The following is a 72089-nucleotide window of genomic DNA, read 5'->3' as shown; positions in this document are numbered from 1 at the left end:
ACATTTCTCTTCAACTGGAGAACGGAGTACACACCTGAGTATACCCGGGTTACATATACACACTGTTTGGTGTTTAAACAAAAACGGCAAAAAAAAAGGGAAGCCCACACAGAGGATTTCTGTATCAACAAGGAAATGCTGAAATACAAGGAGCAGAAGCTGGAGCAGGAGCGGCTGGCTGACCAGCACATCCTTGAGTACCAGAAGCAGAAAATGGTGCGGGTCCAGGGGCAGGGCCCTGCGGAGCCCGAGTGGGGGCTGGAACGACCCATCGCAGTCATCCCAGCCAAGGCTTTGTCTAATGGAGTCTTAAAAACTTCTAAGGATGAAGACTCCACCACCTCTCTTGGGTGACCAGTTCCAGGGCTTCACCACCCTCCTCCTGAGGAAGTTTTTCCTAATATCCAAGCTCAACTTTCCTTGCTGCAATTGGAGGACGTTGCTCCTTGTTCTGTCATCTGCCACTAGCCCCACTTCTCTGTGACTTCAGAAGAATTTGAAAATGAAATGCTTCTTTTAAGAAATCTCTCTGCATTTCAAGTGAGAGCACCAGAGAAGTCCTGCCAGGGCTCTACACTTGGTATTGGCATGTCCTCATCAGATGGGTCTCAGCTGCCTCAGGGAGTCATCCTAGCAGGAAGCTGCTAATCAACCAAGGCTTCAAAAAACACTCTGCTCCCTTGTAGAGAGGCCAGAAGTGTTATCCAGCAGATGGCTATCCCTAGACATATTACTGAGGTGCCTGGAGGGGAGGCCAACCAGTCTGAAATACGGGCCCTGACCAGCTTTGCGTCCAGCCTGCGAAGCTCCTGCACTCGCTCCCACTGCTGGCCGGCTGCAAACTGCTCCCCCACTCCCAGGTCAATTCCCTGAAATCAAGCAGAAGCAAGTACAAATCAGCATTTTTTGTTCCTCTTCATTTTTTTCATAATAAATTGAATTGTAATCAATTTGATTGCAAAATCACAATAAAGCTAAAACAGTATACACATTTTTTACTCAACAGCGCCGTTGGTAGTCAACTGGTGAATGTATTTTTTTCTGAAGACGTTACATCCATTGCCAGCAAACAATACAATAGGATAAAACACCAATTCACAATATGCTCCCAAGGTCCCTTGAATAATCCTTTGATATTCCCCTCAGTATTACTACTATCAAGCAACTATTCATACGTGTGTGTTCCCTTTCTCCAATCACATGCAGTATGTCACTTAGTGAGGGATGAAGGGCTGCATGGGGGGAGGGCGAGAGGGAGGCACGCAGCCAGGCCGCCTTTCTGGTTACTGGCCATGTCCCAGCAGCGGATGTCTGGGGACGGGGAATGTCCCCTGCCAGAAGATGGGTGAATAAAATGTTTTATTTTTGGTCTATATGTGTATCATGTTTACTGTGATAGGAAGAACTGGTATGCATGGCCAATTGGGGGGTGGATGGGATGGTTTTCAGAGAGCTGATAACCACACAACTTTCATGCAGTCATGGCATTACCGGAAAGAGTTGCAGGGTGCACTGTTATCGGACGGAGGGAGGTCGAATGCTTGGCCAGTGCTAGCGTGCAGCCAGCATTTCTTGCAAGAAAAAAAGACTAAACCACCCCACCCACCCCCAGCAGCAAGCATGGATCTCCCAGCAACCAAGAAGGACAATGGCTAAGGATCTCAGATTGCTTCAAGTAACTCCTTACATATGCAAGGTTGATTTTAATTGGGTCTTGCCAGCTTGAATGTATCGAACTAATCCAAATACTCTTCTAAAAGCTAAGAAATATTGATGTGCTGATAAGAGAGCCATCAGGCATTGGAATAAGCTACCCATATTAGTTGTGGATTCTCCATGCTTGGAAATTTTCAGGATCAGGTTAGACAGACATTTGACTGGGATGGTTCAGTCAGATATGATCCTGCCTTGAACAAGAGGCTGGACTAGATGACTTCATGAGGTCCCTTCCAGCCCTACTTTCCCACGATCCTAAGTTTGGAGAGTTGCATGGACTTGGCTGTGTTTCTTACTGCACAACAGCATGAATATGTTAACTAACTAGCCCTATGGGTAATACACGGGATATTTACTTCCGTTTCTTTCCCAGCTGGTTGCCTTCTTCTAAATTCTCCATAAGTAAAACATCTCCTCAGGGAGGTTTCTCCCTCATTTAATTAAAAATAACCCATAGGTATTAAAGAGCATATTATGCAAACTCTGCTTTATTGGAAGCTCTCCATTGAAGCATCAGAGGTATGGACATTGTGCAAAACATATTCCAGAAACAGAAATGCCACTTTCAAACGGCATCAAATCTAGAGATACCTAAAGTCATGCTTTACAAAATGGGCGTACGTGGTCATGCACAGAGAAAGTTCTGGTGTATGGAGAGTGTCAGTGTTTGTCAGTGGGTGGGGGTCTGCTTCCATTTTTCTGAAAACCAAGGCTTAGGGAAGTGAAATCACGTGGAAGTAAAAATAGTGCATGCAAGGAGCCAAAACTGAAGCATGGAGTTAGTTCCAAGGCCCAGACTTCAACTCAGTCTCAACTATCCAATTCAAAAACAGATTGGCACCAGATTACCAAAAAAACCTATCTAGTTAAAATTCACAAGTCCTATTCTCCATGTTAATGAGGTCACCCAGGCCAGAGTATCAAACAGCAATGCTGTCTTTTCTAAGCAAATAACACTGAAGATCAGGAATCCATCAGGAAGAAACTTTCTTCAAAGTAAATCCCCTTCCCTGCTCTGAGCAGTGGTTTCCCCCTACTAGCTAAAAAGCTCTTCCAAGATCTATTGCTCTGTCTGAAGTAAGGCACGTGACATGTGAAGGGACTCTTCAGACAAAACCTTGTTTTGCCATTTCTCACCAAACACACAAGGGCTGCTTAAGCCTACCCCTTGGAAGTGTCGTTTCCTGTTATAGTTTTAAAAACTCTCTCAGAAGAAGTCACTTGCACAGCACTGAACAGCAGGCAGTGAGACCAGTATGGGCTTTCCCCTTATAGGCATCTTGGCTCTCCAGACTCTACTGGGTAAGTATACATTTGTTCTGTGCATTGCAATGAATTCAATGATGCAGTTAACCATGCCGATCGAGACAGCGTGTCTAGCATATGCTTCTAACAGAATGCTATAATGGGAGGGGAGCTGGTTTGGGGGGAGCTTTTTGCCATTAGTTATTTATTTGCTGTGGCAATGAAACAAAAGCACGAGAATCAAGAACGAAGAGCATCTGTAGCCTAGTAAAACGTCCTTAATTCACCCAGATGAAGTAGCATGTATGGAAGCTTAGCAAATACAAATTCTATATTGTATAGTATAGTGTAAAAGGTTTAAGATTATCAAGGTCTCAGCTCCAATTGTACAATAGCAAAAACAGAGAATCTTAAGCACAAGGGAAAACCCACAGGGTTTCAAGCGGGATTTTGGAGCAAAAAGTAGACTGGGTCAAAAGGTGTGTTGCAGAGATGTCATCTCTTATGCCACTGGCAGTGAGACTGAGAAGACACAGGAAACTTGGCAGACCATAGCAAGGAAGGCAAGAGCAACTGCAATGAATTGATACGTGGATGAGGTTTTTGAAGCTAAAGTAGGATTAAAGTGTGAGGGGATTTATTAGCCAAGCTGGGAGTCTGGGGAGAGGGAACGACTCTGAAAAGTCCAGCAGAAAAGAACCTAAGACAGTGCTGCATCACTTTATCAGATGCCCACAAAAACACAGCCTGAGGCAGCCCCTCCCCTAATAAACACAAAAAACAGATCTTGTGGAGGGGTCACTACTTCACCTTCTTACCTGCAGCCGAGCTGTCTCGTGCTGCTACCCAGCAGCTGCTTTTTAATTACACTTCCCCCCGAGTAAGGGAAGCAGCTTCCCAGTGTCAGTAGGACACAATTCCCCCTCTGAATCAGCACCCTCTTGATCATAACCCTGCCTCCTTTTAGTCAGAGACGTAAAGCTTTCCTGTTAAGAAGAATTAAGTTTGTAAGATCCTCTTTAGAGAAGTACTGCTGTTAATCTAGGAGAAAACACCTCTCGGTAGTCATGCTCTTGCACTTTCAGTATGCATCCATCCTTCCCAGTCTGGTCTGTGGCACTTTTAAACAGTCAGCACTTTTCAGTCTGCTTTTTGAAACAGGAACTATACCGTTCATACATTAAATCTGCAAGAAAATGTACTGCTAAATATCTGCATATCTCTGTGGTTCTGACTGATGTCCTGATACCATTTTCAGTTCCTTTTTGCTTTATTTCTACTGGTTGTAATAAAGCCCAAAGTGGACCACACATCTATGTATTCATAACTTTACAATGCCTTGTAGTTGCTTACTTTCAACTACTCCTTTTTGATTAAGTTCATTAATTTCTTTTTGCCTCTGCTTAACAAATTAGAAAGCCGAAAGGGTAAATCCCATAAGGAATCAAGAAGAGCTGGGGATTTCCAGCTGGAAGTTACAAAAATTTTGTTATTCTCTTAACTCTTCAAAGCCAGTGAAGAAACTTCTAAACTATTTTGATATTTAACACACAAGCACATTATATTCACAGTTCTGATATTGATCTTATCAAAGGAATCAACTGTAAATTAACACTTTTTAAAGAGTTTTTAAAGATCTAGTTGGTCTAATAAAAGAAAAGGTATCACTTCTGCCATGAGTTTTGATTCCACTTTTTAAAGAGATGCTGACATGCGCTAAGATTGAAGATGCAGAAAAATGAGAGTCTGGTGACACGTTAACACTGAGGGCGTTTGTACACATCACTTTTTTTGCCCCATTATAAGCCTATTTGATTTAATGATTAAACCCCGTGACATCTACAGGCACCCTGATACTGTAATGCCCAGTGCCTTTATGTCCTCTTTTTCTCTTCAAAAGAAAAAGAGGACATAAAGGCGTCCAGTTTCGTATCACTATAGAGGACAGAGGACAACTGGACTGTCCTCTATGATGGCCACCCTTAAGGGCGCCTAGGCATGGCAGAGACTGTTTGAATGACTGGGTCTTTCCTTTTCTTCCCAAGTAAAACTGCAAAAATTTGTAAATTTGAACAGATATCATTAGAGGGCTGGGAAACAATTTACTGGGGAAACTGGAAGTGTTGGGATTTTTTAGTCTAGAGAATAGATAACTAAAGTGGGATTTGGTAACAGTCTCCCAATACCTGAAAGATAGTTATAGAAGGATGGAGACAGACAATTCTACAGCTACATCCACAGATGCATCACAAGCAGACCCAGGGAGGTGATCCTTCCCCTCTATGCAGCACTGGTCAGGCCGCAGGTGGAGTACTGCGTCCAGTTCTGGGTGCTGCACTTCAAGAGGGATGTGGCTAACCTGGAGAGGATCCTGAGGAGGGCCACTCGCACGATCAGGGGGCAGCAGGGCAGGCCCTACGAAGATAGACTAACATGCCCGAATCTATTCAGCCTCCACAAGAGAAGACAGAGAGGGGATCTGGTGGCCGTCTATAAATTCACCGGGGGGACCAGCAGAAAATAGGTGAGGCTGTTCCCCCGGGCACCACCTGGGATAACAAGGAATAACAGCCACAAATTGATTGAGAGCAGGTTCATGTTTGATATCACGAGGCATAACTTTACAGTTAGGGCTGCCAGGCTCTGGAATGGGCTCCCAAGGGAGGTAGTGCTTCCCCCTACCTTGGGGTTCAAGAGGAGGTTGGATAGATATCTGGCTGGGGTATTATGATCCCAGCACTTGTTCCTGCCCAGGGCAGGGGGTTGGACTAGATGATCTGTTCAGGTCCCTTCAGACCCTAGAAACTATGAATTCTCTATAGGACAAGGAAGCAATGGTCTCACACTGCAAGTGGCAATGCTCTCACAGCTAACTGTGGCCCAGATTGTGTATTATTCCCAAACTGGTGTATTATTCCCAAACTGGGAGCAGAAACTTGTTTACAAAGCTCCAGTAAATCATTGGGTTAATTAAGTTATAAACTGCTCACTACTGTTGCAAAGTTCATACAATCTGGCCCCATGGGAATCTCAATTTTCAGTCCAAAAAATGATTAAGCAATCCACTGACGTACTTGTTTGGTTTTTTGTTTTTAAAGGAAATGCAGCTGTAGAAGAACTGAATAACTATTCCACGGAAAACTTTTTGAATATCTCAGGTGAGAGAACATATTTAACTGCGTCAAAACACAATGCCTAAGCAGATCATAAAGATGTCAGTGCAACCTGGATTTTTAGTATCTCTGTGCATGCTTCACCAAAACTCCTCCACAAAATAGGTTTTCAGTTTTCTTTTGGCATATACAGATCCTAGCTTAAATGGTGTTCAAGAGATACAGACTTCAGAACATGACAGAAAAGGAAAAATACCATGCCCTGTTTCGTGCTGAACTCCACATCGAGAGTGTTTACATGGGGACTTAAACCACCTGCCCCAAGGGTTATTTTCTCCTTATTCCCATCCTACACTCACGCCAGCCCCACAAACGCTGCGATTACATGTAGAAGAATATCAGCAGTGCCATACAGGGTCAGACCCGTGGTCCATGTAGATCAGATGCCTGTCTCCTGACAGTGGAAGTGTCAAAGCATTTCACAAGAGCAGTTCTGTTGTGCAACAGCAGCGAGTGCTCGAAGACAACAAGCCAAAAAAACCAAAATGTAAATGCCAAATAGCCTGGCTATGAAATACTATCCAACAAACATATCAACCATGTACAGAAAGCAGTCTTCAGCAACTTATCAAAACCATCTCAATATACTTCACTCTAAAGCGAATAATTGCTGGCTGTTCCTTGGGTTTTTCAAGCTCTCCATTCAACTATGAGACGTAAGCATAGATGCAAAAAATAGAGATGCAGACACAGTTTTATCAAAGGTTTTTGTTTAATTCAATTTGCAAAATAACTGAAACCCACCATTCTGTATTCAAATAGTTCCTACAGAACTTACAAAGCATCTAAGACACAATATTAACACGCATTGCACAGTCTCATCTTGAAATTCTCCGACACCTGGTTCTAAGGTGGTTATTAGAAAACGCTGCAGGACCCGAGATGCATGCTCTGGGGATGTCCTGAAATTTTCCAAACCGTTAAAGACACTGCAAGGTACAAAGCAGACAAGGAGAAGAACAACTCCTGAACCTCCTGAAGTTCAGGGGTAAAACACTCCCACCCAAACCAATGTCCTTGGGAGTTCTGGTAATGTTAGAGTGATGTGGTGGTCTTGATGGCCCAAGGCAAGGATTTCTTAGAAGACCCAATGAAGAATATCTTGCATTCAGAAGCTTGTCTAACTCTCTCCAAGCTATGCAGTTGCTTCAATAAAAGATAGCACCCGGAGAAATCCTCACGGGTTCTGTTATTGCTTCCACTCCTGCAGTACAATGGATGCTTTGGGACCAGAGGCTGTTGTGGAGCTGATTAGAGTCCAAATTGTATGAGTGTTATTTAAGGCTGATCTGCTAAGAAGGCTCTGGGAACTTTGGATGGGAATGGAAAGCTGGTATTAGAAGCAGGTAGTGAGTTGTAAAGAGTGAGTCTTGGGTATACGGGACAACTGAGACAGAGACTGCTTGGAGAGCTCAATGCAGTTCATTTGGAGCTTCTGAACTGTATTAATTTCTCTCCTTCTCTACATATAGCCCCTTGTCTTACCTGGACATTTATACCTGTGCATGTGATTTTCAGAACGTGTGAGGATCTGGGTTCAAGCCCCCTCAAGTAAATCTGAGTATTTTTGTATAAAACTCAAATATACTTCTGAAACCCATTTTTGTTATTCTAGGTACTTTCAGATACGATTATTATTTTGACAACATCACATTAAGTTATTATGAGTACCATCTTGAAGAGGTAAGTTAAACAGTTTCTTCCCTGTTCCTCAAAATGCAGAGAAGCTTGTTACAATCAGAGCTAGCTGGGTGGGTGGGTTGGTAGGCAAGTAGGCAGATTTTTTTAATTAATCAAGTTCATTTTAAGAGCATGTCAAAGAAACCATCAAATAAACTGTTCATAGAGAGGGAAATTTTCTATGTGCAAGGGCCCAGTGCAAAGAGCTATTCACCACTCAATTCCTGACTGAGGCCTATTTAAGAACCATCCTACATTTTACTATAATTCCACTCTAAAAAAAATATTAATGAGTATTTTAAAATATTTGGGAAAAATATTGCATAGCATTGAAAATAAATTGGGACAAAAAGTATCTATTAAATACTCAATTTGCAATTGATAATGAGCATGCCATAGCAGGGGGGTGGGGGGGAGTATAGTTACTGAGAAAGCAGTGGATGCAGAGAAGTATTTATTGTAAGTGTTGAGTTTGGTTAATAACAGAGGACTGCTGAGCTCAGCCCAACACATAGCAAATTAATTTAGTTTTACTGTGTCACAGTAAAGATTAGTTCGGCCATACAACCACATTACAGGTTGATGATTAGTGTAACTTTATTTCCATTTAGTGTATAACCACTGAAAGGATTTGGGGAGGGAGATTAAAGAATGCATTACTGAAGTTTCTACTAATTTATTGACAAAGCAACCTTGTTCTCTCAAGGAGTAGAGCTCTCTCATGAGTGTCAATAGCATCTGAATGTCTCTTCCCGCACAAACCTAAGAACTGCCATTGACTGGATCAGACCATACAGGTCCATCTTGCCCGGTCTCCTCTGTCAGAGAGCAGATGCCGAAAGGGAGAGCGAACAGGTTATAACCAGGGTTTTCTCCACTGTTCCCCTCTCACTCGTAGCTTCCAGCATTTAAGGTCTAGGATCCAGTAGTGAAGGCATACCAATACTCCCAAGGGGTAATGGAATAACGCATAATAAAATGAAAGTTGCAGAGTTCATAGATCAAGTCATAGAAACAGTCTTAAATCTGATGTGGATGAAACTACTATTCAAGAAGGCTAATTTCTTTACGTTAACTTTACAGGATATAACGAATGGAACAGAAGCACTACCCCAATGCAATTTTTCCATTCTTGTCCTTCTCAGTTTTGTGCATTTCCTGCTACAACACTTTCCATTCCTTCATTAGAAGGTACTGCACTACAATTTGATACGTCGTATCCATCTTTGATGCTTTCTTCATCTAGTAAAAAAAGCTTCAGTTTCCCAGACAAACTACATAGGGTAACACTTAGTGGAAATCATTATTAACATTTGTTTGTTCAACATGTCCTAGGAGCCTCAATGGAGGAAGGGGTCCTGTCTCTGCTCCAAATAGTTTTTAAAAAAATCAGACATTAATCGAGGGTCACAAAAAAAGATGACTAGACAAGAGAAGAGGTACCAGGAATACAGATAGTAAGATGGTAGTGGAAACACCTTGGTGCTACCATTAATTCCAGGGGCCTGTTTTCATGGTGCCACAGTAGAAATCAGTTTTCAGAAGGGAAATGAGTGAGGTGTATGGGCAAGGGGGTGTATCTTGGCAAACAAAAGGTGGGAAGCAAGGAAGAAATAGGGAGTGGGGGGAAAGCTGACATGACTGGTAGGATGGAGAGATTTGGAGAAATGGACAAAGGACACCCTGGTCTTTTATCACCTCCATTCTCAAGTCATGATCACCCTTGCCAGGTGATGGAACTCCACCACAGGGTCACCTGCTGCCATTACCTCTCACTTGGATTTCAGGGGTAAAATGCTGGTTTCTCCAAGCTGGCAGCTCTCTTAGTCTGTGGCCACCCCCTTTCCATAGATGACCAAAGCTTAACAACCCTCCATTCAACCTGCACCCATGCCAAACGGAGGTGTTAAAACAATAAAGAAGCAGATGAGCCCCGCTTGCAAAAACAGAGTTTGCAACATGCCAGAGAGAGAAGAGAGTTCCCAACCTTCACAAGAATTACTCATCTATGCATAAATCCACACAAAGCCGCAGAACCGTGAATTAAAATGAGATGGAAAGGCACCATAACAGCTCGTTCTTTTTTTTTTTTTTTGCTTGGTTTCAGATTTGAAGAGCTTTGTTTCTCAGTGAGAGTGCTCCTCAATGAAAGAGGGGGAAAAAAAGAACATTTCTATTCAACTTAAGTACGTGCTCAATAACGAATCAATCAAATCTATTTTTAAGGCTGTTTCTGTGTTTATGTATAAATAACCAAAGCTTGAAAATAAATGGATGTAGCAGCTATTTCCCTCCTGAGTGGTGTAAGCTATCTAAAATGTTGAATGGCTCTTTGAAATGGGTATGTTTCTTCCTCTCTCATTTCCTGTCATTCACTGCATCCTACTGTAAAATATGAAACATTGTCAATGGAATGAATCATGACTACTGACTTCATGTCTTTTAGCGGTATCTGAGGTTGCAAAAAGCAAAGGATTACACTGATTATGACATATCTTCCTGCAGTGCAAAGGAAACTATACCATATCATGAATCTAATCTTGGATGGGTTACGGCTGCATCCAGCTGGGCGCTTGAAACAAAATGCAAAGGGCAATAAAGACACTTATCTGGATTCTTGTAGCCCAATTCACTTCCTCAAAACAAATCTCTGTACCACTGCATTTAAAATGAACATTGTCTACAAACCCTGCTCACGTTCCCAGCTCTGCAAGTGAGAGCTTCAGTTCCTTCTTCCAGTGGCAAGATCTAGCAAGATATCACTCCCAGAAGTAACCCTGAAAAGTTGGTACGTCAAAAAGAAGGGGAGGGGGGGACCAGAAATGGACGACAAAGATTAGGGTCCTCTATGATGAGGGCCTGACAAAATGAGAAGGCCCTATGAGGAGAGACCGAGGGACCTGAACCTGCTCAGTCTCGGCAAGAGCAGGCTGAGGAGGGACCTGGTGACTGCCTACAAACTCATCAGGGGAGATCAGCAAATAGGCAGAGCCCTTTTCTCCCCAGCACCTCCTGGGGTGACGAGGAACAATGGTCATAAGCTGATGGAGAACAGGTTTAAGTTTGAGATCAAAAGGCAACATTTTACATTTAGGGTGGCTAAAATCTGGAACCAACTCCCCAGGGAAGTGGTCCTCACCCCTACCTTGGGCCAATTCAAAAAGAGGTTGGATGATCACCTGTCTGGGGTCTTGTGAACCCAGCATTCATTCCTGCCTGTGGCAGGGGGTTAGGATCTCCTGACCCTAACTACTATGAAACTATGGGAACTGCCTTACAGAGAAGAATCAAAGGGGGAGTGATAGCGGTCTCCAAAACAGAAAGTGATGGAGAAGACCTTTGAAGCACCTGGATTCACACCTCTCACAAAAACAATAGTCATCTTTTTCCTCAATAATGTCTGATTTTTAAAGCTATAAGGCTTCAGACAGAATAGGTATGTGGATTGAGGAAGAAGGGAGGAAATGATATCCCCCACTGACATAATTGCACTGACATAGCTTAAGCAGAAACCAGTAAAAATAGCCTTCGCATGACATAGATGGTTTGCACATCTGTGAGAGACAAACAAGGGTGGAAATGGAAAGCCAGCCAAAAAAGGAGATGCGGAGACTTCAATTTCAGTAACAATTGTTTTCACGTGTATACAAGAAGCGGGATAAACCCCACGGGAAGGAAACTCCAATTGGAGAATTCCAGCCTTATATAGCCCTATCAGGTCTGGCGGGGAGAAGGGAATGGAGAAACCCAAGGGGGACCCTACCAGGTGGGGACTGCGAGCAGGAGAGGACAAAATAGCGAGAGGTGGGTGTGGACTGGAACGGAGGAAGAACGTGAGACGTGAGGGACATGAGCAGAAGAACAAGGACCTGCAGACAACCCAGCTATGCAACAGAAGCAGAGTACAAATATACCCCCCTCCTGTGTTATTTGACTTGCCCCAAAAATAACACTCTGGCCACTCAAGACCCTTCAGGGAAATGACTCAAGTCATCTGACTAATTTCTAAGATACAATAGAGTGCCCTTATCTACAGCAACACACCAGTGCCACGCAGCATCTGCATTAGTTGCCATTCAGTGCCACCTTCTGGGCTCTCACCAAGTTGCTGTGATGATTGTTTCAAAAAAACTATTATCTTTTTACAATAATGCTATGCGTTAATTAGTACAATCAACCAACAAATAAATCAGTAAATTAATTAAATCTCCAATTCACAGATTCACCACCCATAAACTGATCAGCTCCAACAGGTCAACACAGTTTGGACTGTATGTTGAATTTATTGGCTCAGTGTACACAGTTGCCGATGTTCATTGTATTTGATATTGTATATGGTATTTAATTGTATTGATACTGTTATCAATTGCTATTAACAAATTGTTATCGTTGAATTGGTATTGTGGTCATATATTGTATATTTGAGTGTTATTGATTGATATTGCGTATTGTTATTGGTAGATGTGTTATATATTTAACATTCGTAATGTGATTTAGTCCTCCATGTGCCTGAGTCAGGATGTGGACACACTGAGCCACTGTACAGAGAATACATTGGGACCCAGGGGAGGCTATGTCTTTTGGACCCACTGGTCCTTTGTATATCAGAACCCAGCCAGGGTTCAGGTGGTTATTCGTTGTTGTGTGTTCATGTTGGTTCGTGAATTCAGACCATTGGTCAATTGAACTGCGTGTTGTTCATAGTGGGGAAAGTATTGTTGTTATTGTTAATATTGTTGTCATTAATATAGTTGCGATCAACTGTATGTCATCTACCTGGACTTTAAGAAGGCCTTCGACACAGTTTCGCATCCTAGTCTCATAGGGAAGCTAGCAGGCTGTAGAGTGGATGATTACACAGTCAGGTGGGTGGCCAACTGGCTTAGGGACCGCACCCAGAGAGTGATGGTGGATGGGTTGTTTTCAGCCTGGAAGGAGGTGGGCAGTGGGGTCCCGCAAGGTTCGGTCCTTGGACCTGTGTTACTTAATATCTTCACCAGCAATTTGGACTAGAGTATGGACAGCACCCTGTCCAAGTTCGCAGATGACACCAAGTTATGGGGCAAAGTTAACACACTGGAGGGCAGGGAGCAGATACAGGCCAATCTGGACAGGTTGGATCAATGGGCAGAATGAAACATGATGCAATTTAACAAAGACAAATGCAAGGTGGAGGGAGGAAGACTCCCCAGCACACCTATAGGTTGGGGGATGACCTCCTCAGCAGCACTGCGGCTGAAAGGGATCTTGGAGTCACAGTTGACTCCCAGGATGAACATGAGCCGGCAGCGTAACAAAGCCATCAACAAAGCCAATCGCACCTTGTTGTGCATTAGCAGATGCATGACCAACGGATTGAGAGAGGTGCCTCTATGCAGCATTGGTCAGGCCGCAGTTGGAGTACTGTGGCCAGTTTTGGGCGCCGCACTTCAAGACAGATGCGGAGAATCTGGAGAGGGTTCAGAGTGGGGCCACTCGTATGATTAGTGGTCTCCGTGCAAGACCCTACAAGGGGAGGTTGAGGGATCTGGATCTCTTCAGCCTTCGCAATAGAAGGCTGAGGGGTGATCTTGTAGCCGCCTGTAAGTTTATCAAGGGAAGACAACAGAGAGTTGGAGATGCACTGTTTACCAGGACACCCCTAGGAGTAACTAGGAATAATGGGTACAGACTAGTAGAGAGTAGATCCAGGTTAGACATTAGGAAGAAATTTTTCACAGTAAGGGTGGCCAGAATCTGGAACGGGCTGCCAAGAGACGTGGTGCTATCACCTAACTTGGAGATCTTCAAGAGAAGGTTAGATAGGCACCTGGCTGGGGTCATCTGACCTCAGCGCTCTTTCCTGCCTGGGAGAGGGGGTTGGACATGATGATCCTTCGTGGTCCCTTCCGACTCTACAATCGATGAATCTATGAATCACCCCTCCTCTTTTCTGCTTGGTCATTAATAACTAATTATTGATCAGCAAATGGAGCCAGGCGGTAGGCCAACACTTGGTGAGGACAAGCCCCCACCCCTTACATTTACTGTTGGCGAGAAAACAAATCCTCTCGCCCTGTGCGTGCACATGGTCCAATCGGTCACGATGGGTGGGGAGCTCAGGAACTGTCCCAGCCTGTTGGCCAGCCCTACCAACCTGAGATCAGCTGCATCATCATGCAGGACCACGTCCAAGAAATTGTGTAAGGCAGCAAGTGCTTGGAGGTGGCCCTCCTGCAGACTGGGCCCCAGGTGCTTCAGGCTGGGCTCACTGCGACAGCCTCTGCTTGACAGGTGGACCATTGGTATTGTTGTGGGTTGGATCCAAGGAGGGGTCAGGATTTCGCTTGTTGGATCTGAGCAGGGATCCCTAGATTTGTATTTTGTTAGTACAGTTGTCTTGTGTTCTCATCATGGAGAGGAAGCTTATAAAGCTGCAGCTTCTTGAGTTAAGAGGTGCTAGGAGCAAGGAGGAGAGGAACGCCTGAGTCTTGTAGCAGAGGTCCTGGGGCAGCGTGGCCCGTATGGCAGAGACGAGCAGTATCTCAAGGCCATGTTAGAGTCTGACTCGGAAGCATACCAACAGTTGAAGGAGCAACTAAAGCGAGAAGGTTGATATCCCTATCGTAATCCCTTCAGGGCTTTAAAGAAAAAGCTCCTAAAATCTGCAAAGCCTGTGGCATATAGGGAAATTGAAGTGTTAGACAAGTCACCCACATTCTGGCGGGAACGAATGTGAGTAAAATTCAGCTTCATTTTAACCCTAAATCTAAGTAAATAGTCTAGTCTAGATCCCCAGGCTCACAGAGCTGGGGCTGTGCTGCAGCAGGCGCAGGAAGCAGAGTTCGAGGCAGAGCAGGAAAAGATCCCTTGGAAGGAGCTCGAGACAGCCCATCTGATGGCCCTACAGGAGACGGCTCAGGACCCCCAAGCGGAGTCCCTGCCCTCGCTCCCTCCCAGCCTGTCTGAAAGCCATCTAGATGCAAGAAGAGCTGGAGAAGAGGAAGCAGAAGCTGACCCAGTGAGCGGAAAGACCCAGCCCCAGCACGGCCAGGCAGGGGCTGCCTCAAACATGGGCGCTTCCCACATGCACCACCTCGCATGGAGGCGGAAGCAGGAGCAGCCCAATGTCAGCCTCACCTGCTGGGCCGCTGGACACCAGCCTGGGAGCAGACCCCAAGCCCAGCTGGTCTTGCAGGGGTCCTGCTGGCGAGAAGCCTGGAGCCAGCGGGAAGCACGTGGGAGAGTTGTGTCTCACCCAGGGAGAGGCTCCAGGTCAAGGAGCTGTCATAACCCAATGATTTTTAGTGCCCGGCCAAGTTCTCCGACTTGGGTGGAAGTCGCGTGGATTTTTATACAGCTAGCGAGCCAATTACTCTACCCGGCCGAGACATGACGTCATGGACAGGATCTAAGGGCACGGTGGTGGAGATGAATCTAATTGAGTGCTGCCCCTGGCGCACTGGGATCTGCCGCGTGGAAAGCGCAAACGAGCTCTGGGCGCATAGCACCTACCACCAGGCAGAAGGAGGGGATAAAAGAAACATTGACGGCTAATTCTCAGTAAAAAGGGAAGGAGCAGTCATAAAGAAGTGGAGAACAAAGTTGTCTCTCGGGGAGTTGGGGTGTGTAATGGGCAGCAAGCAGGTTTACTATCGACCTCCAGAAGAAACACCGACCCTATCCCTAGCGGGGGTGAAGGTGAGGAAGGCGGAAAAGCTGACCCCCACTCAGGAGTTTGCCCAGTGCACCCGATACCTGAGGGAAGGAGAGGAACCCACCCCAACGGACTGGTTTAATTGTCCGGCTTTAGTGCTTGGGTCGCGTGGTCACGAACTCCTCGTTCAACTCCGGGAAGGCTTGGAGACCGAGGGTTGCCACGTGGCAAGATGGGGGATAACGAAGTGGAAAAAGGGAAAAATAATAAATGCGTTATTCCGTTCAGTAGCGGGTCTACTATGGGAGAATGCAAACTTAGAGGCTCAGTTATATACAGCGGGCAAGGAGTCACTGGAGCAGATGGTAGAGGACTCCAAACCGACGCTTAAAAATAGTACCGGTCGTGTGGCTTCGCCGCCAGAAAACGGCGCCAAGAGAAACCCTAGCCACCCGGAGAACCCAGAAAAGAGGGGTGGGGCTTCAGAAAAACAGGCAGAGATCCACCCAGCAAGCCCGCCCCCGGAAGTGACGTCGTCCCCAACGGCCCCGCCTCCTTGCCGCGGGGAGGGGGCAATAGGAGGGAAGATGTAGCCAGTGTTCCCGCCTGATGAATTTAACCCTTTCCCGGCTGCAGCTCACCCAGTAGCATTAATGAAGCATGTTGCAGATAAGGAAGGTACCACACGTACCATCATTACATCTCACACGCGCACCCGACCAGAGATACAAGAACTTTGTAGGGATTCCAAAATGAAACCTGAGGAAACTCTGGCCATATGGCTGGGACGACTGATCGTGGAATTTGCATCCGACTGTCGGGACCCAGGACAGCTGGCCAGCAGCTCTCCCTGACTCCCACCCGGGCAGTTAAGGGTCCGTCAGGCGGGTACTTGTGACGCTTGGAGTGGAATTAATTAGGCGGATGCTTATCGGTTGCAAAGCAAGATTATTTACTCACGCCGTCAAGGTGGTGAAAGACGGAGGTTAGAAATACTTGGTTAGTTATAGTTTATAGGTCGTAGGTCGGTGTGCATAAGAGTTCGGTGGTCGGGCAGAGAAAAGGTCGGGCCGGCAGGTCGTTGATTTACGTCCGAGATTGGGTCAAGACGCGGGGAACTGACAAGTGATCAAATTGTCAGTTACTCTGACACATACGTTCAGAGGTCTCCAGGTTGCTTATGCGGAGGTCTCCCCTTTTTCACGGAAGTGAAGACGGGTTTTATTTGTATAATAGCCAATTGGTTTTCGCCAGGTCATAAATTTAATTAGAATCGCCAATTGTATAGTGGTTTTCATTAGGGTGGTTGTAGTAGGGATACTCCTCTGTCATTCCGACCAATTACAATGATTTATGTAAAGCAAAGAAGACAAAAATTTTCTCTGTTAGTGGCGCAGCAATAAATTTCTTTTTGACATGCGCAGCAAAAGGGCGGTTACTGGCAAAAACTTTTGTTAACCCTTAGTTAACTCAGTGCAAAACAAAACTGCTTTGAATGGTTTTACTTGCTTGTGACATGGGCACTACTTAATTGGGTTGTGACACCGACATACTAGACCTAGAAGAGGCAAGTGCCTTGACCCGACAAGCGGCGTGGAGTGGAGGACGCGCCACTGATCGGAACGTGGTCTCAGAAAACACACATTGGCCCATTCCTCTCCTGGCGCTTGTGGTGGGACAGGTAGCCCATAAATCCCACACCTGGCATGAGCGTCACCCACAAAAGACCAGCGCGGAACAACTTCTCTTGGCCATAATTTGAGTCTCATACCTTACATGGAACCCAAGAATACATCCACTGGGACTAACAGCTGCCCAGCGTAAGGAAAAATGGGCTCATCGCCACTTACCAAACCCCGGAGCAATTCCGATGCCTCTGGAGGCTATAGATGCCTGTGTAGAGGTATACGGAGGGACGAACGCTGTCACACTCCAACTCTTTCTTAATTCCATGGCAGGTCAGCCAGTAGGAAACCTCTTGGGTCATCTCCCACGATTACAGGCACTCATGAAACAAAGCGAGGGAACTCCTATTGATGCATAAGACCGACCTTTGGCACATCCGGTTGGAGCACCAAGACCGAGGCGTCAGGAATTTGACTCACGGCGAGAGCCATGGTAGTCACCCCAAAGATCAATGGAAAAAAGAGTTATGTTCGGATTCCTCCTCAGCCACTCTGGACTTACAGAGCAGCAGCTGCGTATCCTTGGGAATGAGGTTTACAGTTTTTCCATCATGGAAACAAACACCACGTTCAGTTGTTTAGAACTGAGGCAGCCCAAACAGTCGTGGCTATAAAGAAACTGTATGAGACCACGGCAGGAGGATCATCAGTCTAAGATCCTATATTAGTATATAAAGTCAAAGTTGAATCTCAGATCCTATATGGTGCTGAAGTATGGGGTTACGCTGCCAGTAACCATGTAGACATATCTCAGAATAAGTTTCTTGGAGCTCTTTTGGGTCTTCTTCCAACTCTTTTTTGAGATTAGAGACGGGATTAGATTCTATAATCTAAGAATGGGGGGGGAGGGGGGAATCTCAACAATAAGTGGTGATCTTCTTTGACTAGACTCAGGACTGAAGAGCCGCCTACAGCTGTTTTGGCTGGGTGTTGACTTTCCATTCCAAGAGCCCAACTGCACTAGGAGCTGTGGAAGCTATCCATTATGTTTTAAAATGTTCTTCATATGACAACATATGGAGAAAGTATCTATCACCATTCTTGCAGAAATTGATATACTTTTCAAACAGAGAGAAATTAATCTGACTTTTCCAGCAAACAGATCTATACTTAGTAAGCCGTCTTGCAATTTTTGCTTATAAGGTTACAGCGATCAGAGCTAAACATTCTTTACTGTTGATACGACTGATAAACTTTATCACTATATTTGATTTTACTGAGTCAATTGTAGGCCTATGTATAACATTTTTATAGATTCATGACCTGATTTATCACTGTATTTCTATTCGATTACGTTAACGTCCGGAGTATGAATAATGTTTATTTCAACGGTTAGCTATATTTTATTATTGCATTTGTATTTATTTTTTTGCTTAAATTTATTTTTTATTATGGTTGCATGTTTCTCATGTTTTTGGGAGCATGGCTTTCAACCAGAATCCTTAATAAATTTAATTGAAGTTGAATTGATCTGTGAGGAGGGCCCACAGCTCATGTCTGAGGGTTTGTGCTACTGCTGCCCTGCCGGTATCACCCACTGGATGAGGGGTTATGGGGTAGGGGCACACGTTGCTTCCCTGCTGGCTCTGCAGAAGAGCCGCTCCCTTTGCATAAAGCGGGTCCTGAGAGCTACTTCCCCATCTATCAGGTCCACTCCGATCCCACCCAGGCATTTCAGGGTTTAGTCACCCTCCAGGAGGTCAATGTAAGTGATAGGGGCTAGCCTAACACCACAGCCCTTCTGCGAGGTAGCCACAGACCACAGGGCCCCTGACAGCACCTCAACGTACTTGCTTAGGGCATGCAGACTAAACAAAATTTCCCATTTACATCGACACAACTGCGTTTGTTTGCATGACCCAGGATTTCCCGCTTCTTTAAAGTCCATTTAGCACCTTAAAATAACACTACTCAGAGATGTTTTAATTTGCGGTCCTTTCCTGTTACGCTGCTCCAACTATGGATTTTGTTTGTGCAAACAGGCAGACTCCAAAGACTTGTAATTAATCCCCTTCACCACAAGGGGGTGCTGCGTTCCGGCCTCTGGTGTCGCTGTGTGTTCTTTTTTACTCTTCTTAATAAGTATGATAAGCGCAAGATAAACGTAATGATAAGTTTTCTGCAAGTAGTTTGAAACTTTGGAGGGAGGGAGTGGTTACACGACTTCCTTCAAAACTGCAACCTGAACTTCATCATATTCCATTTCAGAGCCACGACCAAAAGTCCAAGGACAGCAAGATGCTGCCTGCCAGACCCGACACCCAGGCTATGCGGCATCCCAGGTGATATTTATGTCCCACCAATCTTGTGTGTATTTGTGTGCATGTGCACATGTGTATGGCGGGGGGGCAAGTAGTGTGGCAAAAGTCTGTTTTTTCAACTGTGCGCCAAGCCTCCCTCCTCTTCCCTTTTCCTCCCTCCTTGCAGAAAACTTTCATGGGCAGAACTCACCAGGGATGAGGCCACAGCCCACTGAAGAGGAAGTCAAAGTCAAGGTCGAAATACTGAACCTTTTTTTTTTTTTTACATTTTTTATTTATTTTGCTTTTATATTGTGAGTTTGTATATAGTTATGTTTGCTATTTCTGCGTTTTCAGTATAACAGCTGCCCAGATGTGGAGACAGCAGACTGGGCAGGTAAACAATGCTAGAGCTTTTGCAAAAAGGGCGAGAAGGGGCTTGCATGCAGGAGCTCTAAAAAGGTACAAGCCTAAAAATATGCATGTAGCTGATTGGATTGCCAACACAACAGAGGGATCTGGTTGGCTGCATCCGGGATATAAACACAGCAGATGGCAGGAAAGAGAGAGGAGGGAAAGGATTTGGGACAGTCTCTCCACCCAGGGAGGGGAATGAAAGCTTGCTCCGGGGAGCCAACACACCAGGAAAGATGACAGCCTGTAGTGCTCATTAAGGAACTGAGTCCCTTATCTTGAAGAGGAGCTGTGCAAACTCAGGTGCCCCGGGAAGGGGAGGGGAGAGTCTGCTTAAAGCCGGGTCAAAGTGGTTAGAGAGTGTAGACTGCAGGACGAGGGAACCTGCCAGTAAAGGGAGGCAGTCTTTATTAAGCAGCCCTAGTTTCACAAGGAAAGGGAACGTGGGGGGGGGGAGGCATTTAACCTCCTAGGGCTGGTAAGAAGTTTGTTTAGAGGGAAGGGATCATCCTGCTGCCCTCTATAAGAAGCCTGTAGGAGCTGCACAGTGCCGTCTGGTGACCACTCATAGCAACAGCAGTGCTGCCATTTACAGGTTTCCCTCACTTTATGTTCTACAGACAAGGGTCTTTGGGTGAATCTGAGATATTTTATTAGACCAACTTTAATATTTGGTAAACAATTATTAAGCAAGCTTTCGGGTTCAAACACCCTTCGTCAGGCTAAGGAAGTTTCAGCAGTTGGTGTGTGCTCTTCCTGGATGGAATGGAATGAAATGAGAAGTAAAGCAGCCAGGGGCTGGGCTGGTCTGCATACAAGACAGGTAGTCAGTGAAAATGTAGATTGAGGAGTCAATGGGTGAGAGACAGGCTGGGGGCGGGGAGAGAGAAGGGGGATGAAAGTGGAGAGATACTTGGGGAGTCCGCTGTCAGGCAGGTTATAATGCGTCGTAAATCCCATGTCTATATTTAGTCCATGATTTTTAGTATCCAGGAGGTTGATGAAGTGGAGTTCATAGGCTCGTCTCTGGGAAGTGTTGGCTCCTCCTTTATCTGCCGGTTTTATTACTATTTGGTGGTTACATCTTAGAGATTTCTATGGCCTTTTTCTCTGGTAGAGAGAGGTTGCTGTGGTGGCGTGTGTTGCTGATTATTTCATTGTTCGTTCTTTCCCTGAAACAGTCAATGTAGCGGTCAAGGTTAGGGTTTCATCCACTGTGAGGTATCCAATCTGATGGGGTTTTTGGCGTTGATCTTTTCCTGAATGTTGTCAGAGGATGAGTTGTTGTTGGGAGTGGGTTCAGTTTAGTCGTGGAAATATTCCTTGAGGCGGAGGCGTCAGAAGAATTCTTCTAGTTCTCCACATTGAAATATTTTATTAGGGTATTTTTCTGAACAGAAATTTAGGCCTTTAGAAAGGACAGATTTTTCAGTTTTGGTAAGTGTGTGTGTGGAGAGATTGATAAGATTTGTGGGTTGGTTGCTGCTTTCAGTTTTATCAAGTCTGAGGTTGGAACGGTTGGTGTTGTTCCTCTGATGGTTGTTTTGTGGCTGGGGAGCTTGTTCTTGGAGTAATTTGTTCCATTTCTTCTTTTTATGTAGGATGAATGCTGTAGAAAGTTTTTCGTAGTCTCTTTGTATCCATTGTATATTGTCAGGGAACATGCATAGATTTCTGTCTTTAAGTTGTTGTAGTATGTGGTGATTTCCTTCCTGAATTGGTCTCTTTTGAAGTAGAGCAGGTGAAGTAGATGATTTCTAATTTTCTCTGAAGTTCTTCTGCATAGCTGTGAAGCACATTTGGAGTTGTGTGTAGTAGTCAGAGGACTTTAGATGTTTAGTCCTCGGGGAACAAAGTTGTGTTTCTTGCAAAGGCTTAGAAAATATATGTCGCTGTTGAGTTTGGCGTCTTTCTTTTCCATGTTGTACCCATGCAGCCTTCAACGAACAGCCTGCCAAAACTGAGTAAGCGGCCCAGCCCTCTGCCTGAAATAACTGCCCACCCCTGCTCTAAGGCAACCGACGGTTCTTCCTGCAACTGGTCATCAGGAGGGAACACAGAGCAGCCTCTGAAGCAGTTGCTTTATGCTCTACATGCATTCTTGGAAAACAGCACATAACTCGAATTCGCATAAAGGGAACCCACTTTACAATGTAACGAATAGGGATAGGTTCCAAGGCCTCAACTGTACTGACCCTCAGGCCTCTCTCTACCACTTTTGCAAGACCATTTTAGTACTCCCAACAACAGACAGTACACAAACACAGGATAATGGTGAATGTTACCATAATGGGGATGGCAACTACAGAAACACATGTCGCAGACAACAAGCAAGAAGCACAGATCCATACAGGAGTATATTTTGATGCAAGTCACTCCCACCATGCACCGCACAATGCAGCTGACAGCAGGTTTCCACCACACCAGTCATATAAGAGCGAGTTTACCTTGCATATAACAAATTTTTGGTATAAAAAGGAGAATCACATAAGAGCAAATTTACACATACAGAAAGTGCATGAAGTGTGAACTGCATTAGAGTGAACTGAATTCCTAGTAGAACTGAGGTTTAGAGTCTATAATCTGTGAATGGACATATATTGATGGGGCTGTTATCTGCGGGATCACTTGTTGGATGGACTATTCACTAACACTGGGTGTATAGATAATATTTTGGTTATGGGTTTTAGTGGGTGCTGCTGAACCTATGTAACGCATATATGTACATAAGGGCATGTGTAGACAAAAATTAAAATTTCTCATTTACGCTGACGCAACTGCATTTGTGTTTTCATGACCTGGGATTTCCTGCCACTTTAAAGCCCATTTAGTGCCGTAGGCTAACACCGCTCAAGAGCTGTTTTAGCATGCATAGCTTTCATGCTACGCCGCTCCATGTGTCAGTTTTGTTCGTGCAAACAGGCAGACTCCAAAGACTTGTAATTAATCCCCTTTGCCACAAGGGGCCACTGTGTTCTGGCCTTTAGCCAGTAGGTGGTGCTGCCTGGGTTGGTTTTTTTTACCCTCTTCACTCCTCCTCCACAGTCAGGTGGTGTCAGGACCGGTGTGCTTCCTTGCTCGCTAGCTATCCTTTACCTTTAACAATTGTATTACTTCCAATCAAAAGTAAAATGATGGGGCAAAGACATTTCATTTTCTACCCCCTCTTAATTGTTCCCACACCTACTGTCTGCGTCTTACTGCTGTCATGACCCAATGATTGTGTGCGTGCTTCGGCACTGCAGAATTATTTCCCGCCACATGGAGCTTTCTTTGGAAGGTGCAATTCTCAGCTGCAGAGAGAAAACCCCGGTGCAAAGGAGTTCCCGCCACCCGTATGTAAATTTGTTTCCCGCTATTGGCTGTTTCTAAATTATTCCCACATGGCAGCTAGCGACTGGCTCGTTAGCCGTATAAAATTCTGTGCGACTTCCGCCCAAGTTGGAGAACTTTGAGCACACTGCAGTGACTTAAGAGAATTCCTGACTCGTGGCAGAGCGAATCGATAGCCTGATCAACTATTGATTTTTCTCCCCGTCACTGTACGCTATCCCTCGATGTACCCCTTTTCCTGCATGCCTGGTTCGTTTACGGATTTGCTAGCCTGGGTTTTTGCCAGCTGGAGCAACTCATGTAATTATTTAAGCGATCAGACCACCTGCATTGCAGCTACTAGTGGCGTAAGTAAAGCCTTTTTGCAACCAATACGTTTTGTCTGCCTCTCCATTCACCAGCCCGCCCAACGGCCGAGCAATTTGTTGATCACCTCAAGTCAGCTCTGGCCGTCTGAGACATGGCGACGAGGATGGGATCCGGGGAAGGCACGATGGAACTAGAATTAGTTAAGAACTGCCCTTGGCGCAGTGGAAAACATCATGGAACTGGAAGTGCATATCGCTTACCACCAGGCGGGCAGAACGGGTGAAAGGTTTATCAGCTGACATCTTTTGCTGAAGGGAGAAGAGGGAGCTTCCGAAGACGGAGCCCCAAGAGAGAAGGAAGTGTATCTTCACCCCGCGGTATTCGGGTGTATAATGAGTGATGAGCGGGTCCTGTTTAGGCCCCTCGAGACTGTGTCCCTCACCAGAGTCAACCCGGCAGGCGCAGAAAACCCGACCCTCACCCAGGAGTGTGCCCGTTGCTTGCGATGTGCTCAGGAGAGTGAAGAACCGGTGCCGATCGACCGGTTCGCCCCCTTTATGGTGGCGTCTAAATTGAGGGGTTGCGAGCGTCTATCCGAGCTCCGCAAAGATCTGGAGACGGAGGAGGTGAGAGATGAGAGGGTAGCCCCGAGGGACAAGGCGAAAATGTTGGTTGCAACTTTCCGTACTGTAACTGATTTAATGCAGCAAAATGCAAGTTTAAGAGCCCAGCTGCGTATGGCCGTTCAAGCGGTCAGAGGCGGCTGCGAAAGAAGATCTTGAGACGCCACTCCAAGATGGCGCCGAGCAAGAGGAAGACCGCGTGGAAGAACCGTAAGAGAAGGGTGGAGCTTCAGAGGAGCACACGAGAGTTTGGCCGGCGACCCAGCCCACCGACGCAGCGTCGCTTTCGGCAACCCTGCCTTCTTGCTGACGGAAGGAAGAATCGAGCGAAGGAGTGCATCCGCCCCTCCTGCCTGAAACAATAACAGCACTGACTCCCGCCGTAGCAGTTCATCCTGTAGCAACAACCAGCCGAGTCGCTACCGCCTATTACGCTCGCACCAAAACTGAACTACAGGAGTTGTGTAGAGAATCAAGAATCCAACCTGAAGAAACTCTAGCTGTATGGTTGGGATGTCTGGTCGTGGAACTTGGGTCTGACCTGCTGAACCAAGAAACAGCAAGCTTCTTGGTCAGACAAGCTTCGTGGAGTAGAGGACATGTTACTGACATCGACATGGCGACGTTTAACGTTCACTGGCCTATTCCACTTCCAGCGCTTGTTGCAGGACAAACCAGTCAAAAAGCCCACGCATGGCATGACGGACGGCCAGAACATACCGGCGCAGAGCAACTTATGCTAGCGATTATCGGAGTCTCATACTGTGCCTGGAACCCCAGAACATGTACACTGGGACTGACACCGCTCCAACAAAGACCATGGCCTCACCGTCATCCACAAAACCCTGGAGCCATTCCAGTAACAATCCACAGCATAGATAGTTGTCTTGAAGTTTATGGACGAAAGAACATCGTTGTCCTCCGCATTCTGCTTAACCCAATGATAAACCAACCTCTGAGTAATCTTCTTCGTCAGTTGTCACGACTGCGTATCCTGATGGAGCCCAGAATATCCAGCAATCGGGAACATCGATACCCAACCGAGGCTCAAAGCGCAAGACATCGTGAATCCGATCTCCCACCGTTGCCACAGAGAACACCAGAGGAGCGATTCATGTTTGGATTTCTCCTACAGCGTTCTGGACTCAATAAGCGGCAACTTCAGATTTTAGGGGACGCAGGCCTATGGCAAGTGGCCTATGAGTTAGGTTTTCATTATTTAGAAGAACTGGATGATTGTGTGCGCGCGCTTCGGCACTAGAATTATCCCCGTTGAATTACAGCTTCATTGCACGGTAGAGTTTTGCTGCATAGAGAACCCGCGTGCAAGGGAAAAGTTCCCGCCAATTTGCAGCTCTATTTGCGGGGTGCATTTCTCAAGTTGCAACAGAAATGCACGGTGCAAAGGAGTTCCCGCCACCCGTATGCAAATTTGTTCCCCGCTATTGACTAGTTCTAAATTATTCCCACGTGGCGGCTAGCGATTGGCCTGCTAGCCGTATAAGAGGCTTGAGCGGTTTCCACCCAGGCTGAGGAGGACTCCACATTGATCTCGTGGGGACTCTGGGTACACGGCAGGGCAATAGAAACCTTGTGTGAGATTCAGAGGAGTCTGGCAGCCTGATCCACCGCCCACCTCTTCCTGTCTTCGAACGATAACATTTTATAAGACGTATCTACGAGTTTCCATTTCGGTGGCGCGCTAGTCCAGGGCATCCGGAGCTCTGTTTACGTGGAGCCTAGCAAACTCCACGTGATTGTTCGTGTCATTTTCTCTGTAACCGCAACTCAAGCAAGTTTTCCAGCCTGCACCGCAACCATCTTTGGGTGTAAGTAAACAATCTTCAAATCTACCCTTACGCGTCTCTGCCGAATTCTAGCTCGTTGCCCGCCCTCTCCGATCCGGCGTGCCTGGGCTGCTGGCCACAGCCCGTGTGCAGCACGAAAAGGGCCCGGATCACACCCGGCCCGCACAGAATCCTCAATGCTTTCATCTTGTTGAGTGTACAAGAGACGGTTGTCCAGAGTGGAGTCCTGTTCAAACACCTGTATTATATGTTTTGGGAGTGATAGTGAGTTTAATTGACCGCCTTGTCATGCGGTTCCATGTGAATTTTGTAATATTAGTGAAATAACTGTTTTAAGAGAATTCTTTTCACAGATCCGGAATTCAGAGTGCGTGGCGGAGAGAAGCCCTAAGAAGGACAACATCATCGAAGAAGTAACCGCCCTACCGTTGTGGGCTCCCGGCCACAGCCTGCCACGCGCCCCCAAAAACCTCGGACAGCTCCCGGCTCACACAACTGCCACCACCAAATGTGTGCCCTCTGGTCCTCCAGCCTCGCCTCTCTCAGTACCTTCCACCTACTGTGATCCCTTCACACCCCGTCGACTGCCAGTGAAGTGAACGTGGCTCCCAGCGGCTATGACAGTACCAGTGGAACGGTATTTTTTCGGGGCTGTGCGCTGCCCCCCACCTGTACTGCAGGGCTGGAGGGTACTGGAAGTAAGTGGGCGGAGAGCCAGCGGGAGCACGGGGCCTGCTCAGTGTCCCGGGGCCAGCGCTGGCAGGGGCTCTATGGAGCCAGGCCAGCTCCCCCCTCTCCTTGCTGGTGCAGCCCAATCAAGCTCCACAGACCCCCGCCAACCTGTGCCCCGCTTTGGGCCCCACCGGTGCTGGCCCTGGGACATTGGTCCCAAGATATTGGGACACTGGTCCCAAGATGGTGACCAGGGGGTGGGGCACCTGTCAAGGGGCAGGGCTACCCATGCAGCCCTCAACAGCCTGCCAAAACTGAGTAAGCGGCCCTCTGCCCGAAATAATTACCCACCCCTGCTCTAAGGCGACTGACGGTTCTTCCTGCAACAGGTCATCAGGAGGGAACACAGAGCAGTCTCCAAACAGCTGAGACATGGTTTCAACCTGAGGAGGGGCTGCCGCCGCCTCCTCTTCCACCTCAACCTTGACCTCCAGCCCTACCCCAGTGCTGAAAGTCTGCAAACCTGGGATGTCGCCCACATCCCTGAAGACAATGACAGACAGCTCGTCATAGAAGGGATCAAGTGTGCGACCTGCCTCAGAACAAGAGTTGGCATCTTTTGCTCTGTAAGATGCTGATCTGAGAGGCTCGATCTTGCACCAAACCTGGGTCCAATCACGATTGTGCCCTCGTGCCTGCATGCCTTTTACAATCTTGACTTAAACAGACTTATTCCTACTTTTCAAATCCTTTTCTCCGACCAAAAGTCGATTAAGTCCTCCAGTTCTTCCCGGCTCCAGTTGGATCCACAGGCATTGGAGGTATCAGCCTCCTGGGCCATGGGCTCCATCATACCGCTGGCCTTGGCTTTCTGAGACATGGTGGGCGAAGCAGTTGCTGGTCAACAGCACAAGCACAAGCGATTTGTGAAAGGGACTGGCAAATTAGGGGAGGGAGCCCTTATACTCAGGCTGTGCTTGCAGGAGAGTCTGGGAAAACCCAAGGATTTTGAAGACATTACCTGGGAGTATCAAACACTCGAAGGTGATGAAGCCCCATAGTTAACAACAAAGACCTGGTGACAGGATAAATAAGGCCATTGTACTTTGGGATGACTGTTCAGTGGCTAGGAATGTTGCAAAAATCATCGATAACTGTCTGCTTGTGCAAAATAATTTTATTACAGAAGCATAGCCTTATGTTTTCCCAGAAACTGGCAAAAGGTTTGAATAGGCAGGAGAGGAATAAGCAGAACTTTTTTTTTGTTCGCAAGCTTGATTACATCAAAACACCAGTAGCGAGTGGCTGCAAAGCTTGTGCAAAAGGCACAATGCCCCGGGGCGCTGGAGTGAGGTGTTAAAAAAGCAGCTACACCAACCACACACGCACAGTCCCTGCCATCCTGCTTGGTGCAGATGAGTGAGAGGCCCCGATGGGAATGGAGAACGAGGATGAAGTACGCAACATGGAGCACGAGGAGGAGGACAACGCATTCCTGGAAATGCTTTTTTACTGTAGAATGCTGCAGAAAGTCTTCAGCAGGAATGCGACACTACACTTTTCAGTGGCAAATTGTGCGATTCCTGTTTTAACAGCACAAACTAGACGATACACAGGGGAGCAAAGCGAACAAGTAGAATCTGACCAGGCTCTGTTGATAAACCTCAGAGGACCAGCAGAACCCACACGAGCAGCTTGGACTGGTGGGGGCCAATGATCCTGACCGCTTAGAACGACCAGCAGTGGCTGGAAATGTTCCGAATGAAAAGGGAGATGTTCTACCATATCGTTACGATGCTGGTCCCGCACATCACGAGGCAGGACACAAACATACGTTCGGCCATCCTACCAGGCAAGAGGGTTGCGATGGCCATCATGAATCTAGCCAGCCCATCTAGCCTCCGCTACATTGCCAACCCATTTAGCGTGACTGTCTGCACAGTGGGGCAGGTGACTTGTGAGATATGCCAGCTGCTTAGGGACATCGCTTCTAACAAAGTTATCCACCTGGTGAATCCTCAGCAAGTGACGGATGGCTTTAATGAGAAGGGGTTCCCAAACTGCGCAGGGGCTTTAGAGAGCACTCACGTCCCAGATCTGTGCCCTGCAGGGAGTGGGAGGCTTTACGCCAACAGGAAAAGGTATGCCTCCGTGATCCTGCAAGCCTTGGTGGACCACCTCAGCAGTGCAGGATGGTGGTGGAACACGCGTCTGGACGACTGAAAGGACAATGGAGGGTGCTTACATGCCGGCTCAGAATGGACAAAGAAAATCTAACGCACTCTATCGTGGCAGCCTGCGTGCTGCACAATATCTACGAGAGCTGAGGAGAGGTTTTCAAGGACTTGTGGGAACAAAGAGCACAACAGGTGGTGGAAAGACAAGAGACGTGGGGCAGTAGTGTCATGACCCAAAGGTCTGATTTTTTTTGTGTGTGCTTCGGCACCAAGAATTATCCCCGCGGTACAGCTTCGTTGCACCGAGGAGTTCTGCTGCGCAGAGAACCCGCGTGCAGGGAAGTGTTCCCGCCACTTTGCAGCGATCTTTGCAGGGTGCATTTCCTTTGCAGCACAGAAATGCACGGTGCAAAGGTTTCCCGCTCCTCGTATGCAAATTCGTGCCCCGCAATTGGCTAGTTCTAAATTATTCACACGTGGCGGCTAGCGATTGGCCTGCTAGCCGTATAAGAGGCTTGAGCAGTTTCCGCCCAAGCCGAAGAGGACTCCGCATCCATCTCGTGGGGACTCTGGGTGTGCGCGGCAGGGTAATAAAAACCCTGTGTGTCGCTCAGAGGAGTTTGGCGGCCTGATCCACCGCCCACCTCTTCCCGACTTCGAACGGAGCCTATTATAAGACGTAACGACGAGTTTAACGCGCGCTTGTCCTGGACATCCGGAGTTTGTCTGCGTGGAGCCTAGCAAGCTTCACGTGATTGTTCATGTTCTGTCTGCATGGAGCCTTGCAACCTCCACGTGTGTTCGTGTTTTTTGTTGTAACCGCAACTCAAGCAAGTTCTCAGCCTACACCACGACCATCTCGGTGCAAGTAAAATAATCTTAAAATCAACCATTACGTGTCTGTGCCTAATTCTAGCTCGGCGCCCACCCTCTCCGATCCGACCTGCCCGGGCTGCTGGCCACAGCCCGCGTGCAGAGCAACAAAAGCGACCCGGGGTCAGACCCAGCGCGCACATGGCGACGAGGATGGGATCGGGATCACTGCGACCCATGATGGGATTGGGATCACCACGGCACATGCCGATGGGATCAGGAGAGGGCTCGCTAGAGTTAGAATTAGTTGAGAACTGCCCTTGGAGAAGCGGGAGACGCAGCGTAGCAAGCGTCGGAGAATTGGAGGCGCACCTCGCGTACCATCAGGCGGGCAGAACGGGCCGGAGATGTGTCCGTGGACACCTTTCGTTAAGGGGAGGAGAGGGAACTCTCTCTAGAAGTCGGAGCCCTGGAAGGGAAAGAGATATATCTTCACCCCGCAGCGTTCGGGTGTATCATGGGCAATGAGCGGGTCCTGTATAAGCCCCTCGAAGCTGTGACCCTTGCCAAAGTCGACCAGGCGAGCGCAGTAAGCCCGACCCCCACCCGGGAGTGTGTCCATTGCTCACGGTGTGCCCGAGAGATGGCAGAGACGATGCCAATCAGCTGGTTTTCCCCGTGTATGGTGGTGCCTAGACTGAGGGGTCGTGAGCGTCCGTCCGAGCTCTGCTAAGACCCGGAGACGGAGAACCGCGCTGTAAATGAGAGAATGGTCCTATGGTGCGACAAGGGGGGAAAACTGAATGCAGCCTTTCAAACTATGGCTGATTTAATGACTGAAACTTTAAGTTTAAAGACCCAGCTGCATATGGCCGTTCGGGCGGTCAGAGAAGCAGCTGAGAAAAGGGATCTTGAAAAGCCCCAACAAGATGGCGCCAAGCAGAGGGAAGACCGCGTGGAGGAGCCGGAAGTGAGGGATGGAGCTTCGGGAGAGCCAGCGAGGGTTCGGCCGGTGACTCCGCCCAGCGACGCGTCGGTTCCACCGACCACGCCCCTTTGCCGAAGGGAAAGGGAGTCAAGTGGAGGAGTGCATCCGCCCCTCCCGCCTGAGACAGCAACGACTCCCACTGTAACAATGACTGCAGCTCCGACAAAAACAGCAACAGCAACGACAACTCATGAAGAAATTGATCAGCCTGCAGTATCAAGCAGTCCAGTCGTCGGTCCGCAGAGTGCAGTTCAAGCTGCCACCTATTACGCTCATTCCAGAGCCGAACTGCAGAATTTGTGTAGAGAATCCAGGATCCGATCTGACGAAACTCTGGCTGTGTGGTTGGGATGTCTGGTTGTGGAACTTGGGTCCCACCTCCTGGACCAGGAAGCAGCAAGCTTCTTGGTGAGACAAGCTTCGTGGAGTAGGGAACATGTCACCGACATCGACATGGTGGCGTTTAGCATCCATTGGCCTATTCCGATTCCAGCGCTTGTGGCAGGAGTGATTGAACAGAAGGCCCACGCATGGCATGACGGCCGACCAGAGCACACCGGTGCAGAACAGCTTGTACTGGCTATTATCGGAGTTTCGTACTGCGCCTGGAACCCAAGAGAATGCACGTTGGGACTAACACCGCTCCAACGAAAGCGACCGTGGCCTCATCGTCACCTGCGAGACCCTGGAACCGTTCCAGTGACTCTCGACAGCATAGATAGTTGCCTTAAAGTTTACGGGCAAAGAAACATCGTGGTTCTGCGAATTGTGCTGAACCCACTGGTCGATCATCCTGGATGTGAGTAGTCTCCTTCATCAGTTGTCAAGACTGCACGTCCTAATGGAGCCAAGACTATCCAGTGATCGGGAGTGTCAACGCCCGACTGAGGCTCAGAACACGAAACACCGCGAATCCGAGCGTCCAGTATTACGCCAGAGAACACAGGAGGAGAGATATATGTTTGGATACCTCCTGCAGCGTTCTGGACTTAATAAGAGACAGCTTCGGATTTTAGGAGACGCGGGACAGTGGCAGCTAGCCTACGAGTTAGGTTTTCATTATCTAGAAGAAGGCGACGATGACTCATCGACGATTTCGAGTTGCTGAGTCGAAAAAAGAAAGAGAGCTGTCCAGTATAAAATCGTGTTTATATATTTGTATTTAATAGTACTGATAAGTTTAATTGACTGCATTATCGTGCGGTCCTGTGTGATTTTATAGATAGTATTGAATAACCATTTTAAGAGAGTTCTTTTACAGATCTGGGATTTGGAGTGCGTGGTGGAGAGAGGCCCTGAGAGGGACAACATCACTGAGAGGAATGAAGGCCTGACGCGCGATTCCACCATGACGCCCACCGAAGTCATGATCGTTCAGTTTTTTGTTATGAACATGATTTTATGTATATGTGTGTGTGCCGGCTATTATTTGATTCGATCCCTTGAGGACGAACTTTTATTGTTGACTGATTTTGTTTATGCTCGTTTAGTAGAGCTATGAATAACCCGGATGATAGGCTTGAAGTATAATTCTATTGTGCCTTCAGCAAGGGGGGGGATGTCATGACCCAAAGGTCTGATTTTTTTTGTGCGCGCTTCGGCACTAAGAATTATCCCCGTGGTACAGCTTCGTTGCACCGAGGACTTCTGCTGCGCAGAGAACCCGCGTGCAGGGAAGTGTTCCCGCCACTTTGCAGTGGTCTTTGCAGGGTGCGTTTCCTTTGCAGCACAGAAATGCACGGTGCAAAGGTTTCCCGCTTGTATGCAAATTCGTGCCCCGCAATTGGCTACTTCTAAATAATTCACACATGGCGGCTAGCGATTGGCCTGCTAGCCGTATAAGAGGCTTGAGCAGTTTCCGCCCAAGCCGAAGAGGACTCCGCATCCATCTCGTGGGGACTCTGGGTGTGCGCGGCAGGGTAATAGAAACCCTGTGTGTCGCTCAGAGGAGTTTGGCGGCCTGATCCACTGCCCACCTCTTCCCGTCTTCAAACGGAGCCTATTATAAGACGTAACGACGAGTTTAATGCGCGCTTGTCCTGGACATCCGGAGTTTGTCTGCGTGGAGCCTAGCAAGCTTCACGTGATTGTTCGTGTTCTGTCTGCGTGGAGCCTTGCAACCTCCATGTGTGTTTGTGTTTTTTGTTGTAACCGTAACTCAAGCAAGTTCTCAGCCTACACCACGACCATCTCGGTGTAAGTAAAATAATCTTAAAATCAACCGTTACGTGTCTGTGCCTAATTCTAGCTCGGCGCCCGCCCTCTCCGATCTGGCCTGCCCGGGCTGCTGGCCACAGCCCGCGTGCAGAGCGATGAAAGCGACCCGGGGTCAGACCCGACGCGCACAAGTAGAACAATGATCAAGGAGATATCCTCAAGGAGAGGCTGGCTGGGCGGGCCCTTGTGCAAGATTGTCTTGCACAATACATTGCTGAGACCAAAAAAAAGCTGCATTTAAATTCTGCAGCGGTCTACATTAAATCCCGCAGCTCCGTGTGCTATATTTGTTATTAATCTTTTCTCTTCTTTTCTGTAAATAGTTATAGCTAAAATAAAGAATGCTATTTGTTCCCTAGGCTGGAATGAATTCGTGGGAAGATCAGAGTGAGGAGCACACCTTTCTTTTTGGAGGGACACCTCAACCAGCTGAGCTGCCTGAGAGAGAGCCCAAAACTACCGACACCCTGAGGATTGAGGATCTCGAAAATGGATATAGCGCCTGGCTCTGGTGCTGGGGAAGCGTTACATTCGGGGGCTCATCCAGGATCCTCAGGGTGCACCCCGGTAGTGGGGTGCCACTGTCAGTAGTGGGGTGCCCCTCGCTCAAGCTTACTCAAGGAAAAAAAAAAGGGGAGTTATAACATGGCTGCCTCCAGTTATGGTGAACAGTGCCAGGAAATGTTGGTGAGCCTGGGTAATTACAGGAATTAAGAAAGGGGTGACCTCAGGGGAGGCGCGACTGTTGTGAAGCAAACACTGTTAATGTTCCAAGATGCATGGATTGCAGCCTGAAGGGTCTCAGGACATGCAGGTTGCCCTCTGCGACTTGACTGCTCAGATGGATACTACCAGGGTCCCGGGGTCCTCGATGTCTGAGCAGGAGACATGGGGCTTGACCACTGTGGGGGTTGAAGGGGCCACTGGTCAGACTTTAGGGAATGAGGCCACCTCTGGGTGGGTGGGAGCATTAAGCCAGATTGTTGCTCAAGTTGCACGGCTCCACTCCAAATCTGGGGTATGTAAGAAGTTCCAGGCGTTCTCAGGTGATGACCCTCCACCCACTGGTGAAGATCTTTTCGATGCGTAGTGCCACCATCTGTGTCTCCCTCCACAAACCTGTCCCGGTCAGCTTGGGACACTAGGGTCAAATGCCTAAGGGAGGGGGGATTTTCCTCCCTGCCTACGTGACAAAAGCCTGGTGCGGAGGGTGCGGTCCCTCTGGTCACCTGAGTCGGGGAGGGAAAAGCCCCTGCTCCTCTGCCCAGGTAACCAGCGATGCTTTTTAAATTGGTTGGCTAGCTGCCAACACTGCTGGCTTCTATTGGACTGGGCTGCTGAGGACAGAAAGGCGATATAAGGGCCTGGTCCAAGCAGGAGGAGGAGAGAAGCCATTTTACCAGCATGGCACAAGCATCAGGACACAGGGAGAGAGTCATCCATCTGAAACACCCTCTCTCTGGAAATCACTGAGCCAGATCTCTACCATCTTCTGGATGATACTCGTGTTTCTAGAGAGCTAGTCAGCTCACAGTGATGCATTTGAGCATCAAACGGCAACCTCAGCCAAACTGTTTAGCTCAATGGTAATCCCTTGTTAGTGCTCTACCTCTTACCCTATTCTAACCCTACCCTTTGTAACCAATACAGTTCTCCTTTGTGACTGATGTAGGAGACTTATTGAGGGGTGGGTTTAATTATGCCTAGGAGGCCCCTTAGGTCTGCGGACTAAGGGAGACCATCCTTTTTGGCCCCTGACTTGGGGAGGAGCCCAAAGTGCTTGGATTGGGTCAAGTACCCGTAGGACTATTAGGCCTGTTTCCCCAATGACACAGGACCCAGACAGTCCCCTCTCAGGGTGGTGGCAGCACGTTACCCCCGGACTCTGAGGTGGGGCTTGAAAGGGGGTCTCTGCCATTGCTTAGGCGCCCCTGGGGAGACGTGGAGTCCAGAAGGTGGACGGGCGTGGTGAGGTGGGAGGCTCAATGCAGGAGCTCCCCCTACTGGCCCACCACACATGGCAGCAGCCATGAGAGATACTCAGGAACAAAGAAGAGGTGTACAATCTGAAACTGGCTCTCTCTCTCAAAACTCATGATCAAGAAACCGCCTGCCTCCAGAGGGATTCTCCAACGGCCTCTGGATGATACTTGTGAGTAAGCTACCCGAGATCCACCTAGGTATATAGCTTGCAGTAACTCAGATGCGAGATCAAAGGCTACCCCAGCCACAGGAGTTTGCTCTATGGGATTTCTCTGATATTGCTCTACCCTGTACCCTATTTTAACCCTACCCTCTGTAACCAATAAAGATCTTTGTACCTAGTGTGGGAGACTTATTGGGAGTGGGTCTAGATTATGCCTTGGGGTCCCCTTGGTTCGGCTGACTAAGGGAGACCACTACTTCTGACCTCTGTGCTTCTGACTGAGGAAAGCATCCCAACTTCTTGAAGTGAATCAAGTAACCTTGTGGACTACTTACTAGGCCTGTGTTTCCCAGTGTGCAGAGCCCGAATTAAGTCCAGAGCTCTGGGTGGTGGCAGTGGAAACCCCAGGCTAGCAGGTGTGCTCCAGGAAGAGAGTTGGCCAGACGTGAGGCACCCCCAGGGAGGCGCTCGGAGCCTTAAAGGTGATCGGGTGCAGGGAGGTGGGTGGCTCAACGCAGGAGCACCCCTACTGGCCCACCACAGTATGCACATGCAGTGGAAACTTTAGAGTCATGGGAAGTGCCTGTTAAAGAGAAGCGCAGGCAGTGGAAGTGGCCAGGATGGCCACAGCTGAGCAGTGCTTGGAGGCGTTAGATCAAGTATTTGGAGGAGTGACCCAGGGGGGCACACTGCAGTTTGACTTGCATAACACTTGTCAAGCAAAAGGAGTCGGTTTCCGCGTTTATACCGCGATTGGGTTTCTATGGGACATGGCTGAAGTGCCAGCTGGAAATCTCAAAAGTAGCAACCCTGTCTTCTAGCAAGCTAGTAGGTAGCATGAAAAAAACGTGAAAAATATATTTTTGAAAATGAAGAGATACTTGCAGCTATATACCTAGATCCTAGGTATCAATTGCTGCTGACTGACATGGACATAACTTAAACCAAGTGTCATCTCATGTCAACATGGCAGAGGATGGGAACCATCATCCATAGCAATGGCAGGAATGTAGACTCATCCGTTAACTCTAATCTGCATACGACACACAGAAGAAAGGATGACAAGTTGGAATCATCCCTTCAGTCAAGAGAGAACTTGAAGCAGCAAGTCACTGTCTTCTGGCACAGGTGAAACAGGATTGGTCCCTGTCTGACTCGTTTGTGGATGAGCCACAATTGAATAAAGACGTAAATATATTGAATTACGGGTAGACTCAGAAAATATCTAGATGTGAGCTGTACCAATTTTTCAGGTTGCCTTGTCAGTGCCATCAACTCGAGTAAGCATGGAACAAGCATTTTCAACTTGAAAGTCCATATTGTCACCACAAAGATCCAATATGAAGGAGGCAATCTTGAAGGATGTTGTTAATGAGACTGCATAGAAATGACAGACAGCTGTAATACTGAGTACAAAACAATGCAAGTCAAGCGTGTCGGGAATATGATAGGCCTAAGATCCATCTGTTTAAGGTTGATAATTCTGTTTCCCTAGTTTTATTAAATGAGTTGAAAACTATATAATCTTGAGAAGTTAACTAACTAATCACAGGGACAGTTCTATGATTATTTACTAGGTCCTTTTCTTTTCCTTCCTCTTTAAAACTGCTTCTTTAAATTTGCTTCTTCACCTATTACACGTCTCTGATTGTACAATTAAAATTAAACAATACAAATAAAATAAGCATTTATTTGTTAAGTACTTAGAATTTATTTTTTGTTTCACGCGTGCTTCGTAGTACTTATTGCTGACACTTCGTTGGCAACAGTCATTTAGCTTGCTCCACCCCACTATGCAAATGACCATCATTATAAATTATGTACCTTATTTAAATTTTCTCATGTGAACCAGAACTGAACCAGTTGGTTGTGTGTGCCGAACCGGTTACTGAACCTTTATTGGCCTGAACCAGAACTAAACTGGAACAACTTCAGTTGCAGCTGAACCTGAACCAGAACTAAACTAAAAAATTTAATGTTCGACCCTGCTTTCATTTACTGTTGGAGAGCGCGTTGGGGTGGGCCTGCCCTGGTCGGCTGCAGGACGCAGCCCTGCTCTAAGCCAGCGACCTGAATCCTGCTGCGTGAGACATCAGGGATTGGGGTCAGGCTGAGGTTTGGGGCAGGGACAATTCGTGAGCCCCAAACACATTGTACGGTGTTGTGGTGCGATTACTGCAGGTTCTGCAAGAAAGGAAGAGGTCTCCGCTGCGCTTCTACTGGGCCCCACGCAGGGGATCCTGCCTTGAGGGCACCAAGGGCAGCTTAGGCAGGCACCACCTTGAAGCCTCAAAATCTCCAGAAAGGGAACAGGTCCTGGGGGCCAGACACCCTGAGAAGTCAAGCTGGATCTCCCCTACCTACTACATTCACTTTTCTTATCTAATATGTAAACTACTTTTATCTAACACCACGGCCCTTCTGTGGGGCAGCTGCAAACCACAGCGCCCCTGACAGCACCTCCAAGCACTTGCTGCCTTACATAATGTCATGGCTACGGTCCTGGGTGATGATGTGACTAGTCTCAGGTCCGTAGGGATGGCCAACGGGCTGGAGGGCGGTTTCTCAGCCCCCCACTCACACACACTGGACAATTGGACCACATGTACGCCCGAGTGAAGGCTCAAGCGACCACACTCCTGTGTAGGTGGGAAGGTTGCACATGAAGCTTGTACCTGAGGAGAGGTGCAAGAGTGCTCTGGAGCCGCGTGCCCAAGGGCCAGGGTGAAAAGTGATGCTGAGACAGTGAGTTTGTGCGATTGGCTCGCCAGGCAGCAAAGGCATGGGGGTGGCAGGAAGGAAAGCCAAGCTGCTCCCTAGCACCTGCTGTGAGAATTCTTCTCTGTGTCCTATAGCTGTTAGTACGGTTGGTGTATTGCTTCATTGATTTTTTTTTTTTTTTTTATTGTTCCTGTTGTTCAGTATATTGATGATTCCATGGGCAACTGCTGGCTCCTGATACCAGGGGGGCACCAACAGCCAAATGCCGACTGGAACCCGGGGGGGGGGGGGGGGGGGGGGGAGTTCCCAGCAGCCAATCGCCACTTCCAGCAGCAGCGCCAGCAGCAAACCCAGAAGTGCCACCGACACTTCTCTTGGCACCCCCACAATCTCAGGGGGCACCAGCTAGCACCCCCCACTCCCCAGCCAGCAAGGGCCAATCTCAGGGGGGGCATGTGCCCCCAACTACACATTGCCTATGGTTGATTCCCCTCTATTTTGTGTCAACATTTATTACTAATTATTTTAGTGGTGAGTGGGACCAAACTGCAGGCCTATGCTCAGTGAGGGTTCGCCCCCACCCCTTTTTATTTACTGTTGAGCTAGTTAATCCCCAAATTCGTGTGTTTGGCATTAATGCTAATACAACAGCCAAATTGAAAAAATTGAAGGTCTGTTTTTACACTAATTTGCCCCAAACCCCAAGCCTAAGGCAGGCTGAGTGGGGAAAGCCAGCAGGGGAACTATCAAGGCTTCTGTTCCCAGGCCTACCGCTGACTCGCATGGACACGGGGTGGGCACCAGATATATTTGTGCCTTTGTTTGCCCATCTGTAAAAGCTGTCTAATAGCACATCCTTGTTTTTTTAATGTTTTAGGGTCATTGCATGGCAAGATGTCACGGCTTTCCAAGTCACCTTCCCATAGAAAGAAAAAACTTTCTTCTCTTTTCTAGACTAAATAATCCCCGTTCCTCCAGCCTTTCCTCTTATGTTAGTGCTTTCCAGACTTTTAACCATTCTGGTTTGGTCTCTTCTGGGTTCTGCCCAGTTTGCCCACATCTTTCTGCAGGTGCTGGGCTCCAAACTGTGGTAGGTGAGGACCGCCCTGAACAAGAACTCACTTCATGCTGCACGTCTATGAACATAACCTAGGATGGCATTGCTTTCATACAAAATCATGCCGTTTACCCACATCAGCTTGCAATCCACTTGAACCGTAGCTCCTTCTCCACATGGCTTTAGCCTAGACAGTCATTAGTCTGTATTTGTGTATCTGATTCTTCTTTCCTCACTTGCCCTCGCTGAATTGCATCCTAATTCTTTAAGACCATTTCTCAGCTTTATCCAAATCATTTTGAATCTTAGTCCCGTCCTGCTGGAGGTTATCTGCAAATGCACAAAGCATGCACTTCATTCAACTGGTATTTGAACAGTACTGGACCAGAACGCATCCTGGAGGGCTCCACTCAATGCCTCCTTCTACTCTTTATATGCAATTATCCAATCAATTATGCGCCAACTTTGTATTAGTTGCACCTAGATGATATTGCCTTAGTTTGCTCGAGATAGTGGCACAGGAGCCTGTATCAAAAGCCATACTAAAAACAAGCGGTACATGGCATCCACTGCCTTCCCCCACCCCACGCACACCAGGCTCATTTACCTTGTCAGAGAAGACAATCAGATTGGTTACACCTGACTTGCCCTTAATAAAATCATGCTGTCACTTATCAGCTAGTTCTCTTTTAAGCGGTTACAAGTCTTTTTTTAATATATACATGCCCTCCAGCGTCTTCCCCAGCACTAAAATTAGACTGCTCTGCAATTTGCTGCATCTTCCTTTTCCCCTTTTCTAAACTACTGCATTTGTCCTCTTCCAGCTCTGAGACCTCACCTCACCTCTCAAACATAATAGGTCAATGAGCCTGCAATTAATTCAGCTAATACTTTGAGTGCTCTAGGATGAATCTCATCAGGTCCTGCTGGTTTGAAAATGCTAAGCTTACTGAAATAATCCCCAAATTGTTCTTTTCCTCCTCTGGGCTCACAGCAGTTCTCCCCTTTCTTGATGCTAATTGTGCTTGTCAACCTTTTCTGGGGAAATTTGATGAGAAAAAAGTATTTCAACCCTTTCTTCATCTGTCTAAGGATAGACTCCAGCAAACTCCTTTGCTCCTTGCCGTAGCTTCCCCAAAGAAACAGCATTGCTAAATTAGCATCAGTGCATTTCTTTGAAGAACGAACCATTTGCTTTAAGTCTGAGCTCTAGTGACGTTGATGATTCCCACCGTAACACTTGGGAAAAGGCCCATTATATTTCCAGTCAAAATCGTTTGCAGCTCTTCTACGTCTACGAAATCTCTCTCTGCCACAAGACCAAAAGATCTCACAGACAAAGCAAGAAGCTTAACACCCTGCCAGATGCTTTTGCAAACACAAGCAAGGGCTAGGCTTCTTTATTATACCCCAACCCTGTTTTCAGTGTTTCAGGGCACTGCCATCTGATAACGCAAAGCTACATATAACCTAGGAGAAAGGGCAGGACGGTGCCTTTCTCTAAACCAGTGGTTTCAATCTTCACTCGCAGCACCCCTCATTAGACCCGAGGCCCCCCCATAGAAGATGCCAGCTCTTTGTTTTCACTCATTTTTTGACTGAAGTAAAACCATGAAAAGTAATTCTTCTGTTGCAAAGAGCTCAGAAAGATCAATCAGCACGGACAAGGCAGAGCCGTTCTTAATGTTAGATCCCCATTTGAAATCTCTAGTTTTTTCTTGTGAATCTGGTTTGCTGTGGCCCCCCGATTGAGAATCGAGCTCTAGACCCTTTTCTCAGACCGTGGCAAAACCTGCCGCCACCTCTGAACTATCACCAAGAGGTTTTTTTCTTTGTTTTTTTCTTGACACCCACATTGTTAACTGCTGTCTAGGTCTTCATGGCCCAGTACCTACTGCAGCCTAATCTCTGGTCTTCTTGACAGGTCAAATCTCTGCTGCTCAGTGAACCCCGACCACACTATTCTCTTTCCTTAGAAGCTTCACCGCTACACCCGTCACGAGCTTGCAGTCCTTGTCTTCACGGCATTTATTGTTTCGGTTCTCTCATCGTACCAGTCCCTCGCACTAATCAAGGATGCCAGCCTGCATTGCCCGTTCCCCCTGAACCCGAGAGATGGTGAGGCCACAAATTTGGCAGCCTTTCTGAGCACTTTTGCTGCCCTTGCACGCCCCAACAACTGGGTATTTCCACAGCAGTGAACTAAACCCACGGTTCTCAATTTTTCTAGACGTCAGGCGCCCCTTAGAAACTACTGATTTCACCCGAGTGGTTTTTTTTGTCAAATGACAAATCATTTTTGCCTTGTCGCAAAGCGCTGAGAAAGCCCCCAACACCGCAACGATTTGAACTCTGTTGATTCCTGTATGAAAGCCCCTATGTTTCTCTTCTGGTGAATCACGCGTGCACGCCTAACAAGGCTAAACACTACCCGGCACGCCGCAGCACCCTCAAAAGCGACACCCCAGGATGCCGCGTGCCCTAATCAAAGCAAAAGGGCTTCGTTTGGGAATTGGGACCGGAAGCCAGCAGGTCCCAACACCACCCCTCCTCTTTCAAGCCCTTTGCACAAGTATCTGCCAGTTCCTTGCAGCAGTTTAACTAAATACACGTGTTATCTTTAGCCCGTCATGCTGCTAATCTCTGCCTTCGCACCTAACATCTACACAGGTCCCTTTTTTTGTTTTTAGTGCCCGTAACACTTCATTAATCTGCTTCTAGACACCCAGGCCTAACCCCCACAGACCAAACCACCAGAACCGCGTGGCGCATAATGGCGCCCAACCGCCGCCAACGGTCGCATTTAAAAGCTCGGAGCCTCGACGGGCGTCCGGCGGAGCCAATCGGCCGCCGCCGCGCGCCGCGCCGCTCCTCCAATGGAAAGCGGCGCATCGAGAGGAAGCGCTCGCCCCTTCCTTGGCCCCGCCCCGCCGGCCGCGGGGGGCGTGTCCTGGGCGAGGGGGCGCCGTGCGCCATGTCATGGAGGCTCAGTGCGCGCCCGGCTACTGAGCAGCGCGGAGCTCCGGCCGGCGGCGGCGGCGGGGGACGGCGGCGCGGGGGGCGGCGGCCCAGCTCTCCCTGCCCGCGCGGGCTCGGCCATGGAGATGATGAAGCGCGTGGTGCTGGAGCTGAGGAACCGCGCGCCCGAGAAGGTGAGCACGGGGCCGCCATGTCGCGGCGGTGCCCGGCGCTGCGCGTGCCCCGACCCGGCATGGAGGAGCCCCGGGCCCCAAAACACCCCTCCTCGGCGTGCTCCTTACTACGCATTTGTGCCTTATGGTGCATTCTCCTAATTATTCACCTCCCGGCCGTGTGTTATTATTATCATCATTATTATTATTATTATTATTGCAACGATAAGATTTTTTTTGGACTGGCCAAAGGCTTTTTCTGCCCGCTGCGCTGCTTTTCGAAAAGTGAAGGAGGGCTGGGAGCCCCTCCGCTGGGCACGGGCTCGCTGCGATCGCTGCTGCGGGCATCTGCTCTCCTTATTCGGCTGATTTTGGGGAAATTAGGAACTTGCTTTTCTTTTCCGCCTCCCCCTTTTTCCTTCGGTGAACTCCGAATCTGGGTCAGCCACCGCGATGCGCCCGCCATAAGTTTCTCGGTTGTGTTTGGGGGTGAGTTTTGGGGGGGAGGTGTTAAAGGATCCTTTTTAAAAATAAATGAATAAATCGACAGCTGCTTTTCTTTGGGGTGGGGAGAAGCCCGAAGTCGCGTGCCCCCCGCTCGCCCATCCCTCCCGCGCTGGCATTGCTGGCAGGATGGGTCTTCATTTATTTTTAACTTCTCGCTGGTGGAGGTTGTAAACAGGTCGTAGTGGCACCGAATCCATCTTAAAAAAAAAAAAAAAAAAAGATCACACCATCTGGGTAGATCCGACTTTGCTTTCCTCCAGCCGGCGATCGGAGAGGATCAGAAACCCTCTTTTCGTCAAAATTGGCCTGTGTCTCGGCTGACGTTTGGGGCTGTTTATTCAGGATTGGATCTATTATTACTTATCGTTATTATGATGATGGTGATGATGATTCTCTTCTTTCTCCTTCCCACCTCCACCCTCCCCGAGTTTTTTCAGCTCTGCCCAGAGAGCACATGATGGGGTAATGGCACCCTCCTCTCCTTCCCTTGCAGCCACACGGCTTATAACCGGCCTTCCTAATGGCTAAAGGCAGATAAGGCGATTGCTGCTGGGTCCTGCTCAGTCATCGGAGACAAGATAGGCTCCTGGCCGGTCCCTCCACCCACCGAGAGCAGTCAGGTTCGCGGTTGGGAGGTCATGAACAACGCAGGAGGGCTCTTCTCCCTGCCCGCCATGCAGCTACAGTCAGGTAGCTCCTTCCCTCCGCGAACTCGGCGCTGGGAGTGGTGCTCCAGTGTTGCAGAAAATGCCATCCCCTGCCGCTCCGGCGTGACTTCAAAACAAAAGTCCCGTGCAAGCCAGTGATGGCAAAACTTTATGGGGGGGGTTCTTTTTTTTTCTTTTTTTTTTTTTTTTTTCAATCCTCTTCCTTTGACGTCAAGTCCAGAAACGCAGCGCGAGGGGGCCAACGGCATCTTGAAAGTATTTCTCTTAACTTTTTAATCCCGAGCCATTTTGGTTCTGGCCAGCCTCAAGGCACTCGTGCTTACAAAAACAAATCGAGATGCGCAGAATTGAGATGTGATGTCTGAAGAGGCTTCGTCTATTGTTAAACGTACTTTTTTTCCACCCCCACCCTCCCCGAGGTGGCTGTAGGCAGGTGGTTATCTGATGCATGTTTTTTTCCCCTGCTGCGCAGGGAAAGATTGTGGCTGCGCTTTGCTTTTTAGGAGAGGGTCGTGGTTTTAGTTAATCTCCTGTAGTAATTTCATTGACTGCAGTGCCAGCTGCATGGAGAGCAGGCTGATCAACTTGCAGCCTCCGCTTCCCTGCTGTTAAACTCGGCCAACAAATGATTTGTCGCTCCAGCAGATGTTTTTGCATTTAGGTCAGTAAGGACGCTATCGACTGGCGTGTCTTGCTCTCCCCAAGAATAAAGTCCAGATAGGTTGATATTGCAAAGTGCTTTTACTCCACCCCAGCCTGGGTGACTGATTGCACAAAGATTCCCTGCATAAAAACTACTACTCAGATAAACAGTATATTTTTTAACAAGTTGACTGTGTTGGATTATTTTTTTAAAGCCTTTAAACTGTGGCTGGAGTTACCCCCCCCCCCCCAAATGGTTTTAGTCTTTCCCTTTTCTTCAGGGCAAAACCTGAACAACTTTGGGACTTGGAAACCACAAAACAATTCAAAGCTAGTCTCTCTGGTCAACTTTTTCTGCAGCAACATGAAATAAGATTGTAAACTTGAAACAAATGAGCAGCTCATGCCCACCAAAATAACTCAGAAGTCGCCAGTGAACAAGTGACTTTTTTAGTCATCTCTACAGATGACTCTTTCAGAGCTGAACTTCCCAGACTGGTGTTGCATTTAATCCTTTTCATTTGCAGCCGGATTGGTAAAATAGCAACTGTGGTCAGCCCACTTGTGGGGACATGGAGGACAGACAAGCAGAAAATGGATTTTTCCCTGCAAGATGTTCAGCGACACAGAGTAAATGCATCTAGAATGAAGAAGCAAATGCTTCAGTCTGGTGCATTATTAACCTATGATACTCCCTGCCTCAGTATTTTGAGGGTCAAAGCTATAGGGTTTACAAGAGGATTTGGTGCTTTTTTTCTGGCAAGTGAGGCTATACCCCCTTATTTTAAATAGTGAATGGGAATATAAACCCTCATCTGGGCATGAAGCAACCATTAAGTGATGGCTATGGAAGGAAACTATATGGGTAGGTCATTCTGTAATTGCCTAGTTGGCTTTTGGCTCCTTGCTTCTTCTGATGCATCTGTTCCTGGCTTTCATCAGAACCAGGACCATGGGTTTTTGTCCGGCCCTGTAAAGGACTGCGATTGTGAACTCTGTCTTGGTGGTTGTGCTTTCTGAAGCCAGCATGTTAACAAATAAATTAAGTTTTTTATCTTCTGGTTCTCTGTGATGGTGCTTCATACTCTGTTTACTTCCTCTCAAGGTTGATATGGTCGATGAGTTCAGACAACTCAAGTTCAGGTCTTCCCAGATGAGAAGCAAAGCCTGTCGTCAGGCTGCTGGTTTGACCCGAATTGCTTGCTTGGTTGAGGGTCCCTATTAAAGTAATAAGTGACATTCTGTTTTGTTTCAAGGTGACAGAGTTAGTGCTTGACAACTGCCGATCCAGCAATGGCGAAATTGAAGGTCTGAATGACTCCTTTAAAGAGCTGGAGTTTCTCAGCATGGCCAACGTAGAGCTGACATCCCTGGCCAAGCTCCCCACCTTGAGTAAGCTCCGAAAGGTATGCATCTTCAGACAAAAACCCATCCGTTCTCTCCTGCCAAAGTTGTATACCTTGAAACACACCAACAGTTAAACTACTTGCAAACGTGACTGTGACTATGGAAATACGCATCTCATTGAAATGTTTTACTAAACATTGCTAACTTAAGAATTAAGTCTTTAAGACCCTGAATGTAATTAATGCTGGTTTCAAACATTAATGAGCCAAAGTACTGAAAAAGTATCACTTGAAAACTGTGTTAACGATGGCCATCCCATTCTGTTGTAAAGAGAGGGGGTCGGGAGCAATCACATTAGGTGAAGTGCTGGGAACACTGAAGTCATTGTTCGTTACCTGTAAGGAACCAGTTTCAACCTAGTCTGTTGACCTAAAGCCTGTACAAAGATCCAATGCTATGTTTCACATCCCCGTGTAAAAAATAAAGCCTGGAAATATTTTAAGTTTGCACCATACTAAGTATGCTAACTGAGCAGTTGGAATCGGTGAGATCACTTGCCGACTTACAGTAGAACATGCTTAAGTGTCTGTAGGCACCCAAGTATGAAACTAGTTAATGAATTATCACTATCAAGTGCAGGTGTGAAGAGCTTCTGAAATAAATGTTAGGCTCTGAAGAGACGTACATGTGATCAACATGGGTTGCTATATTTTTAACCAGACTTCATTTTATGCAAGTAATCTGAGGTTTTACGGGCTCTACAGGAAGTCAATAGTCTTGTGATGCATTTGTTCTTTCAATAAAATACAGGCTCTTGATTTTGATAGCAATCAAACCAACCATCTAATTATCCAACTTTTGTGCGCTGTAGCTGGAATTGAGCGACAACGTCATTTCGGGAGGCCTAGAGGTCCTGGCAGAAAGATGTCCAAATCTCACATATCTAAATCTAAGTGGCAACAAAATCAAAGATCTCAGCACTGTGGAAGCCCTTGTAAGTACAAAGTCAGATTCTTAGAAGATTGCAATGCCTTAAAGAAGTCAGAATCTTTCTAGCATTATAAAAGAAAAATAATAATAATTTTATAATTGAATGCAAATGTAAAGTTTGTAAGTGCCTGACGATAGAAGGTCATTGCAAGTAGAAGGGATAAGTACAACAAACACAGTTTAAATAGGAAATCAATAAAACACAAAAAGATAATAAACAAGATGGCATAACTGTGACATTCAACAGAACTGAACAGTATCCAAAAAGTAAAACTCTCACTATTTCCCCAGCCTTGGGTAGCTTTTTGTTGCCAGTTCTGGCAACATTTGAATCTTCTTTTTTTTGAATTTCTGAATCCCACTTAGGCCAGTATTGATTACTCCTATTGCAATAAATGCATCATCCTACGGTTCATTAGAGACAGACTTGTAAAGACACGGTAATAATCAATTTCGTGTCAGCCGTGGGATTTACAGGAGGAAATGTATTCAAACTTGTGGTCTGTCAGCAATAGTTTTGTATTGCCCGTATTTGTTTCCAGTGGTTAAAATGCATTAAAAGACACCGTGATTTCTTTAATAACAACCGATTTATGCTGAAAAAAAAGTTAAACTGCTTGGTTAGTGAATGAAAGGTATCCACAAGACCATTTTTAACAAGTGGTTTGTGGCCTAGTAAAAACAGTTCACAAATTTTTAATTAAGTTTTTGGAAGCAAGGTGCTAATCTTTATGATTAATTTTGCTGTTCTTATTACTAAACACAGGCTAAACAAGTGTTTTAGAAACTTGGTAATGATAGTCTGCCTTGCATCTCACTGGTTCGAGTTGTCACAGAGATAAAATTGTTTCTATTTAAGTTAATTATACTTGTTGCATACTTGTTTAAGTGCCAAAACTACCCTCTGAAAGTGGTGTCTCTTATACATGGCCCCCAAAACTGCAGTTTCATAGTATCACTGAAGTATTGAACACCTCAAACAGCTAATGATTATAATGGGCTACAAAACCCAGATCTCCTACTCCCTAAGCAGGATTACCTCTATCAGCACATCCATAGCTGCCCCATTCAAGCCATGGAAAGCCACCAGGCATGGTAGGATTGGTGCTGGGACAGTTGGCTGTACTGACCACAGAGAATGGGAGAGCCCTGGGTGATTTATAGGATCATATTTCTGAAGAGAGATGTACTTTTGAGGCTTCCAGATGCAAAGACATGCATCTTAATGGGAAGTAACCTGGGTCAAAGCTATTTCAAAAGCAAGTGTAGAGGGAGAGGTGGTATCTCTGGTCTTATGGGGAAGGAACTTTGACTGTCAACACCAAGACTTCTTAAATGAATTTTGGACAACGGGGAACAGCAAAGGAGAAGAGAAGGTAGTAGGTATACACAGTAAAATCAGTGACATTTAGGAGGCAACAGTCCAGTACTTGGAGGTACCAAATAGTTATTTCACCTCAGTAAGTAATTTTTCATTCATTTTCAGCAAAATCTCAAAAACTTGAAGAGCCTGGACTTGTTCAACTGTGACGTCACAAACCTGGAGGATTACAGGGAAAGCGTTTTTGAGCTGCTTCAACAGATCACCTACCTAGATGGGTTTGATCAGGAAGATAACGAGGCCCCTGACTCAGAAGACGAGGATGACGAAGGTAACTTCTCTAAACATGCAATCACTAGTTATGCCATTCGGTCGGTATCTAAATATAAAATTGGAACTAGAGTGACTGTGCAACTGCTGGAGCACAAATCGGCTACATTTTTGAAGTGTAGGCCAGTAGCAAATACTGCTTCTGTTGAGCAATGAAGGTGGGGGGAATGCACTTGCAAACAGTGTAGTCATGGGTGCTGTGCACAGTTAAAGGAGAGTTGCACTTAGGAAAATATGAGTACAAATCTTTTTACTGAGACATAACTATATAAAAGCAGTCATTTTATTGCTGATACCAAAAGCTTTTGCTTTTTTTTTTTTTTTTTGTACCCATCATTTTCATATTTGATTCTGTAGCTCATTCGGTTTTTAGAAGCTTATTTAAGATGAGTTTACAAACAAGCCTTTGAGGTTTAAGTGAAGCTGTAAGGAATTAATTACCTGCCTTTCAGAAGGGGATGAGGAGGATGAAGAAGATGAAGATGAAGCTGGTCCGCCAGGAGAATACGAAGAAGATGAAGATGAAGATGATGCGGGTTCAGATTTGGGGGAGGGTGAAGAGGAGGAAGAAGTTGGTCTTTCATACCTGATGAAGGAGGAGATCCAGGTAGGACTTTCCCTTTTCTACTGTAAGACTTAGGATTTTCTTGACACTGTCTGACTATAAATGTGTAATAATTTAAACTTCTGTAAGCAGAACCATGTAAATCCACTATCAGATGTGAGCCATAGGCTACTTTAGAAAGAGACCTTTTACTATCAAAAAAGTGCATTGCAGTAGGAGAACCACTTCTCTTCGGTATTCTGCATTGTCTTGCTCAATGAAATGCTTCAAGGTTCATTACTGCACTGCCTTGAAGAATTAGTGTTGTTCTCTACCAGGTCACCAGGTCAGATTTTGAGGAGAAAAACCACCTTCCAAAGCTAAAAACGAAATCTCATTTGTGGATCTGAGTAAGAACTTGGCAGTAATTCTTTTAGAAAATGAATGAACGCTTGATTGGTGGGGGTGGCAATATTGTTAGAAACCTCAGTATACTTAGTGGCTTCTGTGTACGGCGGCTGCCAGGAGGTGAAGAACTGCAGCATGGGCTAAAGAAATTGGGAACTAAAGTACTCCTAATGTTACCACAACACAGCTTGGTAACAGAGGAAGGACTCCTTTCATTTGTTGTTGATGGGGAGTAGGCAGTAGCCAACATTAAGCACACATGGTTCAGAAAGTCCCGTCTTAACAATTTCAGTATATTTTGGAAAGGGAAAATGAGGACTGGAATCAGCATAATTATACACCAGCTAAACCTGAACTTGAATAAATTCAGGAAAAGCACATCCTAAATTTACATGTCGGTTAAAGATGAAATTCCAGAATGAATTGCTAAATGCCTTTAAACTTTTACCAGATGTTGTAAAGCATTTCATTTGGCAGATAATATATTTGCAAAGATATTACCTATACGCAAAAAAAGCTTTAGTTTGTCCTCAGTTCCTGCTATTGCGCTTATACTACCGGAGATCTCGGTGTATGTGTGTAACATTTCTAGGATTTCCTGTAGCCAAGTGGCCTAAATTTGTCCAGTTACCCCATTTATAAAGCAACTTTTGTTTTGTTTAGAAACAAAACAGCTCTGAACGTATAAACTCTTTTTTCTCCCTTCTTGTTTGACTTCCGTTACCAACAAAAAGGGTTCTTATCAGCTATTGCTGTTGTGGACCACTGAATTTTGTAATACTCTTCTTGAGACATTTTCACAACTAGTTGGCATAATCATTATTGGTAGGTCAGAAGTAACAGAAAAAGACTCCAAATAAAAGACTCAGCCTTGGTTTTGTACATCTTTGCTAACCTGATAAGTGTAATATAGTAAACTGGGACTCTGGTCTGTACAAATGTCTAGTAATAAAAACAGAAATTAAACATGATCTTTAAACCTCAAAGTGCTGTTTTAGTCTTCTGCAAAGCACATGTAATTACAACCTAAGCATACTGTAGTTTTTTAAAAATCTCTTAATCTGTATCTTGAAGGATGAAGATGATGACGACGATTACGTCGAAGAAGGTGGCGATGAGGAGGAAGAAGGTAGGTTCTGCAAAGCGTGAAAGCTGTTTGTTTCGTTTTTTTAAAAAACATGTCCATTCTTTTGGCGTCTGTAAATTAGCAAGTCTCAGCTCGCTGCCATTGTCAGCTTATGGCACATCTGTTCAGCTCATCTGTTTAACACCACGTAACCCTTCGATGAAATGGGCAAAAAAAATCTTTTACATTTAAAGGTATACTTGGTAGTCCTGCTGGTCTGAGACATAAAGACATACAAAAAACTAGAACTCTTGGTTTCAAAATGATACCTTTTATTAGATCAACTGGGAAATGGCATTTTCCAGTTGATCTAATAAAAGGTATCATTTTGGAACCAAGAGTTCTAGTTTTTTGTGTGTCTTTTACATTTAAATGAATTTTCACATTTAATAATGCATTGGGGGGTGTCTGAATTCATTCTGATTTAGTAGTTATGGGGAGGGGGAATAATCTGTTTAACTTCATCTTTGAAACTGCTATTTACAAAGGGAATTCACCCTGCAGAGAGAAGATATTAGTACTAAGCGCATAGGGCACTGAGGAGTAGAGACTTACGGGAACTGAATATTAGGAGTTGTTTGCCTGCAGAAGTGGGTTACTTCCATATGCTCTTGTATATGGTTAATATGAAAAGCCCAAATAAGATATTGGGATCCATTACAATAAATCAAATGAGTACAGCAATGCAAAAGGTAAAAAGATAGCAGCAGAAAATGTTTAATGAGGACAGCTGCATCTTTCCTGCTCCTTTGTTTGTCTTTAGAGCTCAGTCTCTCCAGGGTGTGGATCAGTCTTATATTTGTATAGCTTTTGGATGCTAGATGAATAATGGTCAGCTGTAAGTTCATACCAGTCTCTGTGCTAAGGATTATGCAGAAAATATCTGTACTGTGATGCATAGAGTGGGGCGTTTTATTTATAGGCAGCTTTTCCTTATGAGGGAGAAGTGGCCAGATTTAGCCACAAGGCTGCGATGGATCTCCTGGGTCACAGAATCCCCTGCTATTGCAGTCAGCCTCATATAATCCCTTTAATAAATGTTAACAAAGCTGGGTCTTAAAAGTAGTTAGGGTTTTGCATGCCCGCCCCCTCCAACCACTTCTGATGGCTAAAAACCTTCTAATTTCCAGCCTGAATTTATTCGTAGTCACAGTGCTAAAAAGTTGCTTTTTGTGTAGCCTCTCTGCCTGTTCCCATAAAAAATACCATCCGATAGCCAAACACTCGAACTGAGGGTTTGACTAGAAGCTGTTTGCACTATGCACATTGTTTAATAGACTGTCTTTTTGAGACTTTTAAGCTGCTCTTTAAAATCTAAACTGGCAAAACTAACTTTTCACTCTTTCAAAAGCAGCGCTGTACTTGCTACCTCCCATTAAGCAATCAATGAAGACGTTTAATTGTCTAGAACAGGGGTCAGCAACCTATGGCCTACAGGCCAGATCCAAAAGGTTGCTAGCCCCTGGGCTAGAAAGTATTGCTCCATTTGGATCTAAATTGCATTTCATACTTTCACCAGCAGAGCGCATAGTTGGCCAGCTGAATTAAATATATTTCTTTGGTTAAGTGCAGAACTCGGATACTTAAATGAGTTCAATTGTAACTGTAGGATACCTCATTCTGGAATGGGAGAAAGCGACGTCTCGATACCACCACATTTTCTATATAAAACTCTTAAGACGGGGCAAACGTAGACTCGGAAAAGAAAATTTAAATGGGTCCCTTCCTATTTCAAATCTGTTTAATCTCATATGCTGACTGTTAAGTATAGGTATAGGTATAATGGGATTCAAGTGTGCTTTGTATTGAAGAACAGCTTGTTTCCAATATGAGGTATAACATGCTCAGTGTGACTTGTATCTCCAAAAAACCCTGCTTGCCACTATTGATGACCTCAAAAATGTGTACAGCTAACATAGAGAGAGAGAGAGATGACAACTGAAATAGTCTTGTTATTCCTTAGTCTCTTATTCCGTCTAACCTTTGAGAAGTTAATCAGATATATATATATAACTTCTTTCCCCAGCTGAGGGTGTCCGAGGGGAGAAGAGGAAACGAGAACCTGAAGATGAAGGCGAAGAAGAGGATGATTAATTTGTTACAGAAACAAATAGGACCAGACTCTTAAGTTACAGAATACGCAATAGTGATCATGTACCATAGATGTCCCTACAGAAAATAACATGTTAACTTTTTATAGGAAAGGTGTGGTTTTACTATTCTTGCCCTTTTTATCATTCCGAATATTATGTAATAACCTTGTTAGTGAAATATGTAGAAAACAATTTTCAACCCTATAATCACTGAATTCATTGTCAAGTTTTTCCCTAGAATTTTTTTTTGAATTTTTGTTTTATACAAGCTTGCTGTGTTGGTCATTATTAACCCACAATTAAGACGAGAAGTGTTTTACATGGGTTTAGTATGGTGGATTTTATTCAGTATTTTAAAACTATACGTAAGCTGAAATCAAAGATACTTTATGATAAAAATCAAGTCTCTATGAAATGAGAAGTAGTTCTATCCAACTGAGCTTGACCATGAGTTCAGCCTGAGATCAGTACATTGACTACACCTTATTTTAACTTGTTAAATTGTGACTTTTTTTTTAAGAGGGTCTTGTACTACTTTTTTTTTCTGTTTTATGACTTACAAGGAAACCTAAACAAGTTTTAAGAACTATTTTCCCCTAGCTTCTTCAGAAGTTTGCATGTTTGCTTGAGGACTTGCTGGATGTCTGAGGATGTATTTTATTAATTCTCACTTCTGATGAAGTGGTAAAATCCTTAAGTCTATTTCTTCCCTCCTCCCTCACCCCCAAAATGGGGACTCGTATTTTAATAGCTATTCAGAAGAGCCAATAACCCAAAGTTTTAAACTGTCTGACTAAAAATATCTTTTCCTCTAAACTGTTTTCACTTGGCTCTGTGATCTCATGAATTTTCCAACTGTACAGGTTTCCCTCGCTTTATGCTCTACATGTGTTCCTGGAAAATGGCACATAAATCAAATTCACATAAAGGGAACCCACTTTACAATGTAACGAATAGGGATTCATTCCAAGACCTCAACTGGACTGACCCCCAGACACATTTCTACCACTTTTACAAGACAATTTTGGTACCCAACAGCAGACGGTACACACAAGCACAGGGCAGTATCATAATGGGGATGGCAACTACAGAAATACGTGTTGCAGACAACGAGCGAGGAGCACAGATCCGCACAGGAGACTATATTTTGGTGCTTGTCACTCCCACAATACACTGCACAAAACAGCTGGCTACCGGCGTCCACCATGCAGCTCACATAAGAGTGAAATTACCTCGCATATAACAAATTTTTGGTATAAAAAGGGTCATCGCATAAGAGCGAATTCGCACATACAGAACCCACATAAAGCTGGGGGGAAACCTGTAGTTGGAAAATATCTTTGGGCTATATAGGGCCTGCATTTTTAGTGTAAAAAGCAATGGGTAACTCCATCTAGCACCCCTTTTTCAATTAAAAATCTTCAAAGCCCTCAACACCATAAAAAGTTAAGTGATAGCATAAGCCCAATGTTTTCAAGTTACTTCTTAACCATTCATATTTAAATTGTACTTTATCATTTTACCTATGTGTTCAGCAGTAAGTTGCTTTGAAGATGAACTAAGAACCTGCAGAAACTTTTTCTGCTAAACACAGCTGGCTGCAAGGGCAGGAGATGTGCAGACTACTGCTCCTGGGTAGACCACTTGACCAACGCCTCTTACTGAATTCTGGTGGGTGGATGCACACGCACCTCCTTTAAGTCAGAATCTGGATTTCGAAGCGTACTCTTATTGCAACTCCTTTGTTTCAAATAGATACTGAACCAAATATCATACACAGCTTTATTAAAGAGACATTTTTGTATGTTGTCTAAAAATAAAATAACTGTCATTAAACTGGGAAAGGATAGTAGGGGGATTTTCTGGATTTTGATAGTAATGTCACGTATGAATATTTTAACGAGGCATTTCATGCTCCAACTGACTGTAATTTGTGAGTTATGACTCAAAATTTAAAACGCTGCAGGGTTGAGAAGGTCTGAAAAGCCCAATTTCTTATGTAGGTTTCTTTTTTTTTTCCTAACTAGAGCCTTAAAAAAAAACAAACAAAAAAAAAAAACTATAGTTTTCCATGCATCTGTAAAGCACTGCCAACTTTTAACGATAGCTGAGTTAAAAGTGTTAGGTGCGGTTGGTAAAGATTTAGAAATAAATAGATTGAATGGCTTTTAAATTATAAAGCAGGGTGTCTCTAAAGACCCTGGAAACTACATTTGCAATTGCAGCCTAGTTCCCACGTTTACATTTTGAATCCTGAATGGACTAGTGAACCCCCGTCTCGTCTTGGAGGCTCTGTGTTCAAGGTGGTTTTTCTACACTCATCTCAGTTTGCTTTGATCATTTTATTGTTTGCTTTTTTTGTCTCGGTAAGTAAGAGAGCCTATTATTTACAGACCTGTATTTCAAAGGTGCTTCTCAATATAAGGTTTACGCTATAACATCTTGTATTGAGGGCTCTTAGAATTGTTCTTAAATAGAAAGGGATTTTTAAGTGAAATTATTGTGTTTCAGTGAAAGTGACTGAAGTTAACGGGAGTTTTTGTGTAGTAAAGGAGTCTGCCTTTAAATCATGGTAACATTTCATTACATTTAACTAAAATATTGACAGAATGGGATCAAATCAAGCTTTGGAGAGGTTAGCAGAGCATTTAGGGGGGCTTCTCTCCCCTGAACAATTTAGCGTAGTGATCAGTCACTGCTCACCAGAGTCTGAGCCTCATATCCAACTACATTTAAGAAAGCGTGTTGTTTTTGCAAAATGTTAATATCTCACTGAAGTTTTGTGCGTCAGCCAGTTTGACATGCAATCAATATAATACAGCTTTTTGGGGTTTTGTTTTTGTTTGTGTTTTTTTCTCTTTTTTTTCTTTTTTAAAAAAGAAAGGTGTAATACAAAGAGCCTCTGAAACTTTTGAAACTTTTTTCTTTTTTTTGGCTTGGTGGGTGGTCTTTTCATGCAAACTATGTAAGGGCGGGTTTTATATTTTGTAGAAGTTTTTGTCCTATTTTAAATGCTCTTTGTATGGCAGTATGTATATAGTGCGTTCAGTCCCTTATCAAACTTTCTCCTTAAACTTTGAAGTAATTGATTTTGTGCAACTGTGTTTTGAATAAAGCCATGACAGTGTTAAATAAATAAAGCAAAAACCTGCAGCACTCTTCTGATAATTTTTAGTTGTAATAAAAAAAATGTTTTCCCCATGTGTGCTGTAAATTTTAAATTAAAATTTTTCAAACTGAATTATTTCAAATAAATTGAGAATCTCTTGTTGTATTGAATTGCTTTTCTAGCGTGCGGCATCCGTTGCTTTGTAGTTTCATTTGTTTGTAGTTAAAGAACTGGCATTTGTTTAGGTCTCGGCTTTATCTTCAGTTAATTAAGTTCAAGATAATGTGTAACAGATCCAAAAGCAACTGTCTGGCAAAACGTATGTCGACATCTATTTTGTGCACCTAAAAATTAAGAGCTGTGACTTCACCGTGAGCTTTCAACGCTAGCAAGATAAAAGTCCTAGCTTAAAAAATCTCCCCTACATTTTTCAATATTGATAAGAAATGCAAGGAAGAGGCTTTTAAAAAACTAGCTTATTTCGCTGTCTTTTTATACCTCAAACTACTTTTTTGTGTAAAGTTCTGTTTATTATTGAAAAGAAGAAGCGTACACCTTTCTGAAGTTCCTCAACAGATGAAGAAAGTTCTACTTTTCAGCGCAAGTCATATAGTTTTGTACAGCAAATAAGTCTCAGTGCTCTTCTCACCAATATTTTCAATATTGTATTTTAGGGTGTTAGGTAAAATGTTAAAAAGGATGATGCCAAGCTGATGACAGACACTTAGAGCTACAATTTAGTGAATTTGTGGTGTTTTAGAACTAAAGGCAGTAACACCTAGATGCCACTGTCCCCCATGCACCAGGAGCTGTACAGACATAACCGGAGTCGTATCACAATTGAAGTAATAATCTACGAACCAAATTCCCGGCGGCGTCTTGAAAGTTGTGTGGAACCACGCGTCTTCCTGAACTTGGCTTTCCCGAGACTTTAGTGTTAAACATTGACATGGATTTCCTTTCTTAAATATAGAGGAGCTAATCTTCATAGTGTGTGTCAAAACTTCAGCAAGTGATAAACCTAAAATTATGTTTCTTTGAAAGCATTTGTTACCAGGCTGCTAATGCTAGATGAGGACTGTTAGAGTAAACTGCAGCTAAACCCAGCTGGCTTAGAGCTGTGAAGTTAAAATATAGTTTCAGGGGTGTAGGTTGTATCTGTGTTGGTCTAAGGATGGCAGCAGACAAGGCTTTCTGGGTAAATCTGATATCCTTTATTACACCAAAAAATATAGTGTTTCATTTGGGAACCTGGACCTTGTGTGTAAGGGTGTTACCTGGGTACTCCAGACCTAAACTTAAGCTCAGCCCTTCATCCTTCTAAGATAGATTTACAGGAAAAAAATTAATTTCCTCTTTGCTGCTTTCAACTAAGACTTCAAGGATGGCAAAACTTTCTCTGCAAGACCTCATTGCTTTTATTTTGGTATTAGTCTTGTATGCGTAGCAAAAATCCCCTTAATCCCCTTACTTAAGCAGCTAGTAACCGAACTAGCTTTTTTCCTTCTAGATGAAGAGCTATACTTCAGTGATCTATTTGAAAAAGCACTTTCAGGCCTTCAGGGTTAGCATTAGCTTATGCACTTATCTTTCCCTGGCTTTTTTTCAGAGGGAGGCAGGATGGAATAGCACTACACTTTCCCACAATGGCAAAATGGGCTACTTCCACCTTTCATGTGCAGTGCCAAAGTTTTGTAGCCTTGTCAATCTGCTCTGAAAGGCAAAGTTTATATTCAGAGGGGACATTAATTCAAATAAAGTAGGGGTCTTCAAATAAAAGGTGAAGACCTGCAGCAATCGCTCCTATTCAGAGCGTGTGTGTGGACTGAAAACCTGACGGGAGCCTCATGTTTCTATCCTGCACGACCTGCCGTAAAAGGCCTTTCTTGAAAGAGTTCTTTGAAGGGAAGATGCCAGGAGTTTAAGATGATTAGCCTGGTGCTGATAAGTTTTGAAGCATGAAGGTTTCTATGCCAGGACAATCATGTCAGTGAGCACCAAGGGAAATCTGAGTGACTTCCAAAATAATGGTAGTGATGGAGTGGCACTGTAGCCCTGACAGTCCAGGAGTTGTGTGAAAGGTAAGGTTTGGGGGGTGGGGGGGTGATACCTGTTATGGTGGCCCACTGTAGAGCTGGGATAAAGTTAGACAAGCTTCCTGGCACAGGGAATAGGCGGACAAGGTTCCTTGGGTAAATGTGATTTGAGTTGGTCTAATAAAAGATATCACATTTACCCAAAAAACCTTGTCTGCCTGTGTCCTTAGACCAACACGGCCACAACCATGGGCGACTGGTGCCTCCTGAGTCCGGAGGGGCACCCGCAGAAGCTGGCGGCAGCAGAGAGAGGGCTGGCGAGCACCCGCAGAAGCTGTCGGTGGCAGTGGCAGGAATGGGGCTGGCGAGCACCTGCAGAAACCGCCGCTGCCAGTGGCAGTAGGGGACAGCTCTGGGGGGGGGTGGTACATGCCCCCCCGCCAGTCGCCTATGACTACAACCTGTACCCCTGGCACTGGAAACACTCATCTGTGGGTCTCCCGAACTTTGCAGTGGGCTGAGCCATGACCTGCCGTTAAGTGGCTGGGATTTGCCAGAGTTGCCTCCCCTCCCTCCCTCCGTGCTGCATGTTTGGCTGGCACAAGGCAGCTTCCAAATGGTGTGACCCCATACTCTACCTGCCTCTTTGCCCAATTTTACCTACCTATGGCAAAGCAGGGCTTAATATGAAATGGAGTCTAAGAGGAAGAATGACTGGACCTCAAAAGCTTGTCCAAGTTGATCCCAACCAGACAGTTGGTCCAATAAGAGATATCACCCACAAAAATCCTTGCCTCGTATTTCTTGCCCCATCACGGCTGCCGTGTCCCTCCAATACAACTAACACGTTTACGACGACATCCTTCGTGGTAATGCGAACACTAGCTCACGTTTTTTAAAGGTTAGACTAACAAATTCATGATTGGATCAACGAAGGCAGGATCTAAACCAGATACTAACATAATGCCAAAGAAATCAGGTCAACAGACATGATCTTGTTCTCCCCAGAGGTGATCCCATGTAAATGTTTCGCTTTCTGAAGATTCAAACCAGTAAAAGTCTCCAAGAGATGCATGCACACGGCATATAATGGTGCATAATTTGGAGAAACATTTTTGTCACGCTTATCATGGTACTATCTGAGCATTTAAGAACAAATTCTGGGCTATGTTTAAATGCCTTCGTTTCAATTTTTTTATTTTTTTTTTTTACTATTATTGAAGGAAAAATTAAAGTCCCAAGTAAAGCGAGGCAAATAACAAAAGACCAACCAAGAACAACTGGTTTCATGGCAACTCTGAGATGCATAGATGAATGCATGTAAATGCCTGAATTATATGAAGATTACAAGCCTGTTTTGGCAAGTCGATTCAGAACTCTTGAAACCAAGATATGACGATGATTAGCACGAGAGTTATGCATTTCAGCTATTTAAAAAGATTAGCATCACCCACTGCTGTAGAGTGACGCCGTCCAGAGATAATATGGGCTTTGTGGGGACGCAGCACAAATTAGAGCAGCTTTATTTCTGGTAAAGATCAAGTCTGTCGCACAGCAGACATACTTTACACAGAGCAGGCAGGACTTATGGTGATACAGCAGCTGACACGGACTTGCTAATAGAGCTGAAACGTATCTCATTGATAATCTGTGCACTCTTACTGAAGAAGTGAAAGGCTGCAAAGGCAATCTGTTCCCTGAGGCACAGCAATACCACTTCAGTCTGAACAGCTCACACCAAACTATGACAGGGTTCCTATCTCGTTTGTTGGCAGGACTTTTCGAGCTCTTCCAGACAATAAAGCATTACTGAACTGAGATAAACTGAACTGAATCAAGGGTGGCTCCCAGGCTCTGTGAATGGGAGCAGGTGTTGAAGGGATACTCTTAACCTCATCGTCTTGCAATCAAAGTAAGAGAAGTTGGGCTGGAAGGGACCTCCATAGGTCATCTAGTTCAATACCCTGTCTGAGGCAGGACCAAGCCAATCCAAACCATCCTATACAGAGCCATAATCTAACCTCTTAGTAAAATTAAAGTAGACATAACACCCAAGACTGCCACAGATGAGGCAGGGGAATCACGGCAGCCAATGTCCTGCATCTATAAAAGGTTCACAGCTGCTCAAGAGATCCCAGATAGAGGGCAAAGCTAGAGAGGAAGGCAGCCCTGTCTCCAAGTCCATACCAATCAGACCATACGGTATAAAATTCCTTCCTGACCCGAAATATGGTGAAGTCCTAACAGTGCCATACATTTCCAGACCTTTACACAACCCAGGCAGTAGAGCCATGTTTGCTCCCTTAGTATCAAACTTCTTTCAACAATATTATTTCCTACGCGCACATGTGGTGCCCCACTCCCACTACGTTCCAAGTCTTCTCTCTCTAGTTAATAGCCTGCAATTAGGTAATGCCCCAACAGTCACCAGCATTATCCTTTGCACTTCCCCAAAGCCACTCAACAGCGTTCTCCCACTACATAGGAAAGAGAAGACAAAGGTGGACCCAAACTCACCCAGCTCCACCAAGGCCACCCACCACCACCTCTGCCCCTATTGATCCCTTGGCCATTTCCAAACCTGCCTCCTGGTGCTGGTGGGGCTGTCTTCACAAATTCACTACCCATCTCTGGCTTTCTGCTGGACTCTCGCGGGTGCTCAGCTCCGCACCAAAGCTCTCGCAGGCCAACAACTCTGCTCCAGCAGTCTTCCTGACCCACTACACTGGCTTAATGCACTGCCATCTCCCCAGCTGCTGCCAATACTGACTCCTTTGAGCTCCCACCCCTTCACTGGCTGGGCCAAACTAACTTGCATTTCCTCACTTGCTTCTGACAGAGCTCCCAGAGTCTGTGGGACCAGAAACAGGTGGTCTCTTGCCCTTAAAGGGACCTTTGGAGCCCTAATGGATTAGGGAACCCTGCCAAGGGCTTGACTGGGTGAGGTGGCATGACAACTGATGCGGTCTCATAGTCAAGGGGTGTGATCCAGACATCCAGGTATGACTTGCAAAGGATGCCTTCCTCCCTATGCAGATTTGTCTTGTTGTCCGGAGAAACAACAAGGGAGGGAAGGGTGTCTGGGATGCTTGCCAAAACTGGGCGCCATTTTTGTCTTTGAAAATCACCCCCCTGCCTGATGATATCTTATCTTTCCAATAACCGAAGACTTCCAACCAAGCCTTAATTCAGATCTATTCCTGAAAGGGGCCCAGAATAAATAACTAACTCTCAGAAGGGTTTTTGAACTCGAAAGCTTGCTTAATAGGTATTCTCCAACTATTTGGGTTGGTCTAATAAAAGATATCAAATTCACCCAAGGAACCTTGTCTGCCTATGTCCTTAGACCAACACGGCTACACCCTACACCCCTGTAACTCTCAGAAGCACCTTAATGTTTCATGGGCACATTGCCCTGACGGCATGGCTATTGTCAGAGCCAGTCTAACGCAGCACAGGGACTCCTGGCCCTGTTCAATAGTAGCCACTGGAGTGATCACAATACACTCCCTGTCTCTACCCCTTTCCCCCTTGTTTTCTCCTTCCTGGGGCAGAGGAAAGAATAGTGCTGTGGAGAAGAGCAGCTCCCTGCCTGTGCCGTCTTCTGGCAATTCAAGACCTGCTGAACCAAAGCAGAGCTACATCAGCAAATGGAAAAGTCATATTGCAAAAGGGGAAATCCCTCTTATGCATGGAAAAGGGGAGATCTGCATGTGAGGATCATAGGAAAGTTGGGCTGGAAGGGTCCTCACAAAGTCACATCTAGTCCAGGCCCCAGCTCAAAGCAAGATCAGGCCTAACTAAACCATCCCAGCCCAGTGTCCGTCCAACCTACTCGTGAAGGTTTCCAGGGATGGAGACTCCACAGGATCCCTAGGTGCCTGCTCAATGCTTGACTACCCCCAGAGTCAGGAAGCTTTTCCTCATCTCCAACCTAAATTGCCCCTTTGTGTGCAGGTCTACCCAGGATCTTCCAGACCTTTGTTTCTTTACAGCCTTTTAAGCTACAAAAGAATTCTTATTTTTTAATTGGGGGTGTGATCTGTTCTGGTGTACGTCCAAGCCTGCCATCGAAATAAATGTATAATGGAGCCTCAAATCACACATCCCGAACAGTTGCAAGTGTTTGGTGTTAAAGATAAATGCATGTTTGGGGTTTGCTTTCTTTGAAGTTTGGGACCCTTAAAATTAACAGCGCCTTATCTATCTAGGGGTATTTCCATGTCCATTGATGTATTTTGGCAGAGGGAGAGAGATGGATGTTACTGAAATCTCGGATATTAACACGTTACACAAATTGGTAAAGGAAGTTTTCCTTGAGAGAGCCTCTTCTGTTTAAAGAGTCACTGGAGTTATTCCCCATTTAAGGCACAGGTTTGAACACAGTGGTTGCTGCTGCGTGAAACAGGGGTGGGAGGGGAAAATACTGGTGCACCCTACTCGGAATTTCTGAATGGCTGTCAGCTTAAATTTCTGCATAACTATGATATTAAAGCACTTGCTGCCAAAAAAAATAAAATCCAGGAGTATCCTATTATTGAAAGAGGAAATATTTCCTGGAACAAATCAAGGTAGCATAAAAAGCACAGTAACACAGAAACCGTTCTTTAGCCTCCCTACCCATCCAGATCATAATTTTAACTTGGGAATCCCTACTGCGTCTCATTTAAGCGCAGATCTTTCACAGCACCCTAATTACAACATTTTTTTGCTAATTTGAAAAATAGCTTTTTTCCCCCACTCTATAATTGAGTTTTTATTGGACAGAAGATTCAGTTTAACAATGAACCAAATTCTGGCTCTATGCACAGTGTCCAAGTAAAGATTATATAGGTTAGGAAGACAACCCTAACAGGATGGAGAAAAAAAGCAGTAGATTCACTATAGGTTCCCTTGTTGTCAGAAATGACTGGGGCTGCACTGCTCTAGCCTCATGGTGTTTGCTTTATGGGAGACAATGTAAAGAAAGGGAATAAAATGAGGAAGTTTTGACATCAGTGGGACATAAACATGGACTGGATGGATCCAAACCTGTGTTTAAAAGTTAAGCACATTTTTAACGCCTTTGCTGAATCAGACTTCGAAGTCAGAAATCCAGACAGTAATTACCAGTATTTAGACGAACAGTGGGCATGTCTACACAAGCATTAATGCATTGTAGTTACTGTGCATTAAGTTTAGTAGCTAAATTTAGTAACTTAGGTTAGTACCTAAGTTTAGTAATAACAGGTACTAACTCAATGTGCAGTAACCAGCTCTACTGCGCAGTAGCACACCTTTTTAGTGACACTAATGCGCAGTAGATTAATTCTATTGCGCATTAGCACAAAAGCACGACTTTTGCTGTGACATGCTACTGTGCAGTAGAATTAGTCTACTGCACATTTATCGTCTCATGTAGATGCGCCCAGGAGGACCTAAACATGGACCTGATAAATAAGATACAAACTAGGGCTATGCAAAGCTTCGGTCCCAATTGGATTCAGCAGAGATTCGGCCCGATTCGGTGGCCAAATCTCCAAATCCAAACCGAATCAGAGGACACTTTAATCTCTCTGAATCAAATTGGAACCCTCCAAATCAATTCGGAAATTCGGACATAGAGACAGCTTTACATGTTTTTTCCACATACCTCAGGTAGAGGGGCTCATGAGTGCTGCGATGCTGGGGTGCACAGAAACATGGGGGGAGGGGGGGCTCCCCAGTGCACTCAACAGCAGACCCAGAAGTGGACCAGAAGCACTCCGCATCCACTTCCGCCCCCCCCCATACTCCCCCAGCTCCGTGACTGGTGCCTTCTGGGTCTGGGGGGTGCACCCGGGGTCCCCCACGGCCAACTGCCGAGCCAAGGAGGCGCAGGGGCCCCCCACTGCACTCCCCGGGAGACCCAGAAGTCTTCCTGGTCCACTTCCAGGTTCTCCGCCGAGCACGTGGAGGCCCCCCTGCGTTCTTCTGGGACACTCCACGCATCCCAGCATCGCAGCGATCATGAGCCACACCTGCTACCTCAAGGTATGTAGAAAAAACTTTTAAAGCTGTGTCTATGTCCGAATTGCTGATTCTCTGAATCAGCATTGAATCTTCATACTTGGATTCGGCTGAATCGTATCAGGGACAGTGATCTGAATCAACTAATCAAATCACTGTCCCTGATTCAGGCCGTATCCGAATCCGAATCGAATAGGGCCCGCTTCGCACACCCCTAATAAAAAACTGTGTTTAAAAGTTAAGATCATTTTTAACACCATTGCTGACTCTGGCTTTGAAGTCAGAAATCCAGACAGTAACTACCAGTATTTAGGCCAACAGTATTCCTCCTCTGAGCAGGCAAATATGTGGTTAGAGATGCAGGGTGGGAGAAGCCATCAAAACCTGAAAGTCACCTCAATATTGTGTTTCCTGATGATTTATTATGAAAATACGTGCAAACACATGCAAACTATTTTGTTTCTACAGGCTGTTTTCTATGTCATTGGTTTTAAAGCAGCTTAAATCTGGAGTTTAAAATGATTTGAAGACATTGGCTTTTTTAAATTAGAGTGCATGTAAAAAAAATGAGGATTGAAATGTTGTTGGTACTCAAATGTCTTCAGCATAAGTTTTTTTTTTCACATAATAGAAATGTAGATTAAAAGAATACAAAAAGCAGTTTTCCGCTTGTCCGCACATTCCTTGACAAGTATTTGTAACTTTACAAATAGGCACTAATGAGTAGCTGAGTTTTTCGGCAGTCAAGTTATGCGTCGTCAGCTTTGTTCTCCTGAGTATAAGGAGATGAATAGCACCTAGGGAGAAAGAAAGAAAGAGAGTCAAAGTTAGAGCCAGATGCAGTTCCTTTGCACTGCTCCCAGCAGGTAAAGCAGTAATAAAGATGTCAAATCCAAAATCCTTCCTAAGACTGTCCTTAGGTGATATAACCCCACAGAAGCAGATCATATATTACATCCTCTTCTGGCCACCACTGCTCTTTCTGGGGAAAAGAAGCATTTATGGAACGAATCAATGGAGGTATATGCTATACGGACGGACACCTCAAGCAAGACTTCTGATCAGTTTTCTTTATACCTTTTTTCCTTCTGTCGTCTTTACGAAACATGACAGCTTTTGGGTGTGCAGAGCATTTACGCCTCTAATGTCACTAACAGAAACTATGGGGCATATATGTACACGCCACGTTTTTTGCCCTTCCGTGCACTGCAGCTGCGTGTCTGTTTGAGTATTCATTGTCATGGATTAAGGTACAATACATGAGTACTACTTAAGTAGTCGGTGCTGAGCTTCAACACAAAGCACCAGGACCCTGGAAAAAAATCAGCTGTCAGAAGCACAGGACATGCAGCAGTATCGTGTACTGAGAGGACAGAATTGAAATCTTATTTCTGCTTGAGTGCTTGACTGACACCAGTAAAGCTCCGACCTCAACTAGTAATCCTTTTTACTGGGTTCTCCCCAGAGGATGACAGAGGGACTCATCTTCTCTGCCTTTTGAGTGATCCTAGCTGGCTGATATAGTGCTGACAGGTTACCAAAGGGGCTGACAGGTTACCAAAGTATGTCTAGACTTCAGCCAGAAGAATGCATTGCTGCAGTATAACATTTTTAATGACAAGCATGAAAGTACTTAGATTGTGTGCTTTCTGGACATGGGCCATCTGGCATGTGTGTGCGCGCGCACATCTATGTAGTACCCACCCGAAATGATAAGCCCTGAACACTGATGGAGGCCTCCAGGCACTACTGCTATAGAAACCCAATATTAAACACTAATAACTAATAATTAAATGGAAGTATCACTGAGTTTCCAATCCTCCCCCATGAGCTGTTTTATTTTTTTTTATGATAAAATGGAGCTAGGCTGTTCTCAGCGGTGGCAAATGGCCGAACAAGGAGACATGGTCTCCAGTTGTGGCAAGAGAAGTTGATGTTATATATCAGGAAAAACTCTCACTAGGAGGGTGGTGAAGCACTGGAACAGGTTACCCAGAGAGGTGGTGGAGTCTCCATCCTTGGAGGATTTTAAGACATAGCTAGACAAAGCCTTGACTGGGATGATCTGGTTGGGACTGGTCTTGCTTTGCGTAGGAGGTTGGACTAGATGTGACCTCCCGAGGTCTCTTCCAACCCTCCTTTTCTATGATTCTCTGATGATGTTTTCCAAACCGTGAGACAGCGAGTCTCAATCAGGGTGCAGGGGTACCTTGGGATGACATGAGATCCTTTGAAGGGTTATGGGAGGTGTGAGGAGATAAGTGCATTATGAGGAGATAAGCAGATAAGCCAGGCTCAGAGATCCCCACCCCTACCACCTAGCCCCTGTGTAAGGAAACAAGCCCAGTGATATATAAATTAATTTCTGAAATTGGGTGCCACTCAATTCACAAGCGTGTAAGTTGTAGCTGTGTTGGCCTAAGGACATAGGAAGACAACGTTCTGTGGGTAAATCTGATATCTTTTATTAGACCAACTCAAATAGTTGGAAACATTCTTCTTTGCAATCCGTCGGGCACAAATGTTCTTCATTCGATTCACAGAGCTTATCAAGGAGGCCCTCGAGTCCCAAAAGGGCTGACAGCCACTGTAAGGGCTTGAATCTCATTCACACTAGTATGTTGTAAAGGGACATTTTTTAGTGTAAAAAAGAATCAGGACCTTCATTTTTTTTTTAAAGAGCCAGCACTAGAGGGCACCATATGCACAAGAGTCAAACCGAGAATGGGTTGTGTTATATCTCCTGGAACCAGAGATCACAAATGTAGCATACTCCAGGTATCTTCCGATTGCAAGGGATCCAGAATGATCATTAAAAATGACTTCTTTTGCAAGGCTCTGGAGTTTCTAGCCAAAATGTTTTAATTAATTGCAGCTTTCCAAAGGTAATAAAGCAGCAAAATAAACAGCATCTGCTGCTATCTGTAATGATATTTGAAAAATCGAAGGCAGTCTAGAGTGAACCATTTTCGCGTCCACATCATTGCTACAGTACTTCGTCTTCCATCTGCAGGGTAGCTAAGCCTGCAATGTTATATTCCCAGAAAATGTGATCCTTAAACATTCAGTATTTAGAAACAAAATGTAGTTAATATTTTTCCTAAGTAGGAAATGAATGCATAGAAAAGGATCTATGCTGGAAATACTCTTTCCGGCCCGTCTTACTTCACGACTGTTTCATTCAAGTAGCAGAGAAGCAGAAGACTTCTTTGTCCACATGTCAAGATTTAAAAACATACAAGCTAGTTGTGATGGATTCTCGGTTGTCGGAGCCGATTTGTATCAGTAGTTTCTAAAAGGCACAAAATATTCTCAGGCAGCTGAGATACAAGGTCATTGCACTCTCTGTCCTTTAGGTTAAAAGTCTGTCTTGCTTTTTTCTATAGTGTTAGACACAGTAAAAGTATGTCATAGAAAAATCAGAAGGGGACAGCTGTAAGAGATGATGATTCTTTTATTTTATTCTTTTTTTTAATTGACAGACAAACGGCACTTGGTCCAGCTTCCACTGTTGTCGCCAGCGGAGAGGTTAGCGACCAGAAAGCACTACTTTGGAGAACAAGCAAGGCAGTGTGCAACTTCTGAAAGATCTCATTCATGAAAAGAGCCCAGAGGATCTTGTACTACACTGTCTGGTATGCAAGAGCTTTGTGAAATGAGTACTCCAGATTTCTCAAAAAGTTTGGTTCTTGTCTTAAAATCACTCATCCAAATGAAGTATGAGATGCCCCAGCCCAAAACGCTTTGTTCTGTCTTTTGCGTTTAAGAAGTCATACCTTGGAGATGAGATTTTAGGTGTGTATTTCTGGCACTCTGGTAAACCCGCTGTAATTACATAAGCGTTTGCTCTCTGGGCTGAAGATTAAGTGTCGTACCTCCAGCAATAGAAAAGGGAGATGGAAAAATCTACAGGAAATAATCTTGACCTTTTAATTCTTTAAAGTATGCTTGAAATATGCTGGGCTGCCCATGGGAGATAAGACTTAGCCTCTATGCTTCAGAGCTTCAGTATAAAAAATGACAGTATTTGTTGCACTTTTTATCCAATTTAGCTCAGCTCTGAGAAGGAACAAAAGCATCTCTCAGCATTGGGCAGACCAGTATATGTTTCCTTTTGGTGTGGTGATGCCTTATTCGCAGTGGAGTTTCACATGTATACTGTGTTCATTTGACAGGTACTGTCCACTTCAGTGATGTTAAAGGTAAGTCCCATAGGGTTGTATGTAGGGGATGCTGTTATCTGACCTGTTTTAACAACTACCCTGGGTGTCGCTGCACTACCTAGAAACCATACGATTGTGAACCTAACTTGGCTAGGCAAAGTCACCAAGTAGTAGTGAATCAAGCCCAGCAACACTTGCTGGGGACTCTTCCCAGTTGTCCAGAGCAGGGGGCTGGACCCGATGATCTCACGAGGTCCCTTCCAGCCCTAAACGTCTGTGAATCTGTCGTTTCAGACTGAGTCATCAATGAAAGCAATGGGAAGAAGCCAGGTAACAATGCCAATTTCTCTAGATCTGTCATTGTATAAAATTCCCCTATTCATAGCTTCTTTTCCTATTAATCCCTAGCTTGGAGATTCATAGAAAACTTGAGACAATGATACAGAAAGACAGTAAATAGCTGCCTAGATGATACCTTTCCAAAATAAAGGACAGTCACATAAAACAGAAGGAAAATGATCCAACCTTTCCTGCCTGTTAGACACTAGAATACCCTGAGAACGGATGATGTACCTCTCAGTCTCCTGATCCATACTATCATACAAATACTACACATTACTTTTCTTCAGTTTTCCAGGCTGTAGCCATATTGGTCTGATGGCAAAAGCAATCAGGACTCGTGGTAGAGGTGATATCTTTTATTAGACCAACCAGATTTTTGCAAAAAAAATTCTTTAATTTTGTGCCCAAAAGCTTGCAATTAAAGATTTTTATTTATTTATTTTGCAAAAATCGAACTGGTCTAATAAAAGAAATCACCTTTACCACAAGTCCTGATTTCTCTTCAGTCTAGTATACATACACTTCATACTTTTATGACTGGGTCCTTCCTTTCTTAATGACCCAGTTTTGTGCTAGTCTTTGGTGAATGACTACAGTCCATATCCCGTTCAGTTTGTTCATGCTATTGTCTGCAGCGCAGGTACTTCATAGCCTGGCCTTACACGACTTGGACTTGGGAAAACCCAAACTACTGGTAAAGGATGCACAATGGACCAGTGAAGATCAACGATACAGTCAGGATCTTAGTTGAGTGAAGTGCCCAAAAAGATTTGGGTCCACTAAGGTTTATACCTACACTGCTATAATTTAGTAACTCAACTCTTGCATAGTTGTTTTATGTTGCACACAAGCAAGATTCAACTGGATCTTTACATCTCACTGAGTAATTGCTATTTTCTCAGTGTGCCAAGCCATAAGAAATTGTAGGCTGTCGTTTCTAAGTAGTCCATCAAAGAACGTTGACAAAAATTACAGTTTTTACAATGGTTTCTGAAGTGGGGGTTTTTATATATACATCGATAGGAACTAGTACATTAATATTCACAAGAATGGATTCATTCACCCAAAGTCTAGAGTAGCCCTGCTTTTTCCATCATTGTGGAAATTTTGACAGTGTTTTTGTTTTTAAATCTGATGCAGACATGGCAGGAAGGATGTTTCTGTTTTTATTTATTTAAAAAAACCCTCCGTTATCTTTTAAAATTATAGTGCGTGTGCACGCATAAAATATAATTTTAAAAAGTTTATTTCAGTGGTGCGTTAACATACAGAAACCCTAAAAGACACCACTGTGCTAGGCGCTATCAACAGGAGCCTCCTCCAAACAGATTACAGCCCTAGTACAAAATTGAATTCTAGCAACGCTCGATGTATTTTTTTTTTTCTAAAGCAACGTGACCCTTGTGGTATAACAGGCCTACTCTTGCTTTCCACTCTCCGAGCTCTGTGCGAGCATATATGAAGTGTTGGCTCGGTGATAAAATTAGACGCTGAGCTAATACCTGCCTGGTAGCAGTTCAAGTGCACAGTGTGTTCTGCAGCTCTGGGAATTTCAACTTCTGTGCAGAGAAAGGCAGACAGCTGAGGAAGATCAGCCCTAATCAACACTGATCCACCCGGCACCGATTATCTAATAACTGACCTTCAGAAGGGCCAGCTTCTCTTTGCAAACCTAGGCGTCATCAACAGGTGACTCTCACACTCCAAATCTAAGCCCCCATGGATAAGGCAATCACTATGCCCTCTTTTTTGGATCATTTCTTTAAGTAAGCAGAGAACTCATCTGAGCTCACAATGTAAAAACAATGCAGTGAATTTGGCTTATGGCAGCAAAGAACTCAGAGCCGGATCAAGGGACTTTTTGCCTTGCACTCATCCAACACAAGGAGAGAAAAACAGAATCAGCAAGGTCCAATGAGGCCTGGGTACAAAACCCCCGACTTCTGGTTTCACTGAAATGCCAGAAAACTAGACCCCGCCGTCAGCACGCCAAAAGCCAGTTTTTCTACCGCATGTGGCTTCCTGTTACAGCGTTGTCATATTTAGCTGAAATTGCCCTTGCTGTGGATGTGAATAATTACATTATTTCTGTTTACCAAAAGAAAGCAATGACGCATCTCACATCATTTCCTTTGCTGTTATACATATCTTGTAACAAGCTCTGAGCAGGTGCTTGCTTTACTTAAAAGCTTCTCAGATATAGTTTTAAAAATAGAAAAAAAAAATGTTGGTGGGTTTAAGATGGTGGCTTTCATTTAAAAAAACAGAACAACCCACGCATATTTTTTGACCTTTTTTCAACTGTTAATCAAAAACCTAGCCTAAAACACTTTCATTTTTAATAGCGAGTAAGTACAGTTGCCCCATTGTTCTTTCACATGTGCAATTCTAATGGGAAACCAAGAGCTTGAATAAATGTATGTCAGCAGAGCTTACTGTACGTCATAAAACGCCATCATTCCTGCAATTTAAGGGGGACCTGGTTTACTTCTCCGCTGGTTTGCACTTTGTGTGGTCAATTATGTATGTGCAAAATGGGTGTAATGCATTACCGATGAAAATGAGAACATCTGAGCAGCATAGAAGATGATGGAAGGTACACAGCAGTGCAAAATAAAAACTCCTCTTTCTGTTTTTGGACAGCTATTTAATTACTGTAGACTCACAGCTCCTAGAATAAGACTTAGCATTCATACGTTGATTAACGTGTCCAAAAGACTGATCAGATATTTCCTCATTGCCACCAGCTGCAGCAGTTTAACCAGATTCACAGAGAGACTGGAGAAATTCTGGGAGGAAAGGGGCATGGGAGCAAGGGGCACAACCTCTGAATTGCAACCTCCTAGGCCTTAAATGCTGGAGGCTGCAAGGGAGAGAGGAACAGTGGAGAAAACCCTGATCTGACCCACCTGCTATTTCCTACCTATGGGGACTTTTTACCATCTTTAATTTTCCCCGAGCCTGAGGAAGGGTGTGCATGGACGAAAGCTTGCAGAAAGTTTTTTGGGGGTTTTTTGCAATTTCTCTGTTGGTCTAATAAAAGGTATCATCTCTGAACCAAGATTTGTAGAGTTTTGCATTTCTTTTTCTCTCAGGCCAACACAGCTACCAAATCCATCCCTGATCTGTCCCAGGTCACTCTCCCTTTCAGCATCCGCTCTCTGCCCCGGTGTGACACAGGAGCCTGGGCAGGACGGACCTGTGGTCTGATCCAGTGAAGAGCAGCTCTGATGGTCGCTCTACACCCATCAGCTAGGTAAGATGTCTATTATCTACCTTTGAAAACCAACTTATGGAAAGCCAAGGCAGGGAGCTGAAGTAAGTTGCCGGAGGCAAGTCAGCGACAGCACTGGGACCGAAGACAACAGCTGCTCAATCCAAACCATGTGTTCATCCCACCACTCTGTGGCACCTCTGGTTACACATTAATCCTGTTGAATTCTCTGCATTAGCAAGTCAGCATCTAGATTTTATTTTTAAAAGGAATAAATTAAGTTCACCACAATCATCATCTAGTGCCAGCCTGAATGCTCTGTGCTGTTCTGGTCACACAAAGCAGCCTTAATCCCCGTAGACACAAACATGGGAGTATCTGCCTTGATGAAGGGCTCATCTTTCCCCCCTTCCCCTGCCAAATTCCTAGGCAGGGGCAAATCATATCAATTAGAAGTAGTTTCTGAAGCATAACGCAGCTGTAGCTCCAGATCTGAGCCATTGCATGCATGCAAAGATAAGGTGATAGGGGTGTAGGTTGTAGCCGTGTTGGTCTAAGGACACAGGCAGACAGGGTTCTTTGGGTGAATCTGCTATCTTTTATTAGTTGGTCTAATAAAAAGATATCAGGTTAGACGATTTCAGTTAAGACCAAGCCAACACATTCATTGCATCCATCTCTCCTTCACACTCCAGTTGCAACACCCAGGATTTGTCCATATAGGCAGCACTATGCATCTCCATTCGACTCTGGCTTTTTTAGTAGGATTCTATGGGTGTGAATGAAGCCTAAATTGAATGGAGAGAAAAATGGGAGAATAAAAACTAAAGGTGGCTTCACGCGTGAAGAGCCCGGCTTTACTCAACGCGCAGAGTGGTGGTGATCTAGTTGTGAAACAGGAGGCATGCCAGGATCTCCGCGTCCCGGAATAAATAGCATGTCATAGACGTATTTAGCAAGTGAGGAAAACAAGCCCCAGACAAATGAAAGAAGGGGAACGCAGTCCCTGGCTGGGAGGTCATTGAATATTTATAGTCAGGAAACCTCTAGTTCTGACTGGGGATTTTCCTGCTTTCCTCACCCCTGCCACTATATTTGGGATGTGATTCCATTTATCGGTTGAAAGGATGCTCTTGTCAAATCTACTTTTTGATATTAAAAAAAAAAAAAAGTTGGAAAATATCTAAAAGAAAAAAAAAACACAACCTTCTCTGGCTGCTGGTCATTGCTGTGAGGAGACAGATCACCACCCACTATATTGATTTAGCCAAAGAACATCATGTACTTTATATTTAAAGACTTTTGAATGCAATGAACAACTGCAATGAGGAATGCTTCTGAACAACACACTTATTAGTAAAGACAATATTTGTACCCTCCTCTATCATTGCCAGACTTGAGTGACCGGCATTTGAAATTTGTCTCCAGCCAGAAGCAGGTGGCTAGAAAGATCTTCAGCAGTTTCTTTTCCTTAGTA

General features: G+C 45.3%; 1 protein-coding gene and 1 long non-coding RNA gene across 2 annotated transcripts; one reads left to right on the top strand and one right to left on the bottom strand.

The window, feature by feature from the left end:
- The first annotated feature begins 41650 nt into the window (after positions 1 to 41650).
- Positions 41651 to 55039, top strand: ANP32E (acidic nuclear phosphoprotein 32 family member E). Its single transcript, XM_059718986.1, has 7 exons — positions 41651 to 41805; positions 44858 to 45007; positions 45820 to 45942; positions 47425 to 47590; positions 48042 to 48196; positions 49616 to 49670; positions 51694 to 55039. The coding sequence occupies exons 1-7, from the start codon at positions 41752 to 41754 to the stop codon at positions 51759 to 51761; spliced, it is 771 nt and encodes a 256-aa protein (XP_059574969.1). The 5' UTR covers positions 41651 to 41751; the 3' UTR covers positions 51762 to 55039.
- Positions 41967 to 43479, bottom strand: LOC132245849 (uncharacterized). The gene is made up of 2 exons (XR_009457580.1): positions 42899 to 43479; positions 41967 to 42488 (listed from the first exon to the last, which is right to left on the bottom strand). It is a non-coding gene; the product is annotated as an uncharacterized LOC132245849 (long non-coding RNA).
- Positions 55040 to 72089: the final 17050 nt, after the last annotated feature.

This window comes from Alligator mississippiensis, chromosome 15 (assembly GCF_030867095.1).
Source record: "Alligator mississippiensis isolate rAllMis1 chromosome 15, rAllMis1, whole genome shotgun sequence".
Taxonomy (NCBI): domain Eukaryota; kingdom Metazoa; phylum Chordata; order Crocodylia; family Alligatoridae; genus Alligator; species Alligator mississippiensis.
This window is presented reverse-complemented; position numbering and strand designations above follow the sequence as displayed.

Excerpts from the sequence above, each read along its gene's own strand:
- ANP32E (XM_059718986.1), top strand. The coding sequence starts at position 41,752 with ATGGAGATGATGAAGCGCGTGGTGCTGGAGCTGAGGAACCGCGCGCCC. Across the intron at positions 45,008-45,819 it reads CCTTGAGTAAGCTCCGAAAG|CTGGAATTGAGCGACAACGT; the intron begins GTATGCATCTTC and ends TGTGCGCTGTAG. Across the intron at positions 45,943-47,424 it reads TCAGCACTGTGGAAGCCCTT|CAAAATCTCAAAAACTTGAA; the intron begins GTAAGTACAAAG and ends ATTCATTTTCAG.